Source organism: Lytechinus variegatus, chromosome 11, assembly GCF_018143015.1.
Source record: "Lytechinus variegatus isolate NC3 chromosome 11, Lvar_3.0, whole genome shotgun sequence".
In the NCBI taxonomy this organism is placed as follows: domain Eukaryota; kingdom Metazoa; phylum Echinodermata; class Echinoidea; order Temnopleuroida; family Toxopneustidae; genus Lytechinus; species Lytechinus variegatus.
Window position 1 is genome coordinate 2,556,281 of NC_054750.1, and position 65,094 is coordinate 2,621,374.

Below are 65,094 nucleotides of genomic sequence, written 5' to 3' on the forward strand. Positions count from 1 at the left end.
AATTTCACCAACAAGTACATTTTTTCCTGATGCAATTTCAATTTCAATGAAAATGCTTTCAATTGTTTCCGTCATGCATGTAAAATCATTAATTACTTTAAATTGGAGATTATTTCTTACATATAAAGCTACGCCGCCACCGTGTTTATTTACTCTATTATTGACAACGATTGCATAATCATCATAAAATATGCAAATTACCCATAAAAATCCTAAAATTGTCCGCACATTTGCTACGAAATGCATGAAATTGTGTGGCAGGAGTGAGATACTCTCTGAAAAATTAATTTTTGACAAAATATTTATTTTCCTCATATTCAAAATGGCCGCCAAAGTCCATTGTATACTCTATTATGTACAATATAAAGAGGGAAAACTATCTTTCGCAAAAGTGAGCACTAAACTGCAAAAAATCGCGATGTATGAACGAAGTGATATACAGAAATCATTATTACTAACGAGATATATCATTCATTATATCATAAATGGGAAGATTTCTGTATTTTGATATCTAAAATGGCAGCCACTGGCCCCAACACTATTGCTTACAATGGCAATGGGGGCCAAAAAATTCACAAGAGTGATCACTAAAATGCATATTATTAAGATTACACGAGTAACTGTTAACGAAATATATCATTAATATGCCATGCATTGTGATGAATGTTGTATTTTGATTTTCAAAATGGCTGCCAAAGGCCCTAAAAGTATTATGCACACAATGAGAAAGAGGGGCAAAGAAATCACAAGAGTGATCACATTTTCCAATTTGCGGAAAATGCTCAAGGTTACACGAGTGGCATCATTCAGATTCGTAATCAGCACCCTCGAATTGACAAGAAACCATCAAAAAATATTGTATATATAAAAAAACAAGGTTACGCCTCTTCTATCCTGGACTATTACTTTGATTTCAACATTTCTCGTGTTTCACTTTCATCCAACTTTGGTTTTCTTTCTTTCCTTCTTGTTTTCTCCTCTTCTTCCTTCCTTCCTTCCTCTTTCTTTCTTTCTTTCTTTCTTTCTGAGTCCCCTCTCTTTGTATGCAACGATACATGCATTTAATTTGCATCTAAAGAGCCCAAAGATTTAGAAATGACTATAAACAGTGATTTATATGTAGATGGCTTTCAAACGATGAAATGTTAATCAACACCGGTAAGTACCAATTCACGTTATTAGGATCTAAAGCAAAGCTCCTTCTATTTGATGATACAAAAATACAAATGCAAAGTTATGAATTGCAAAGGGTAACCCAATGTGAATATCTTGGCGTAATAATGAACAGCTCCCTTATCTGGACCCCCAAATTGGCAGTGTTCGGAAAAAAAGTTCTACTGACATTTTATTCTTTCAAACGCTGTCGATGTTATATACAAAACACACAGCTCTTATGCTGTACAAGGCTTTGATCCAACCGATATTTGAATATTGTTGTTGCATCTGGAGAAATGCCAATAAAAGTCAACTGAATCGTCTACAATTTCTAAAAAAACAGGGCTCTGAAATCTGTCTTAGAAATCAACAGTCGACTTAGTACATATGTATGACGTTTTGAAGGTTGATCAACTCAACAAGAGATGGGTCAATCAGTCAATATTTACCATTTTTAAATTGGTCAGTAATCTAGCTTCATCTGTACTTTGTACTCGAATCACACTTAAGTCACGAGAATATCTTATAAGAAACATAGACCAACAAATTCAATTGCCAAAGCCTCACTCTAATTTAAAAAAGAAAGCCCCCTTTATTCAGCTTCTAAATTATTCAATAACCTACCTGCAACCACCCGATTAGAAAATAAAACCCGACTACATTTCTACGTCTCATATCACTTTCTTAATTCAATCCCCCACCCCGTAGATACTGTATAATATTAACTTATGCTGTCATTTTTTGTTTATAATGATGTTTGATTTTGATATTACTTTGTATATTCTTTTCGTTTCTTTATTTTCATTTGATTTTACTTCAATTTTGCTTTTGCCAATTTTATTCTATTTGTTTTGTTATATTATGTCTTCATTATTATTTTTGTTAGCTGATCATTTTCATTTTTGTATTATTGTTATCATCAGCTTTTCACGGTCTTGCTGTAAAGCAGCTTCTAACTGAAAGCAGGCTTTTTAACCGTGATTAAATAAATAGCAAAATACAATACAAATGAGAAGATTCTTTTTCTATTAGTTGTCATGGTTATGAGTGACTTTACTCACGACTGGTGATCATTTCTTGTGCTACATAATATATCGCCATGTAGCTGAATTACCACTTAAGAAGAACATGTTCCAGTCATCATGACCATGTGTAAAATTGTGCGCAACTTTACGAACAGCTTTCTGAAACAAAAGTGAGTTCTATTTGCACGACAAACATAACAATGAAAATAAAAAATACCGTCTTCTAATAACTATAATGCTCGGGTACAATATATTCGCTTGCTTAAACTTGTTAATCATGCAAAAAACAGCGAGGTGTTTTTTTCAAATAGATATCTTAATCTTTATAGGTACCTACAGCATATGTACATTCTCGTCAATGACGAAAAATGGTTTAGAGGGCATTTGTTTAAATACATTTTTACTAAGGAAAGTCAATTTAAGATTTCTTTTCCACTTATACGCCAGCGATTCTCACCATCTTTCAGCTTGTATTCGAAGACGTTTTCGGGGGCATAAAGTCGGTCGGTGAAAAACGAAAGAGCTTTGTATGTCTTGATGACGTCATCAACTTGCATCCGGGTCATTGCGCTCCGTCCGTGGTCGCTGAATGTTACTTGGTCAACTCTATTGTTCCCATTCAATCTGTAAAGCAAGCGGGAAAAAAGAATGGTAAAATTTTATTGCCGCAAATGGTTCTGAAATGCAGACTCTTGTTTGGAGAATATGGAGGACATTCCCGACTGGAAAGAACACAGTGTCCCATAGTGTGTTCACAGTGTGGAACACAATGTGAACACACCCTCACACCGTCAGTGAGCAGTTTAAAAGTGTGAATGCCATATTCACACAATCGACCATGTGAACACACTGTCGAAGGTGACCACAGTGTGAAAATATTATCTTCACATTGTGGAATCTGATCATGTTAATAATATGAATAATATTTTCACATAGTCCACCATGTGAACATACTGTGATGGTGCGTGTGAACATACTATGATGGTGCGTGATTGTGTTCTTTTCAGCAGGGTTTTTGTTTTGTTCGGTCTGATGCATGTAAAATACAGGATGGTTCAAACTATATACCTATTGCATATGTTTCCGACATGTCGACAATTGTTTGGTATATTCGGACGTTTCAGATTCGTCCAGTTTTGGGGATTCACATCGGCGAAACGGAATCAAGATCGATCAAAGCTCTTGCGTGATTTCCAATGGCATTCCGTCGGTCGGTTTGGAATCGTTAACGCAGTTAAGAACATAGACAATGTATTGTCAATGACCCCTTCATGACAAAAAGCAACCAAGAAGACTTTTTCGAAAACTGGTGAATCAAAACAGCTGTGTCTCCCCGGACTCTGGACAAACAACATTGGCCCTATTTGCAATTTTCGCTGTTCCGTGTACATTTTACTTTCTGCGTCGAGAAAGCGAAAAAGAAAACCCCTCTTTGATATACATTTCAGAGAGAAGTTTTTGTTCAGCTCTTAACGTGACGGGGTGACAACGTGTCACGTTGGCTCTTGGTTATACGTTGAAAGCCGTACTATGCTTTGGAAGTTTTGGAAAGAGATGTTCTCAACATTGGCTTTCCATGATTATTTAACAAAAACTGCAAGACCCTGAATATTGAACGCACCGGAGAACAGAATGTCGGGAGTGCTGGAAGTATTCTCCTACGCTGTCCGTGCCAGTATCGTAAAATTCCAGAATTTGTTTCGTAAGGACATCGTACGAATCGGGCGAGGACCTCTTGATGTCTTCGGCGACCTTGAACCCATCAACCAGGGTGTTCTCACCCCCTTGAAGGTCGGCTTGCTGTATGCAGTGAAGCATCTGAATCTGCAATTTGGGATGACAAGATGGATCAAACGACATAATAGTTGGAGAGGCGAAGTCATTCGATAACCCGGGTGTATTTTACCAAGAGGGCAATTTTCAATGGATATTTCAGACGATTATAAAGAATGTAAGAACGTATTTGGCCTTTCCCCCTTTTGGAATCTTGTCCCTGCACGCCGATGATGGCAGCAGCTCCAGTTGTTTTTTTTAATACAATTATTGTGTATAACAATATACATAATAGGGAAATTACTATCACTTTCCCCCCTGTGAGAGGTGTCCCTGACTTACCCCAGGTTGATTGTTGTAGTAGGTAAGATCTGTGTGTAACGGTAGATCCGTGGCAAGGTACGCTGCATTGCTGGCTCCTACTTTACTTTGGACCTGAAATGTTTCACTTTCGAATCGGGAAAAAACAAAATGAAACATTGATTAAGCATTAATTTTCTTTGAAAATACAAAGGCACGATTTGACGTGCGTATATGATCAAATTATATTCTTTCAATAGTCGACTGAAAAAAAGTTTCTTTTATACAATTTTATTGTTTCGATGGGAATTGGAAATTAATAAACCAATAAAGTAAAATCTCACCGATTTCACCAACTGTTCGTCTATCCTTTCATTGGCTCTGTATAATTCTCATAGCTCTCACTTGATTCTTACTTTTTCTGTCTTTGACCAAAGTCTCTTCGCGCCAGGAATGTCAATCGAGAATCTGTACATGGGTATCTATTCTCTCACATGTGAGTAACAGTAAATTACAATAAGCAGAGCTGACTTGTGGGTTAGACTTGTCCAATTATTAATGATAAGATATTTGATATTTAAGATATTAATCCAACTATACTTGATTGAAGTGAAAACTCTTCTGCGAATTACAACCCCTCTTATAGAGAGCTAAATCGAGCAAAGCATTCTTGAGCTAGTTTCTACAATCTCCAAGAACAACATTCGTCCTCGGCAGAGACGGGCAACATGCGACTGAGAGTCGGTCCTTGATGTTGCATAACACAAGGGCAGACTCTGTTGACGAGCTCTGGACTCATAAGCGTGAGGTCGGGCGAGGTCGCACGCGACTGAGATCTGTCACCGCTGGGCGACGCCGCACGCGACGGAGAGACTGTCCTTGTCGTTACATAAGCAAAACTTAAATATTAGGGCTTATCAAACTTGAAAAGACTGAGATGCAAAACGGTGAACTTTCTAACATAAATTCTCTGTAATGGTACGATACGGAGGGGGTTTTCTTGATGACATCCTTTGCATTTTTTTTTTAGGGGGAGGGGGTTGAGGGACGTGCCCTGTCCCCACCCACATGGCTAAATACATGCCTGAATTTAATTATACCTGTTATCTTACCCGTAATTGCTAGGTAAAAGGAAGCCCACTCTGTCACCTAGCCTGTGAAGCTGTCCCAATCTGAGGGGTGTATTCTCAATCAACGCTATACCGAGCACCTTCACTTCAAGCAACATGTCATACAATACACGGTCATCGGTCAGGAGGTCATTGAAGACGAATTTTCGCATGCGATCACGGCACGTCGAAGCGTCCCACAGTTGGAGTTGGATGTCGGCTAGCGGGTCCGGTTCGGACTCGGAGAATGCGTTACATCGTAACCACCTTGCCGGATAATGGCTCACGTGACCGTCTGACCAGTTGATGCTAACCTAGGAATAGTAAGAGTATGACAGGTCACATACGTGTTATCATTTTAACAAATAGGGGCTGGATGATTATAATGTAAATTTCATCCTCCTCTGTGTCGAACTGAGCTAGCCAAATCAACTATTTTTTATCAGGGCCCTAAACTGTGGAACAATCTCTCTGTTAAACTTCAGACAGCAAAGACATGTAAACTTTTCAAATTTAATTACAAACGACACTTTACACTGAGCAACCCCTTTCTCTTGACAAATAATCATAGCCTCTCTGTTTCTTTCCTCCTTCTTTCATGTCCTGTCTTATGCCATATGGATGTATTTTTATGGTTATGAATGGATTATGTTTTATGTATTATGTATGTGTGCTTATGAATGTTATTTTGGGCCATCCAAACAAGCCTGATGAGCTTTCATTTGGTCCACCACTATTTTAAAATGTATTTGTATATTGCTTTGTATTTATTTTAATTTTGTGGAAATAAATGAAATGAAAATGAAATGATTTTTCAACCTTCTTCATGGAACAGATTGATAGGAGAAATGTCAGAGAATCTTGGCTGGGTCACTTTACAAAATTACAGAAACCATGGTATCCTCCCATTGTTTCCTTTTGAAAAGTTTTTTTTTTATCAGTCAGTTAATTTCAGTTCAGTTCATTTATTTTCCATTAAAAACTGAATCAAAATAAATACATACAACATTAATCATTAGAAATCGGAAGGACCCCAAGAAAAGCATAGCTTCCGAGGATGGGGCCGTGTACAGTAATCGACAAAACAAAACAGATAGAAAACATGCCTCATACACACACACACACAATCAAACCACCATACCAGCACACAGCCAATGCAGAACATTGAAGAGTTAATAAAGAGTAAAGAAGGGAGGAAGCGATAGTGGGAGAGAAAAAGAAAAGGAGAGAGAGGGAGAAAGAAAGAGAGAGGGGGGGGGGGGGAGTTCTAGAATGCCCTCTACTCAGTGCACATCAAACGTTTCAACAATAATTGTTTACATTAAATCTAGTTAAGGTTTGAGAATTTATTACAATGTAAGGTAACGAATTCCAATCACGAACACCCTGAAATCATATTGTATGTTGGGTTAATGAGGTACGTGCAAAAGGAATAAGAAACTTTGATTTATTTCTGGTCTCATAGGAATAACAAAAGGAATTTTAGAAAAAATATATCATTTAATATTGATGGGAGTTCATTTTTATATGAAAATTGAACAGAAATATTAAAACTGGTGAACATTTTAGATCACAAAACAGAGGAGTGCTTGGTGTCATGTAAATGACACAACTTAATAGTCATGTATTTCTGTGCTTAGTGACCGTGAACACATATAATAGTGTATATTTAATAGCGCATATTTGTGGAGCGCACACACCGTCAGTAGACGCTCATGGCGCTAGCCGAGCAACAGTTCTCTTTTACAATGTAAAAATTTAATTTTATAGAAATTTATTTAAATACTACACAAGAACCATGGACAAGTACAATGTAAGAATAATAATTTCACATCTGCTTCATTCACCCCAACCCATCCATCAGCCCATCATCATGCGGAACCCAGTGCCCTCTAGCTGCCCCGTTCACTGACAATTTAAGGGGTAAACCCAGTCAGTTCATAACTCACAGGAGCTCTAGCAATCTGAGGACACCGGGTCCCACATGAACAGCCAGTGAACGGGAAGGGATGAATCATCTTTCTTTTAATCATAAATGAAATAAAACAAACATTTAAAATCAGTTACAATTTGAATAGGTATGTCTTAATGTGATCTTTTAAAGTAGTATATGACTTGATGGAGCGAAGTGAGAGAGGAAGCATATTCCATAACCTGGCTGCTGCATTCGAGAAAGCATGGTCTCCCCATGAATGATAGGTACGGGGAGTTTGAAGCAGCTTACTGGGTCCATTCTCGGTGTAAAGGTGAGGAGTCTGGCACTTGAATTTTGAAGAGATTGCAGTCTAGTAAGTTATGAGTCCATAGAAAAGAGAATTACAAAAATCAATCCGAGATGTGATTAAAGCATGAATTAATTGTTCACATGCTTGTTTGTTTAAGAATTTTCGAATAAACCGTAGGTTCCGCAATTGATATCTCACAGATTTTGATGTGCTAGATACATGTTCAACAAAAGACATATTGGTATCAAATACCACACCTAGGTTACGTACCTTAGAAACTGGCCTTATAACTTTATCGTCAATATGTACAAGCAAGCGATCATGGTTAATTTTCACAATAGACTTTTTCGAACCAAAAACAATGAATTCACTTTTAAGACTATTTGAATCCATCCAGCACTTCATGTCATGGATGCAGGCATCTAAGACTCTTAGAGCTCTGGCAATCGCATCAGGGGAAGGATGTACAGAAATGAATAACTGAATGTCATCAGCATAGCAATGATACTTAATATTATGTTTTTTAATAATTGTACTGATAGGCTGAAGGTAAACAGAGAACATTAATGGGCCACCTACAGACCCTTGTGGCACACCATACGAAAGGAGAGTCCTATCTGATTGAGAATTATTGACAGACACATATTGGGTTCTTTGATCGATGTATGAAGAAAACCACTTCAGTTCCATGCCCGTTACTCCTAGAGAGTGTAGTCTTTTTATTAGTATAGAGTGATCAATGCACTCGACATACCAAGCAGCACGAGAAAAGTTATATTACCTCTGTCCATTTCCGATAGGATGTTATCTACAAGATTAGTAAGTAATGTTTCTACACTATGGTTTGGGCGGTAGGCAGACTGGTAATTGTCTATTAAACTGTTTTCAAGAAGATATGCACGAAGACGTGAGAAGGCCACTCGTTCAGCGACCTTGGAAAGATAAGATAAGTTTGAAATGGGTCTATAATTTTGGAGACAGTCGCTGTCTGAATTTAACTTCTTAAGGGTAGGGCGCACTGCTGCAACCTTCATGCTATCAGGAACTATCCCTGAATAAAGACTTGAGTTTATGATAGATACAATTGAGGGTAAGATTGCAGGGAGACATTTTTTTTCAGAAATAGTGTTGGTATAGGATCAAGCTCACTGGATTTTGAAGGTGAATTCATTATAATAGATGCAATTTCATCAGGAGTAGTAGGAGAAAGTGTATCCAAGGTTTTATTAGTAATCAGTGGGATATCAAATTCTCCAACACTAGTGAGAATTGATCGAACCGTCTGGACTTTTTCTACGAAAAATTTATTAAAACGTTCTGGAAGATCTGGAAAAGTAGGAAGAGGATTTCGTTTACCTCTGTTTAGCAGAGAATTGGCAACTCTAAAGAGCTGTCTCGTATTTGTGCATTTTTCAACCAGCATAGAGTTATAAGATGTTTTGGCAACACGAACACTCGCCTGTACTACCTGACGTTGTTTCTGATATTTCTTATGATCAGACTCTGGACCTGATTTTAGCCATTTGGGCTCAAATTTCCTGCGCTGAAGTTTTTTGTCGGCAATGTCTTGAGAGTACCACTGTGTATTGGGGCGAACTGTTACATGTCGCTGTTTTACAGGAGCATGTTCATCAAGAACAGATCTTAGAATTGTATTGTATTGTTCTACAGAGACTGAAATATCAGAGCAAGAGCAGTTTTCAAGAAAAGATAGTTTAGAAATTCTGTCAACAAATTTTTCAACATCGATAAATTTGATATTACGTGTGTAAATCAAACTCTTTATAGCGGGAGGCTTTACTAGGTTCAATTTACAAATAATGGCCGAGTGGTCAGAAAGGCCATCAATAACCATTACATCCTTCACAATATTTCTATCTGACTGGCGGGTGATGAGTAGGTCCAGAGTATGCCCATGAGTATGAGTTGGCAAATGAATGTGCTGTGTACTCGTAAGCACTTAAAGTTTCAAGGAAAAGCTTAGTATTTACAGAATCATCGTTCACATGAACATTAAAATCTCCAGCAATTAACAAACTGGAATTCTTAAAGAGAAGAGAATCTAATAGACAAGAGAAATCATCAATGAATTCCTTGAGTGTAGATGAGGCACCTGGTGGCCTATAAACGATACACATATCCACAGATATAGAATTCAGTACAATACTGATTTCAGTCATTTCAAATGTATTAATATCAAGAGAAGGAGGAACAACTTTTATATCAAGGTTACTACGATAAAGAAATGCAACTCCACCGCCTCTTTTATGAAGTCTTGGAGTGTGAATGAACTTATATCCACCTGGATTCAGTGCTGCTATCACTGCGTCATCATCTGGGTGCAACCATGTCTCACAAATACCAACAATATCAAAATTGTGATCTACAACGAAGTCATTAAATTCAGAAGTTTTATTACGAACTGATCGTGTATTAATCATGCAGAATGAGACATTCTGTTCAGCCTGATCAACTTTGTGTCGTGAAGAGTCACAAAAAGTTGCCAGCCTTTTATTTCGGCGACATTTTAGGCGTTTTCCGCCCCTATTTCCCCGGCGTGTTTTTCGATTATGAGGTTGAAGCCCGTATGATGCAATAACATTTAAGGTTTTATGTGGTAATGTGGAAGAGTTATCTTTCCAATGCCATACCTCAGAATTACTTGATTACTTGTGTAGATTTTAATTGAGAAGAAGCATTGGTCATAGTAGGGTTATAATGAATTATATTTATATTATCACTTTCTGGCCCAGGGTTTGGATGAATATCACCAGCAAATATCAAGTCAAGTTGGAAACTTGCACATGAATTTGCACTATTAGTAGACTTGTTAACTGCAAAAAAGGGGCTTACCGCTGCATTTTTGAGTACAAATGTCCCACTTGGCACAAATGTTCCTTGAGTCAAAAGAAAAAGATTCATCCAAAGAGACACGCTGTATCTATGCAAATAAGCAAGTAATTTGCATAAATTTGCATATTATGTCGATATAGTAAAAACAAGTAATTCAGAATAAATATTTCAACCGAACTGCCCTGAAATTGGAAATAAAGACTTAGGGTAAGACAGGAAAGAAAACTGTCATAAAATAATTGGAATATCCTTGTTTATTATTACCTAATTTACATAAATTATGCAAATTATAATTTAAAACAGAGTATTCTTTCAAGAATCCTGAACTGTTTTTATAAATAACAGCAATTAATACAAAATGTCAACATTCTACATGAAAGAGAATATATTAGCGAAAACATCGATATGCTTCATGACAGTATTAGTGTCTTAATTTGCTTAGAAAGAGGGCAAATATGTCAAAATGTATGACGTGATATTGCGCTAAAACGAGACCAAAACAACCTCTATGTCACAGTCACACTCACGAATCGGACAATAAAGCGATCAATTGTATGTCATTCGAGATAACACAATCTCAACACAATAGCTTCCATCGGCTTCTCGTATCGCTTTGGTGTGTCTGCCACACCGTAATCTGTGATACATACGGGCAAAATGCATTTCGGTATCGGTAAAACACTATTAATTTTGTTTTATTTGTTTCTAATTGGTTTCTCTTGGAAAATTTACAGGAGACATTGCTTTGCAGGTTACTGCTTAAATGAAGCTCTGGCACATGAATCATAACGAATGTACCCCACATCAATCCATATTTTAACTTTGTTAAAATATATGTCTTTTGGAGACCCCGAAGTGGCAAAACTGCATTCCCCCGCGGCATTCTCGCTACTTTACAAAACCAGATTGACTTGTATTATCGACTTGGAAAAGACAGATGTATGAGACATCAGACAACATGATTCCTGAAAAAAACCAATTGTTTATTTAAGCCAACGGGAGCCTTTCGAGTTTACCCCATCCCCTCTCCGTATTTCGACTTTAAATACAAAAAATATCTTGTTTTAAAGCCATCGGCAAGGCAAATTGCATTTTTTTTTATAATAAAGCAACTTTTATATCTATATCTTTATATTTACATTCATCATTATTGATATTATTATAATTATTATTAATATTATTATTATTATAATTATTATTAATATCATTATTGTTATTATTATTACTATTATTGTTCGGCCGTTTGTAATAGTGCTCGAGCACAGTAAAGGCTATAACCCAACAGGAGCATGCCTAGGATACCCTTTCCCTTTTTGGTTTTATGTATTAAAAAATAGTTTATTGTCTTTAGAACTCTTAAAAGATTACTTTTGTTTGTATTGATACCTTGGAATAGATTGAGGAGAAAATACTCTTCAACTGACTTGTAGAGGAGCTGTGGTAAATTGAAGAACAGCCACACGGCCCTTTATTGATTCCACTCTGTTGAATTTAAATATTTTGAGAGCCCAATCGGAAGAAAGATACATTTCTACTCAGTGGCGTACCGTGGGCCACGGCATTGGGGGGGGGGGGCTAAGTTTTTAGGTATACTGATCTAATAGAAACATTTTAAGGACATGCAGCGCTATTAAACGGATATGTATCTCACTGATTGAATAATGCGAGCGCGAAGCGCGAGCTGAAAATTTTTGATATTCAGACCTAAAAAGGGACATTATAAGCATTTTTGTAATCATGATATGTACCTGCCTCGATATACAATGTGAAGCGCGAGCTGAAATTTTTGTATATATTGACCCAAAATGGGGAATATATTTTAGGAATCCATTAAGATTATACATATCTCAGCAAAGGCATCTAATGCTAGTACCAACCTTTGCTGATTTTGTTAGAATTTCACATAAACACATTAAGCATTTTTTGGAGACATGGTAATCATGATTATCATACGCATCTCACTAATCAAATACTGCGAGCGCGAAACGCGAGCTGAAAATTTCGGAAATTCAGACCTAAAGAGGGGCATTCTAAGTCTTGTTTGTTTGCAGGAATTCACTAAGACTGTACGTATTTTATTAACCAAATGATGCGAGCGCGAAGCGCGAGCTGAAAATTTTTGATATTGAGATCAGAAAACTAGACATTTTAAGGACTGATTTTAGAAATTCATTGAAGAGTAGACATCTCACCAAACAACTAATGCGAACGTTAGCACGGACAGGAAATGTTTTATATTAGACCTTAAATAGGGCAATCAATTTAAGTAGTCATAAAAAAGAGCAAATGTCACTACATGAAAAAATTATGACTGGAATTGCGAGGTAATGTATTTGGTGTACAGTATTGATTTGAAAACAGGAGGTTTTAGTACATCAGGATTATTTATCTCTTTAAACGGTCTATGCGAGCACCAGGAACAATAAAGTCATAGGCCCTGTGAGCAAATAATGTTTCATAAAGTTTGAAAAAATGCTTTTTCATGTATTATAACATAATTATAATATAATATAACATTTATAATGAACATAATTTCTTCTTTCCCCACTACGTTTCTCTTCCTTTCTCCCGCTTTTTTTTCGCCCTTTCCCCCTTTTTTTTGGCCAGCCGATTGGGGGGCACGTGCCCCCCCCCATGCCCCCCCCGTAGTTACGCCACTGTTTCTACTACACACAGTAAAGCCTCTTTACGTTCTCCTCTTGAAAAAAAAAAACATAGAAGGCATTGTTTTATTTCTCATAATATAAGTTCGTGTACGTGACGGTGGCCTGTCGAAGTTGCCAAAAACCGTTTATTTTGTTTTGACAATACATGTATGTATTTAGAATATCGTCTAAATGAAGCCCTCATCTGGAAAAGGGCACTTATTAAAGGCAGCATATATAGAGGAGGCCTTGGCACTTGGAAGAGGGGGCTGAAGCTTGTTTGATTTCTTGGGACCAAAAATTTACATTGAACCTTTTTCGTTTTTCAAATTTACATCAATAAATTTTACAGGAAATAAACAAAAAGGATTGCACTACAAAATGAATTTTTTGGGTAACGTTTCTTTTTTTTTTCGAAATGTTGCGTAATTTCGGTGTTTGGTGTTTTCTTCTGTAATAACTATTCATTAGCTGTTTTCAAAGGAAGAACTGCTGCTATATCGAATTGCGATGCAGGCGAGACTGCCAGAGGCATTCCACTCATTGAAATGTCATCATAACTTACAAAGTGTGTAGACCCAGTTCATGAAACTTGGATATAAGGGCAATCAAGTATTACTGAGCATCCTGACTGAGTTTCAGGTCACATGACCAGGGTCAAAGGTCATTTAGTGTCAATGAACTTAGACCATGTTGGGGGAATCAATATCGAAATCTTAACCTCAAGTATTTAAATATTAATTTATTTATTTCTTCTGATTTTCATTGTTATTGATGTAGATGATGTGATGGTGTAGCTTTGAAATTAAGATAAATTCATCCTCGAGTAGCTTTGAAATTAAGATAAATTTATCCCCGTGTAGCTTTGAAATGAAGATAAATTAATCCTCGTGTATCCTTGTAATTAGGATAAATTTATCCTCGAGTAGCCTTGAAATTAGGATAAATTTATCCTTGTGTAGCCTTGAAATTAGGATAAATTTATCCTCGTGTATCCTTGTAACTAGGATAAATTTATCCTCATACAGCCTTGAAATTAAGATAAATTTATCCTCATGTAGCCTTGAAATTAAGATAAATTTATCCTCATGTAACCTTGAAATTAGGATAAATTTATCCCCATCCAGCCTTGAAATTAAGATAAATTTATCCTCATGTAGCCTTGAAATTAAGATGAATTTATCCTCATGTAACCTTGAAATTAGGATAAATTTATCCTCATGCAGCCTTGAAATTAAGATAAATTAATCCTCATGTATCCTTGTAATTAGGAAAAATTTATCCTCATGTAGCCTTGAAATTAGGATAAATTTATCCTTGCGTAGCCTTGAAATTTGGATAAATTTATCCTTGCGTAGCCTTGAAATTAGGATAAATTTATCCTCGTGTATCCTTGTAATTAGGATAAATTTATCCTCGTGTATCCTTGTAATTAGGATAAATTTATCCTCATGCAGCCTTGAAATTAAGATAAATTTATCCTCGTGTATCCTTGTAATTAGGATAAATTTATCCTCGTGTAGCCTTGAAATTAGGATAAATTTATCCTTGTGTAGCCTTGAAATTAGGATAAATTTATCCTCGTGTATCCTTGTAATTAGGATAAATTTATCCTCATGTAGCCTTGAAATTAAGATAAATTTATCCTCATGTAGGTTCTAAATTAAGATAAATTTATCCTCATGTATCCTTGTAATTAGGATAAATTTATCCTCGTGTCGCCTTGAAATTAGGATAAATTTATCCTTGCGTAGCCTTGAAATTAGGATAAATTTATCCTCGTGTATCCTTGTAATTAGGATAAATTTATCCTTGTGTATCCTTGTAATTAGGATAAATTTATCCTCGTGTATCCTTGTAATTAGGATAAATTTATCCTCATGTAGGTTTGAAATTAAGATAAATTTATCCTCATGTAGCCTTGAAATTAGGATAAATTTATCCTCATGTAGCCTTGAAATTAAGATAAATTTATCCTCATGTGGCCTTGAAATTAAGATAAATTTATCCTCATGTAGGTTTTAACTCTTCATGCGTTACATTCGCATTATTGCACATCCGCAGGCGTGTTTCGTTCGCATTTTTGCACAACCACGCATTTCCCATAGACGTCCCCTGCCCCGTTGTTTTTAACAATTGCATGCCCCAGAGCGTGCCTAGCTACAGTGTATAGCCTGGCGTTTGTGTATACCGTACCTGTGTACCGATCGATCGATCGCGAGTGCGACATTAGTTTAGCGTTCGACGGATTATCGCAGTTTAAAAATTACAGAATCATTGACTTTTTCCAAAAAATCAATACATCCTGATCACAGCCAGAAAGTTCATTGAAAAAAGGAGAGGAGAAAATCAATAAAACCCTCCTGACAAACAATACCATGGCCAGGCTTATTGTTAGGAGTCTGTGACTCGCCGAATGTGAATGAGACCCTTTCAATACCTTGACCAGGCAAAAATTTAGTCTTTTATTTTCCACTAGTTATAAGATTTACTGTTATATAGTTAGATACATTGCAAATTTTATTTGTAGATATATTTTTAGGAAACTTATTTGGGAGGAATTCGATGGCCATTTTGAGATATCACTCGGAACCATCAGGGCAATAGGGAGTTGGGGCTGCCTTTTTGGTCCCCAACTGAATACAGCTGTGTGAGCTTTTAATACAATCATGACTACGTCATAGGAAACTTATAAGTAGCATATACAGATAAAAAAAATATTTTTTTGATACTTACAGATTTTAAATCGTCGGTCAACGAGACCGCGTTGAGTTTGATGCTATTGTCATTTATATTTCGAAAAGGGGCGATGCGACTCAATGTTGTAGCATTAAAACACTCCGGACATCGACAGTTGTCTCTAAGCCATATCAGTGGAAACGATGACGATGATGACAGTGATGGTGATGACGAAGATGACGACGTCGTACTATTGTTATCGTTCCATGTTATGCACAGTCTGTCGTTCAATGAGGCCAACTCAATTCTTTTGATTTCGACGTCGGAATAGGCTTTCCAGCTAGATGGATAGGTGATCGACTCTGTAGCGTATGCAGTGGAATATGATCTCGTCAATGAACGGAATGGATGACGACGATCCAATGAAGGTGATGTCGTTCTGGAATTCCATGTTGATGGAGGTTGTTGTTTTACGTCAGGGTACAAATCCAAGATAGAGAGATTAGTGGACTTGCTACTCTGACGTGTGAGCGATGATGTCCATAATTTGCCAGGTATCGAAAGCGGGTTTGACGAATAAGAATTCGACGTCAAATTGGATTGCCGCTTTACAACCCGACATGACAAACGACTTCGGGATAAAACAAAAGAAAACGCCATTGCTGAATAATTCCCTGGGATATGTCTTACGACACAAGCATCGCAAAGTTTCCGTCACTATGACTGCCCAAGCTGAAGTGAGCAAATATCGGGAAATTCCATTTACTGACACCTCTGATCAGGGTCGTCGCTGAGGGGGGGGGGGGCGGTACTCTGAATTTCATCTGTAAATCTGCGCTACAGTCGGGAAAAAGGAAGAAAAAGGGCGGGAAAGAGGAAAGGAAAAAGGGAGAAAGAAAATTAAAACAAAAATGAAAGAATTAAAGAAAGAAAGGGGTAAAGAAAGATGAAAACAAAATGAAAAGAAAAGAAAAACAAAATGAAGGAGAAAAATAAGAGAAAGAGAAGGGTCGCGGGGTGCGGAATTATTTTTCCCACAATAGTTCCGGACCCCGATATAAATATTCACGACTTGCATCTTACTCGTGCGCGTGGTCGTTTGCGTTGCATGCGCCATGAATGAATCACCACGTATGCACTCGAGATCCAATTAATGCATGAAACACCTATCTGACAAGTCAAAATGCTAGGTTAGATGAAAGGATCTATAAATACAAATACAACTTTGATGGAATTTGCAGCAGATGATATTACGTTTTAAATGGAATGTAAAGTGTTACGTAAAATGCAATAAAAATGTACACATCGAACTCTGAATTATACCCCGGAAGCACCTCCCACCCTGCTAACAACCAGGGATACCATCAACAAAATTTTCGCACCTGACAAAAGAGAAAAAAAACGCACCTCAAATTGTGTGAGCCAGTGGCGTACCGTGGGTCACGGCATTGGGGGATACCGGCCAGCACAAATTTTGAGTCACTTTTTCGCGTGCTCAGTTGCCAGGTATACTGACCTAATATAGACATTTTAAGGACAGTGCCATTAACGGATATGTATCTTAATGATCAAATAATGTGAGCGCGAAGCGCGAGCTGAACATTTTTTATATTCAGACCTAAAAAGGGACATTATAAGCATATTTTTGTTATCATGATACGTACCTGTCTCGAAGAAATTCAGACCTGAAGAGGGGCATTCTTAGTGTTGTTTGTAGGAATTCACTAAGACCATACCGTCCATACTTTTTTCACTAACCAAAATGATTCGCCTAACAAACAATATTGTGTAAAATCATTTTACCGGCAAAAAAAGGAATAAAATAGTTTGTTTCACAAAATTAACTATTTTACATGGTTGTCAATGCAATAAAATTATAAAACAATATGCCCAATAGGATTATGAAGAACATTGACCTATCTAATCAAGAAAAAACAACCAAATTCTACTTCTAGTCTGAACATAAACTATGAATTTCTTACAGTAATTTTCTAAAAACAAAACTTTCACTTACTTTTACTTTAACAAATCATGTAGATTTTTATTTTGGTTTCATGTGTTAGACATGACGGGATGCGGCGGATGTACAAAATTCCAAATTGTTGCAAGCGAGCTAAGACTTTTTTTAAATAATGAATATTATTTTGATTTTGTGACATATTCCTGACATAATTTCCCAGCAAATTCACTGCACCAAACAGACTGACGACCACTATTATGATCACCAATATCAGCGATGTAATTATGATGATGTCGAGGATGATGACTTATGATGGCGACGATGATGATGATGTTGCCGATTCCTTTTACTATGACTATCACTTCCCCTCTCCCGCTGATCGATCGCCTCTATGGGAGGGGGGGGACATGGCCATGGACCCCATGATTTTTCTGAGGGTGCTGCGTGTGTTATATACCAAGGTAACATCCCTGGAAATAACAGAATTAAGGTTAACATGCAAAGATGTAGAAATTTTACCCAAATCACATTCATTTTTTTTTTGCTTGTCCTTTTTCGCAAGGGCCAGCCACCCCTATTAAGTTTTTTCATGCTCTGGGATGGAGGAGGGGGGGGGGGGGTGGAGACACATACACATTTTCAAAGTGTGCAATTTCAAAAGTGAAATTAAACGATTCCGTGCAATATTTCTTGTGAACTTCCTGAAAATTTTCAATAAACAAATAATGTAAACTTTCCAATTCTATGCCCGCATCGTAAGACCGTGTCCCCTCACAATCTTCACCCGCACCCACTCGAGCTTGCCAAGCACCGATGTCACTATTGCTAGTTGCCGTGTCAACATGAACTATCTAAGTATTTCAGCCCTCTAGAAATTGCAAAGTTTGCAAAATGTAATCTAATCATGTGACTGAAATATTTAGATTGCGAATGTATCATGCGATATGATGTTCATTTGAGCGAAATCTGATCGTAAGACACTTTTGAATTGTATGATTATTATTATTACCATATTCTTTATATTTCGTTGTTCCGATTGCAATAACATAATTTTGTAGGTTTGCATGGTGGAGTTTATAACATGGAGGTTTACGGTTCTCCATGTGTAATATGAAGAAGGGATAGGAAATACAGGCAGAAAGATTGAAATGGAAAGACGAGAAAGGATGAAACTAGGAAATTAGAAGTATTCTTTTTTGAAAATGAGTGAAGTCCTGAAAAGGACGTTTAGCATCCTTTACTCCTATAAAGACGGATAGTCAACCTGCCCGGAACGTCGAGTAACCTCTCTTCACTTCATCCTGCTACGACTCAAACCATCGCCACTCAAGCCATATTCAGCTCATCTCATCTGGTTTACAGTCCTTTTCAGGACTTCACTCACTTTCAAGAAAAGAATGAGTATAATTTCCTCTTTTCATCCTTTCTTGTCTTTCCATTTCAATCTTTCTGCCTGTATTTCCTTCCCTTCTTCATATTATATGGTGAATCGTAAACCTTCTCCACGTCAATAATATAATAGAATTGAATTATATGATCGTAATACTACATTACTAATATAGAAATTGGAAATGTGTCGCAGAATGATTTTATATTTTTTGCAGCAATATAAGCACATAAAAAGTAACCAGAATTCGTTCAATAAACTGACGGCAAAGCGGCTCATTGTTTTCTCCTTCAATGATTTGTAAACTTGTATAGTCACTCAGAACACCCATAATCGTCTTTTCATCACGTATATTCACTTATCGAAGTAGGTTATCAAACTCGTTGAAGTGTATGCCTTGTGTAATATTTACAAGTAATAAATCAAGTCTTCGAATGATGTTATTTTCAGATAGTATAAAGATATCATTATGCTAGTTTTTATGGGGGCGACGCAAGTGTATTTTCATTGGGACGGGGGCAAGACAATTTCTTCATATTTCCTCATATGAATAAAATCGTCGTGATACACGATCGGTGCAGACGTCTTTTTATCCTCATCCTCCTTTTCCAATTTCTCCCCTCTTCTTTTTTCTTTTTCCGCATCCTCTTTCTCCTTCTTCTTTTTCTTGTTCTTCTTGTTCTTCTCCTCCTTCTTCTTCTCCTTCTTCTTCCTCTTCTCCTTCTTCTTCTCCTGCTCCTTCTTCTTTTTCTTCGTGTGCGCTATGAACGCCTAGCTTATAGCCGGGTAATATAGGAGCGCCTTGAGCACCTAACAAGGTGGATAAATACCCTATATTCTTCTTCTTCTCCCTCTTCTTCCTCTCCTTCTTCTTCTGCTCCTCCTTCTCTTTTGAGCAAGGACGTCATCAAATTCATATTATGCAATTAAAATTTATTTAAAATGAATTGGAAAGCACTAGAAATCATTAACACGAGATAAAAAATACTGTGGTACATACAAAATTGTATTTTTTCCGACACGCTTGACAGACATGACAGAGGGCGCCGAAAATCTAATCCTTTTTCACTTTTGCCCCCCACCCCCGTCGAAACATGACTTAATGCCCCTGTCTATGTATGTTACTATGTGACACTACTCTACGATAATGCTCTCGGGTTGACCTAGTGGTATCATGTTAGCATTGACTCAAAACCGAAAGATAAATATAATCATGCCACATGTATGGATACATGGGCATTATCTGATCTACATAGATAGAACTTCCTAAAAAAAAAACCATGAACTTAGTCGAACGATATAAATGTATCACATTTTAAAGCACCCGGATAATGTTTTTAAAGGACAAGTCCACCACAACAAAAAAAATAATTTGAATAAAAAGAGAAAATCCAACATGAATAACACTGACTATTTAATGAAAATCGGATTTAAAATAAGAAAGTTCTAAATATTTCAAAGTTTGGCTTAACTTCACAAAACAGCGATATGCACATCCTAGTCGCTATGCAAATGAGGAGACTGATGACGTCATCCACTCACTATTTCCTTTTTATTTTATTATATAAATATTATAATTTTCTCCTATTGTCTAGCGAAACAATAATTAATTCCTCCCTGAACATATGGAATTAACATTGTTTAATATCAATATGGTTTAGTCAATATAGTCCTTATTGTCAAATCTTTTGAAAATTAAATATTGTATAATTCAGACAATAAAGAACAAAAGAAATAGTGAGTGAGGCACATCATTGAATGTCTCATTTGCATGTCGCTTATATAGTTGTGCATATCACTGCTTTGTAAAATATAAGCGAAACTTTATAATGTCATAACCTTCTTTTTTTACATCCGATTTTGATGAAATTTTCAGCGTTATGCTAGTTTGATTTTCCTTTATTAATTCAAATCAACACTTTTCTGGTGTGGACTTGACCTTTAATTGAGCTTTCAAGGCTTACAGAACTTTCTGAAAAACAACATGAACTTAGTCGAACAATATAAATTAATCACCACATTTTAAAGCACTAATATAATGTTTTTAATTGAACTTTGAAGGCTTTTGAAAAAAAATAGTGCTTTTCAATTGATAACACACGCGGAAACGCGAGTCATTGCACTAGGCCCAATCATTAGGCTTACATTTACAGAAAATGTGAATGTATATCTATAATTATATATATTTTCTTTTTGTTGAAAAATCCGAAACAATATCAAAAGGGAAGTTCAAATCATTCTTACCATAAGTTGATTTTAATAAAGGCGGACAAAATAGCGAAACAATAGTGAAGTTGAAATGAAAATTCATCAAAAAATTCAAATTGTTAAGTAAGAATTTAATAATGCGAGCAGACATGTATACAATATAGTTACAATAAATTCAAGTTTTGCAATGAAATATGGTTAATACATTTTTTTCTTATGGAAGGGTGTAGAAAATGATGTGTCTGTTGATAATATATCCACCGCACAAATAAAATCACCTTCAAATTCCAAAGAAAATTGCATTTTTGGGGATTTTATATCACACGTCATTATGGAGGAGCTGCTTGTTTCTGACGTCACAAAAAAAATCATAACGCAGTTATTCTTAGACATATTTTCATCAAACCCTCATCAAAATTTATTAAAACGAAATATCAGGGTGAGCTTTCCCCTTTAATTCCACATTTCTCTGTTGTGTTGCTACATTTAACTCCCCTCTATTTCTTATTTTAGGAAATTTCAGTTCAGGAATAGTGTGTGCATGGTGCATTCCTCCGACAACAGACTTACCAAGACAGTGACCAACACTACCAGACAACCAATCGATATGTTTCATACGTTTGAAAAAAAAAATGTTTCAAATTTTCAGATATACCGATGTACTTTTTCAAGATTCAAGATTTATTTATTCCATTCGATAAAAAGATACAATTCATACATACAAATTTACAAGATTTACATATACATACAAATTTACAAGATTGACATTTAAATACAATACAAAACACAGAAATGGTATTGATTTCACATATACAGAAATTAATCAAATGGAATCGGGTCACTGCAAAAGTTCAAAAGAGACTTGAACTTGTCAAGGCTGTGTCCCAAACTGGAATTAAACATTGTTGCAATGGATAGTTTAAGGTAAATAATTATGAAAACAATACAAAAATAAGGAATTTTACAAAATGAATAAAATAAAATAAAATCTTTATTTATCTTTTGTTCAGACATAAATCTGTATTTGCCTGGTGTAAATGGGTACAGGGAGTGTGAAATCCCTCACATTCGATGACCACTGTTACACAAGCATAATAATAATAATAATATTCCGCATTTATATAGCGCTTAATACATCGGAACGACGACTCTAAGCGCTTTACATACATATTATTACCACCGGCCGGTCATCGGATCCTTGCATGCCGGCATACAATGTATGCACCTTCTCCACTCCCTGGGGAGCATTCCAACAAGAGTTCCAAGACTCAATTGCTAGGCATACTATATAGGCTTTCACATCCTACCGGGCACCCATTTAATACCTGGGTGGAGAGTGGCAAAGTGTGGAAGATATCTGTGTTAATAGTTCTATGGTGAAAGTCAATTTAAGAAAAAAATGTTATAATAATAATAAAAATAATAATGAAAAAGATTGATGATGGTTTGAGGAAAATCTATCAAAGATTAAGAAAGTTATTGGAATTTCAATTGTTAAAGGACAAGTCCACCCCAACAAAAAGTTGATTTGGATAAAAAGAGAAAAATCCAACAAGCATAACACTGAAAATACCGCATTGCACTGGCGTATCGATGGAGTGGTTAGGCCATGAACCCCAAAAAGTTCTACCACCAAGAACAAAAAAGAAAAAGTGTAAAATATGATGTTATTCACTAAATAAAGTGTCAAGAAATATCTCAAAGTTAGAATCTCATGAAAAGGTGATTTTTTTTCCTCGATCGCTTCTCTCGCTCGGGAGATATCTTAAGCATTTTTTTGGCACATGCGCCATACTGTGCCCCTCTTTCTTGCGCACAATCCTGTTCACAGTGGCGTTCAGACCCCGCTCCCAAAAAAAGGAAAGAGAGAAGGGTGAAATGTGATATTTTTTTCTGAATATTATGTCAAAATCTATCACAAAATTGGATTTTTGTAATAAACTGTCAACATTTTTGCTCGCTCGCAACTTTATTTTCAAAGAAAAATTCTGTCCGATACGCCATATCTGGCCCCCTCAAAATATCTGCATCATTACACCACTGCCTGTTCAAACCATGATAATTATGACCGGGAAATTTTCGGCTCTTGCCCCCCCCGGCCACCGACCCCTGATACGCCCCTAGGCTCATGATGTCATGTTCCCATCTTCCCTTTTCTATTCCATGAAATCAAAATTATTTAATGTTTTCATACACTTGCCAGTCTGTAGGTCGAGGCGGAAAATGACTTTTTCTACATTTCTCTTCGTAATCATGCGGGATATAAGTATACTAGATAAATCATAGTTGAGTCGGAAATAGGTTAACGGTGTATGTAGAAAAAACGTTAACCATTAATATAATACCTAAAGTGTCCAGTGAATGAATTTATACGTTTTTTATTGCAGATGACCATTCACAATTAGCAAATATGACGGCTATCTCTAAATTTTTATGGAAAAATAACTTTTTATCAAAATATCAAATGAGACCAGTGTATGTGACAAGAGATTATCTAATCTCTTGTCACAGGCATACTGAATTGCTTCTTGGACTTTACTTGTTGGAATATCATCTGCCTTGCTCTACCGTGTCTACTGCAATTATTTAATTGGAATTCTCAATCTAGGGAAAACTGAACAATTAGACTATTTGCTTTGATTGTAAACTATAAGACACCAATGATAATATAACATTTCGCCATGAACTTTTGAACTATGGGTGCATTGTACTGTTAATATTTACAAAAAAGTGGATTTAACTAGCTGATTTGATCTAGAACTTTGTTTACAACCACTTTCTATTCTTCAGATTTTGAGTGTTGTCAATTAGCATACGGCCACAACAAAAAATCATCTGTTTGTGTGCTCTTTTAAAATACAGTAAAACGCCGATGCGCGCCGGTGTTTAAAGAGGAAGACGGCACCAAGCATTGTACACTACAGCGCAAGTGGCAAGAGCAAAAACAAATTCCCGGTAATAAAATCATGGTATGAACAAGATTTTTTAAATGATTGCCCCCCCCCCGAGCATTAGGGCGAAGCTCAATGCGTGTTAAGTACAAAAAAGAGGGGGCACAGCATGGCGCGCGCAGCAAAAAGTTGGTTAATCTCGAGCGAGCGAAGCAAGCGTAAAAAATTCACCTTTTCATGAGAATCTAACTTTGAAATTGATTTCGACCTGGTATTCAGAAAATAACACCACATCTTACATCTTCCTTTCCTTTTATTTCATCTTTTCTTTTTTGTTCTCGGTTGCAGAACTTTTGGGGCCGGTGATATGCGGATCGGGTCCGGGGCAATGGCGGCACCAGAATTTTTGACTACAGGGGAGGCAAAAGAACATTACGGGAGGGGCAATACACAATTATTTGCTTATTTCTCACAATCGAGCGAGAAGCGCGATCTACTTTCTTTTCAATGCAGACCCTGCAGAGGCTTGGAAGTTAAGGACTAACTGTTTGTATTTGGTCATGAAGGTGATATCTACCAAATGAATAAACTTTTGATTTATGACATTTAAAAATACACAGGATTGGTATCACGCTAAAACGAATAATGAAAAACTCTAATCACCAGAAGCATATTGACTTGAAAAGTTGATTTTTAAGCCCCTTGTGAACAGATAAATTACTTATATTAGTTAACAGCTACTGCGAGCGCGTAGCGTGAGCGACATTTTGAATTTTATAATGACCTGAAAATAATATGTTAGTGACAAAATTGTTGGGAGCTAACAGTGAATTTAAAGGAAAAATAGGCTGTTTTGGAGCACTTTACAGTTTTAGTAGGATGCTAACACAAGATTTACTATACATCTTTTTCTTGAAAATTTCGGGGGTGGGGCCAAATCACTGGGGGTAAATGCCCCCGTGCCCCCCCCCATTGGTGCCGCCAGTGGTCTGGGGTGGAGCCTCCGGAGTCTCGTGATGTTTTTAAACATTGCAGATATCAACTGTTTATTAAATCGCGGGTACACAATACATATCAAATTCAACGCAGTTGAATAATAAACAAAATGAGGCAGCACAACATAGCAAATGTGGAAAAATTGAAAAGTTGCCAGCGAGCCAGAAAAATTAGGGCTTTTAGAAAAATAATTTTGAAAGTAAATTCTACTTATATGATAGTAGCTTTGGAAACTTAGCCAAAGTAAACATTACGAAGCTTTTAAAGGTAAATCTACTTATTAAAGTCTTTGTATAATTATCATGTGATAGGGTCAGCTAATCACAAAGCTTGTTCCTTTATTGCTGTCGCTCTCATATTCAATCCAATTTGTATTTCTATTTGTTGTTGTTGCTTTTCTATATAGTGAATACGATACTTTGTATGTAGTGTTTTTTGTATGGATTTTTATGAGCAAATAATTTGAATTGAAATTGAAATCTAGCCAACGTAAAGCTTTACTTAAGTAGGTTAGGAGAGAATATAAGTGTAATTAACTAGCCCTTGGCTAAGCCTTGGCTAAGCTTTGGCTAAGGATTTTTTGTCCTGATTGCGACCATTATTATTGCATGAAATTTAGCAAGCTTATAATAAACGCCACCAACCTAGCTTCCCGTTCTTTATATTTTTCAAGCTCGGTCGTGTTTTAAAGTTCGTTTCTTTTTCTTTCTTGTCCCTTTTCTTCATATTCTGATTTTCCAATTTAGCTTTTGGCTCTACTTTCATTTCTTGCTTATTTTTGCCTCTTTCTCCCATTTTCCTGCCATTCTTGCCGTACCATTGAGTCGTATCTTTTTATTTTATATTCCTCTCTTCCTAATCATGCTAATGTTTTAGTATTTCAGAATATTTTGTACTTCCTCACATGTTCTTTTTTCGTTCCTTTTCCATTTTCCTTCCTTGTTCCCTATTTATATTATTTTTTTCTTTCCCTTTCTTTTCAATGTTCCCCTTCTCCTTCTTTCTTTCTTTCTTTTTCCCTCTTTCTCCCTTTTCTCCTTTTCCCCGTTTTTTTTTATTTTCCCGGTGAAATCCGCCGGGGGGGGGGGGAGAGCTTGGCCACCTTGCCCCCCGCCTATTACGCCACTGATCATGAGTCATTTCGATGAGTGATACAAAATGCCAAAATTGATGAAAATAATAAGTAAATTTAATATTACATTGCAAAATCCTTATTTTCAATATCTATGTATTGTTTTTTGATAAAAATATAAATATCTCAGTACTTATGCTCAAATTATCCCTAACTGATAACGTCGATAGATTACATTTTACAATAATCAATAACATATATCTTCAAGTAAACCAACACAAATTTTGAGATGCCGACTGGGGAAAATGTGGATACAACTATTTTCGCGCCCCACCCCTGTCCGCTTCTGAAAATAGCAAAAAAAAAAAAACGGATGATAGTCCTTCTGGTCACCCCCCCCCCTGGAAAAAAAGCTAGATCCGCCATTCATGAAAATATATGGATACTAGCTACGATCTCCAGCGATCTACAGCGCGTCCCCCCCGAAAAAAAATGTCCCTCTGATATACGGCTTTATTAATTCGAAAATTAAAAATCATTCTCAATTAAAATGTGTGGAACTAGAAAGCTCATCTGATATCCTAACTTCTATTAAAAAAATCATTGGTCTCGATTCAGCGGTGACTCTATTATCTAACAGTGGTGCTTTTCAGTCCATTCCAAGTTTCCATACATGCAGCACTGCGACTACTGCTGCACCTGTCTAAAGGCATGGTCACACCGCCGAGCTTTGTTGGAGCGGTCGTGGAGCGGAGAGAAAAAAATCATCACCGCTCGTTACCGTTCACCATTTTTGATTTCGATTGTTTTTTTTGTTTTCGATTAATGTTTTCGATTTTTTCCACAATTTTGTGAGCGAAATTCGGCCATCTTTCCCTACCGCTCCACGACCGCTCCAACAACGCTCGGGCGGTGTGACCATGCCCGGTCATTCAGAATCTGATGAGGGATTTCCCTGATCTGACCAGGGAAATTTACTTGACATAACCAGGCTCATAAATAACCTTGAGCATATTCAGAAGGGTAACAACAGTACTTTTGTTTCGAGTCTGATAATGGGAGATTCACAATGATGGAGAGAACAGGTCATGTCTGTTTCATGAAGTCCAACAATGTTGCAATCTTGTTTTCATTACTATTTAAAAATATTTTTAATGTCAGGTTAATTCACTGTACTTTTATTAATAGAGAAAAAAAGGCATTTTCCACTGCTAATGTTCACTTTCGCAAAGTGCAACACCCCTGTGAAGCGACCTTTATTGCTCATCTTAATGTGCTCATCACTTATCCATATTTTCTTTCAAATGGGTGCATTGATTCCCTATCAATCATGAAAAAATCCCCATATTTTTAAGTTTCTCACCCTTCTGAACATTCCAAAGTTTATAATTTGATGAGCATAGACAGATCAGGGAAATGTCCCTGCTCACACAGCAAAAACTGTGGTGTTAACCGGTGTACATAGAGGACCACACCAGTTATTTTACACCGGTGTTAAATTGGCGGTGTTAGTTTACACCTAAAGGTGTTATTACAACACCTATGGTTGTTGCATTTACACTCTGGTGTTATGTTCAATCTCTAGGGTGTTGTTTTGACACCTCAGGGTGTAGTCCTCTATTAACACCAATTGGTGTCAGTTTTAACACCACACTTTTACTGCAGATCCTGGACAGGAAAACATGCTTACGACAATGCAGAAATACGCAGTGCTGCGAACTTGAAATGGACTGAAATGCACCACTGGTACGTAACAGCATGCATAGGCATTTAAAACCGCTGGAGCGAGAACTATGAAATTTTCGCATACATTCGTAATTCCGAAGCTTCGTTATTCCGAAGTTCGAATATTCCGAAGGTTCAATATTCCGAAGGTTCGTAATTTCGAAGGTTCATTAGTCCGAAAACGAAATGACGTTCGTAATTCTGAAGTTTCGTTAATCCGAAAACCTTATTTCGTTTTCGGATTAACGAACCTTCGGAACATCGAACCTTATTTCGTTTTCGGAATATCGAACCTTCGGAATAACGCCACAAATGTTCGGATTAACGAACCCTTTTACGTTTTCGGATTAACGAACATCGAGGTATAAGCAATTTACGTGTTTCGGAATTACGAACCTTCGGAATTACGAAGTGTAACCTGCCTTTGTAGGTTTGGTAATTACAAGAAAATCCATAGTTGGATTAACGTGAAAATCTTCTTTTACTAGATCGGCATTTCTAATGAGGAGAAGAGCCATTGATTGAGTGAAAGACAAAATGTAGGCCTATTGAATACTATCAGATATATTAAACACATTTTTAAATAAATACGGTATGCCAATTGACGCAGGTCAGATTTTAAGAGCGTACGTATATGAACCAGCAGCCTTATATCAGCACCACCGCTTTTCCTGAACGACTCATATCTGGCCCTGTTCATTACCCATACTGCAACATTCTCAGCAGTATAGTCTTAAGATATAGTCCCACCTCCCGGGGGGGGGGGCGGGGGGCACTTTCATTCACGAGTGGATACCATGCGCGACCATGGGGTCTCGAAAAGCACCCTAAACACGTATTTTCCATATTCTGAAAATGCACCCCTAAACAAGTAATAGCGTGTGAAACCTTACCCTTAACAAGTATTGGAAACAAAACGATACTTTTGGCAAGTATTCCCTGAACTGAACCCCTAAACAAGTATGCGATATTTTATTGTTATGTCACGGGCCCGTCGATCGTCGGTTTTACCTTTACACATCATTAATTTTGGTTTAGTATACGGCCCCACCTTCCACACCTCGCAAAAAATTGGACTCTAAACACGTAGTATTGGGGCAAAAAGGACATCCTTTTAATTTTGTTTGATCATCCCCGCAAATTTGACCCTAAACACGTAGCTTTCCTAGCGAAATAGATACCCTTTTTCATTATTTTTGTGTTTTTGACACCCTTATCACGTTACGTACGTAACGTGCCCTATCGTGAAAAAGACATCCTTTTTACGTGTTTTTTTTTGGTCGCGCATGGTATCCACTCGTCAATGTAAGTGCCCCCCCCCCGGGTCCCACTTAGATAATCACTAGTCAAAGCGAACCGAATAATATGGATGCAAACACTGACAATCAGTAATGTACATTCTAAAAGTGCAAAACCGCGAAAGATGCTGCTCAACATGAATAGTGGCACGATAAACAGCTACAATAAGATTTGTTAGTAGTTCCTGCATAGTTCCTAAAAAATACACCCCGACATAATCATATTCATATTGCAAATATAGAGCATTGGTTGTAAGTGGTTTCACGAATAGAAGCCTGTTATCATTATGACGAATAATATTCATCTGTTCATATCCAGATCTTTTCCTTTTCGTTTCGAGGCAAACGTGTAATATGCACAGACTCGAAATTCCAAGGATTTTAAAGCCTGTGTATAGCTTTGGTAAAGGGTCAATAATGTGATTGATAATCGAATATCATCTAATATGACAGTCTTACTGAAGCGTAGAGACCATTAGATATTTTTCCAACTGCACTTCTCTGAGAAAATTTCAAATATTCAAATCTTAGATATATAGCGCCCTCTCTCGGCGATGCTTGTTTTAAATTAAAAAAAATGGACATTCAAGCACTTATCTTGTAAATTTAGTGATTAGATATCCAAAAGTTACAGACAAAGAACATATCTTGAAAGTTTCAGCCCATTCCATGATTTGGAATAGGATTTAATTGAAAGACAAAAACACACAGATATTTTAATTTGATCGGGTGACCCGATCAAGTTAAATTTCCATGTAAAATCGCAAAATTTATCCTGTAAAACACATTTTCATTTCATATCCTCCACATCATAACTGCTATAGGGCATATCCATTCATACTAGCTAGCAATGAATTGGAATAGTGATAGGTGCATTTTGGTGGATTTACCAAAACTATACACAAGCTTTAAGTAATCAAAATATTCGGCGGGTCACTATTCACAGGCGATATGGATTTATTTCAAATACTTGAATTTTTTTAGTGCATCACAGTAACATAAATTGTGCTACAACTCGCTGTACCGAACACCGCTATTTGGAATAATTGGGGGAAAATCCCTTACCATATATATTGTTTATAATGTACACATCAACACGCTAAAGGAATGAATACGCTAAATGAACTACCATTTTCCATCAACATGACCAACCGCCCTTTAACACGGTAAAAATCGTAATTGAATGATGATTCCTATGAAAAAAAGGCTAATGACGAATATCTAGCACGTGTGAACCCAAACCAGAACATGATTAGAATCGTGGACGCTAATCACAGTCACGATTTGTTTCTATTTAAATTCATTATATTGTACTTGTTTTATCGACGTTCTGTTGAAAGGTCAAGTCCACCTCAGAAAAATGTTGATTTGAATCAACAGAGAAAGATCAGACAAGCACGATGCTGAAAATTTCATCAAAATCGGATGTAAAATAAGAAAGTTATGACATTTCAAAGTTTACGAGCCAGTTACATCCAAATGAGAGAGTTGATGGTGTCACTCACTATTTCTTTTGTTTTTTTATTGTTTGAATTATACAATATTTCAATTTTTATTAATTTGATGATTAGGACCTCCTTGTCTGAAGCACAAAATGTTAAAATAATGGAATTCCACTTGTTCAGGGAGGAATGAAACTTCATTTCACATGACAATGATGAGAAAATCAAAATATTTCATATAATAAAATACAAAAGAAATAGTGAGTGAGTGATGTCATCAGTTCCCTCATTTGCATACCGACCGAGATATGCATATAACTGTTTTGTGAAATGAAACGAAACTTTAAAATGTCATAACTTTCCCTTTTTTACATCCGATTTTGATGAAATTTTCAGTGTTATGCTTGTTGAATTTGTCTCTTTTTATTCAAATCAAGTTTTTGTTGGGGTGGACTTGTCCTTTAAATTGTAAAGCGCTTAGAAACTGAATTGTAAAAGCTCCATATTATCATTACAATAGCAATCATCATTACAATGATGATTCAAGATTCAGTGTGAAAAGGCCCCAAGATAAGCCTATAATCTACGTGGAGGCTGCAGTTATTGTCTTTGCCGTTATGCTGAACGCAAAATGATACGTCTGATCTGGCAAAGACTACGAATTGTGGATGCCATGACGTCACTTTCTGCACCCAAAATGTCGAGAAAGAGTACACGCGAGAAACTTCCGCGAGAAAATTTGGATTGTGCAGCCAATTAAAGGTCAAGTCCACCTCAGAAAAATGTTGATTTGAATCAATAGAGAAAAATCAGACAAGCACAAAATGCTGAAGATTTCATCAAAATCGGATGTAAAATAAGAAAGTTATGACATTTCAAAGTTTCGCTTCATTTCACAAAACAATTATGAACGAGCCAGTTACATCCAAATGAGAGAGTCGATGATGTCACTCACTTTTTTTTTCTTTTGTTTTTTATTGTTTGAAATATGATATATTTTGATTTTCTCGTCATTGTCATGTGAAATGAAGTTTCATTCCTCCCTGAACATGTGGAATTCCATTATTTGGACATTTTGTGCTTCAGGCAAGGAGGTCCTAATCATCAAATTCGTAGAAATTGAAATATTGTATAATTCAAACAATAAAAAACAAAAGAAATAGGGAGTGACATCATCGACTCTCTCATTTGGATGTAACTGGCTCGTTCATACAACTATTTTGTTAAAAATAAGCGAAACTTTGAAATGTCATAACTTTCTTATTTTACATCCGATTTTGATGAAATCTTTAGCATTGTGCTTGTCTGATTTTTCTCTATACTGATTCAAATCAACATTTTCTGAGGTGGACTTGACCTTTAATTGGCTGCATAATCCAAATTTCTCGCGGAAGTTTCTCGCGTGTACTCTTTCTCGACATTTTGGGTGCAGAAAGTGACTTCATGTCACATGACTTACCTTCTTCTTTCCCATTATGGTCAGTTTCGGCCATGTTCGCTCATTTAGTTTACGTAGCAGACGATGCTAGCCTGCTAGCTTATACTAAACGTACGCAGACCATATTTTAAATCAGAATCCAGTCCGGAAGTAAAAAGAGTGATCAGATGTGATTAAACGAATTTTGATTAATGTCATTCATGGAATTTCCTAGCCTAGTCAATTAAGCCTACCAAGCCTACCAATTTCAAAGGGAATATGTCATCTCACATTCTTGCTTATCTGTCAATCGATCGAGCGAGAGACTTTATTTTAACGGAATTCGATAAACAATTGACATGACTCAAATTTTTTATTGAAAAAGAAGATGTCATCATTTCTTTATTGGAGGTGGGGTGTTTGCACAGGCCATCCACCTCTCTCCGAAAGGGGAGATATCCCCAACCCATGATTTACGCAAGTGCCTCATACAAAATTAAGTGCCCCCTTAACAAGCAGGTAAAGTCGATTCTGATGCAGGTGCTCCATGTCCTGGCCACGTTTCATAAACATTTGTTATAAAAAAACAAATACACAATTTCCTTAACAAATTTACGATCATGCAGCCGATCAGATTAAAATAAATTCCGTAGCTTGTTATTGCAAATTGGTTTATACTAGCAAGTTGTATAAAACGGGCCCCAGTACTTGGAACCAGACAAGGATGGGATGACCTCGACTGAGGCTCTGTGCAAGAAAGCCCTTAGCAAAACATCTATCGCGCTTTGCATTGGTGCAGAAACGCCCTTCCGCAGTGCCTTTATGCGCGCAGCTTAGGCCCCCATTCCACAGAACGGAGACCATTGAAAGACCACTGAAAGACTGCTGAAAGACCACTGAAAGACCGTTGTAAGACTGTTTTAAACCGTTTCAAAAAGATTTGGAGCCCATGAAGACCACGAAGACCGCTGAGATTGGTCAGGACTCGTGTAAGACCTCAAAGACCATTGTAGGTTCATTGAGAGACCTCTGAAAGATCAACCAAAATTCACGGTCTTTCAAAGGTCTTTCAGCGGTCTTGTTCTCTGTGGAATGGGGGATTTAAGAAGGGCGTCCCCCCTGCGATGCGCGAAATTATGGTGTCAATAGCGTTCTTGCACCGACACAACCTGTTCGAATTTCGCAAATGAAGAACTATGGTTCCTCTAAATTATTCTTGAGTATCCGAAGTTTTGACATGACAGTATCCCAATCAAAGTAGCCCCCTTCAAGATGCCGAGCTGAACCTGGGCTTACGGTGAATGATTTCCGTCCGTGAAGAACTCGGTAGTTATCCATGATCAACATGTCTCCTGACAAAGATAAAGAAAATTTGTCGAGTTTTATTAAAATTTTATGAGAACTCGACTGTCTCGATTATTCTTCTTCTACTGCTGCTGCTGCTGCTACTACTACTACTACTACTACTACTACTACTACTGCTTCTTCTTCTTTTTCTTCTTCTTCTACGTTTTTTTCATTTCTAGATAAAGATACTAAAAATAAAAAATTCACATCATTCCATGCCGAAAAACCTCTCATTTTCATATCTTTTTTCTTTCTTCCATTTTGTCCACTTTCAGCAGGCAGTGTGGGTTTTTGCTGACAATTTTCTGAAAATTTCAGTGGGAATAGGAACGCGTAAAAACTCCCTCAATTTCATTAGTTTTATGGAAAAAAGGGTTTTTTTATGGTGAAAATTCAGGGACTCCCTCTATAGAACTCCACGCGCCTCCATAGCCATCCACTGGCATGCGACCAGTGAGGTGCAGATGTCATCGGCCACTTCCAAAGGTGATGGTTTGTTAACAAGAAAGGCTTCCCACAAAATAAAAAAAACAGGTTTTCACAACATAATAAGGGGAATTGGGTCATGAAAAGTATGACAAGCGAAAAAAATAAATTTCACTCCAAAATGAAGGTGATTTTGGTCAGCACCCCAGGTTCCCCGGGTCATGGTACCCCAAGCAGCAATACAGACTCAACCTCAGAGGGCACTCTTTCAGTCAAAGAGTTGTCAATGACTGGAACAATCTTCCCGAGTCAGTGGTCACTGCACCTAGTCTAAATACATTTAAAGGACTATTGGACATTCATTGGTCCAATCTTCACTATGTCGCACGTGATCCTACTCTTTAGCGTACCCTCAAAGCTGTATTTCCCTTAGAAGAAGCGACCGGAAGACTTACAGGACTACATTCTCTTCCGTATATATTGCTGATGGTACTCACCATCTTTCATTTTGTACTCGAAGACGTTTTCAGGAGCATAAAGGAGAGCGGTGAATGACGACAAGGCTTTGTATGTCTTCATGACGTCATCAACCTGCATCCGGTTCATTGCGCTCCGTCCGTGATCGCTGAATGAAATTCTGTCAACCTCGTTTTTCTCATTCAATCTGAAAAAAATAACAATATGGGATCATAGTTTTACCCCAAAAATGCGATTGCAAATGCGCCATACAGTCTTTGCATTTTTTTTTGCAAAATAACACTTCAAGTATGTTACATGGTGGACGCTCTCATCCTTAAGCCCATGGATTGATGGAACTATTCATGCCTACAAATTGTATGAATATGGTATAAAAGTGCAACTATGTTGAGGCTTGCATGGGGAGCAATACTCTCAGCAAATTACTAAAACGATGCATACCTTAACACATAATGCTTTGCGTGATAGTAGAACTCTCCTAATGTATCCGTGCCACGATCGTAAAACTCTAGGATTTGCTTCGTGAGGACATCGTAAGAGTCAGGTGAGGTCGTTCGAAGGTCGCTGGCTACCTTAAACCCGTCAACGAGGGGGTTACCGCCTCCATGTGCTGCTTGCTTTATGCAGTGCAACATCTGAATCTAATAATAATAATAATAATAGGCATTTATATAGCGCCATCTATCTAGAAATATTCTATTCCGAGGCGCACAAGAAAAGAAAGAATGAGAAAGTTTGGATGAGTGTCAAAGTGCCAATAACTAATACTGTTAGAAAAGATAAGATTTCAGTTTGGATTTGAAGGTCTCCAGTGATTGTATAATTCTTAAATTTAACGGCAAATCATTCCAGAGAGAAGGTGCTGAGGCAGAGAAAGCTCGTGCACCATATGCTACACGTCAGTCTTAAGAAGTTGCTGGTGTGATGATCTCAGGCTTCGTGCTGGTGCATAAGGCGTAACAAGGTCTTGTATATATTTTGGTGCCAAACCATTTAACACTTTCCAAGTGAGAAGTATTTTAAATTCTATACGCTTCCGAATTGGCAACCAATGTAACTTTTGGAGAATTGGTGAGATGTGTTGATATTTTAATAATAATAATAATAATAATGATACAATATGATTTGTATGGCGCCAAATCCATAAGAATATCAAATGCTCTAGGCGCACTAGTGCAAAGTAGAGGTGAAAAAGAAGGAAAAGTATTTAGATTAGAAGTGCTGAAGACAAATAGAAGGGATAAATATCAATTGTAGGCCAAATTAAACATATAGGTTTCAAGATTAGATTTAAACATTTCAACAGAGCTACTATCTTTAATGATTCGAGGAAGAGAATTCCATGCGGATGGCCCAGCATGGGCAAATGTACGTTCCCCCCACTTTGTTTTGATTTTAGGGATAACCATCAAACCAGAGTCTTGAGAACGAAGAGATCTAGAAGGGGCATATTGGTGTATCAAGGATATGTTATAGAGAGGAGCGGATCCACGTGTACAGTGAAAAAGTAATGAAAGAATCTTAAAAATAACGCGTTGTTCAACAGGTAGCCAGTGTAGCGATTTCAGAACTGGTGTGATGTGGCTGTGCTTATTGGTGAGGGTCACTATACGCGCAGCAGCATTCTGTAATTTTTGAAGTTTTGCAAGAGCATTTTGAGGTAAACCAAACATTAGGGCATTTCCGAAATCTAGTCGAGATGATATTAGAGCATGGGTGATTTTTTCTGTGGCATTGCGGGTGAGGTATTTACGGATGAAGCCTAGGTTGCGTAACTGATAGCGAACTGATTGAGAGATACGTTGAATCTGTGTGGACATTGTCATTTGGGAATCAAGAAAAATACCTAGATTACGGCAGGCAGTAGATGAGGACACTACATGCCCGGCGAGCGTGACTGAATTGATCGAGATCTTTTCTAATTGAGGTTTGGATCCATACATGATAAATTCACATTTTGCAAGGTTTAATTTAAGTGAATGTGAGTTCAACCAGATATGGACATCGTCAACGCATCGCTCAAGATTGTGGATAGCGCTAGCTGCATCGCTCTGATTGGGTTTGAATGACGTATATATTTGAATATCGTCAGCATAGATATGACAAGAGAGTGAGTGCTGAAGGAAAATATTCCTAAGACCTGTTAGATATAACATGAACATGGTGGGCCCGCCCACAGAGCCTTGCGGCACTCCGCATTTAAGTGGTAAAAAATCAGAAAGGCAACCGTTAATCCTTACTGCCTGGGAGTGAAGTGTAAGGTATGATTTAAACCATTGAAGTGCCTTACCATTGACGCCGAGAGATATGAGAGTGTTGATTAGGACTGTGTGATTAACGGTGTCGAATGCTGCTGACAAATCAAGGAGTATCATACCAGACACTTTTCCCTTATCCATCTCGTGGAGAACATGATTGGAAACATTTGTGAGGATTTGTGACGTACCAGTTAAAACCCTGGCAGCGGTATTCTGAGCATACTGAAGTTTATTAAGAGTTTTCTAGAGTTAGGAGAACATAACAATTTAAAAACAACCTAAGGTTGAAAGAGAAAGTTCATTCTGCAATTAAATGAAACAGGGTTCTCGGATGTTTTCACACCAAGAAAAAAAAAATGCCTCTAAAAACAGAATTCACTTCTTCACCTTTCTTTAGATCATTATTATCTATTGATGAGTCAAAACATAGAGGGCGTCAACTATTTGCAAGCAGTTTGAAGTGTTGACGGACTGTATGTTCGTTGGTTGGGACCTATTTTTTGTTTGTCCTTGATAGATTCTCCATCTTAAGGATGAGTCCTAATACAATTATCAACCATATTGCGAAATTTGATGAACTTTTCATGAATTTTGACTGAGCAGTAGAGGTTTAAACGCAGTGATCTCCTAAGGTCTAAAATTGCATAATTCTGAAGAACATCCATTTAGGTTAACTTTTGAAGCTCTATAACAAAAAAAATCAAGCACATGGACCCATGTTAATTTTTTGTATATTTGGAATATTCATAAGCTAAAGTATCCATTGGTTTCACTTTAACTCCGGAACGTCATCAAACGAACATGATGGAACATATTATAAATACGAAATAAGGGGAATCTCTTGTAAGTAAAGTTTTAGTTTAAAGGTGTTTTTTTTTGCAATGTTGGAACCAGAAAAGGACAAAGAAATTGAAACATCTTCTACAAATAAATCAGCAAAGCTAATGAGTGGTATTCAGGACCGGAGAACTCAAATAACATGATTACATAAATTTGCATCAATCATTTTCATATGTTTATCGCTAGAAATCCCTTTGCGAGAGGTATTCCTGACTTACCCCAGGCTGTGTGTTGTAAGAAGCGGAGTCTGTATGAAGAGGTAGATCACCAGTGTGATAGGCTCCATTGCTCGGGTTTTCTTTGCTTCGGACCTGGAAGGTTTCGCTTTCAATGAAAATAATGATGATCATTAAAAAATATTACGGCCCACTTTTTAATGAAGACTTACAGATATAACTTTTCAATTGTAAAAAAAACACTGGATAGATCTTAGTGTATGCTTGCGCACACACGACCTTGAAGATACAGGAAAACCACTCCATGACATGATTTAATCAAGCGTTAACATCTTTAAATACTGGTATGAATATAACTCAAAATTGGCAATGATAAAGAGTAGTAAATGTGTGATACATGCATCTTTTATCATTTCTTTTAAATGTATAAGAAGTTTGTTTATACGAAAATCATGTGGATTTTTTTTTCATTATTTCGTTTTTAGCATTATTGTAAACGTTCGATCCCGAACGGCAAAATATCAAAAGAAGAAAGAGATCTTTATTAGAAGGCACGTTTTAACTGAATGTTCAGACCAGCTTATGCAACAAATGCGTTACAAATTCTCTCTTAAAGAGTCGAAAAGAAATATCCTAGAATTTGTTCCGACAATATTCTACTTTAAAGATACGGTATATAGCTCAAATCTCACCCGTATTTGGTTGGAAAGAGAAACCCAACTTTATCAGCCAACTTGTTGAGCTGTCCTGTCATGAGAGGTGTATTCTCAACCAACGCTATACCAAGCACCTTTACTTCAAGGAACATTTCGTATAAAATGCGGTCGTCGGACAGGACGTCGTCGAAGTCAAACTTTCGCATACGATCACGGCACGTCGACGCGTCCCATAATTGGAGTTGGATGTCGGCTAGCGGGTCGGGTTCGGACTCGGAGAAGGCGTTACATCGTAACCACCTTGCCGGATAATGGCTCACGTGACCGTCTCCCCAATACATTATAAGCTGGAAGATGGGAACAAGTGAAAAGAATTATGGAAAGAATCGGTGTACTGGTTAAGCCTATGTATAGCCAAAATGTTACTGGAGCAATCATAAATTAGTGGATGAGAGGGGAAGAGAGAGAGAGACTCTTTTTTTTCAACAGATTGAATCTATTCTTTTTCATTTCATTTTAAGGTAAAAAGATAAACAAAGGATGTACCAGCAGAATACAAATAACGGAGAAATGAAATAGGGAAATATTTAAAGAAATTCCTTCAGTAAACAATAGGGCATACTTCCCTTTTTCTGTGGCACTAAAAGTACCCCCTCTTCAGAACACACATTCCCGCGATCCCAGAGTGTGGGGCCTTGTATAAAACCTAGTACAGATCGGACTTTGATGTATGGAAGCTCTCTTTCCAAAAGCTAACACAGAGGGCGTCTGACTCCCAATCGTGTCACAAGCTCATAGTAACAACAGGAAGGCAAAAGCTATTCATTCGACCCAACCAAATTAAAAAAAAAAATCATTTTTTTTTCAATATAATATATCTAATTGACAAAAGTGTAGGAGTATTATTGGCCATCTAACACCAGTTATAGGGAGGGCAACTACAGAACTTACTTTGCACAAATTGGCAAAACATATCGATGACTTTGGAACTATTTTTACTGGCGGAAGAATTAGGGCTATTTTACTGTTTCAAGTGATGACTTTGATCCCGTCAAAAGATGTTTTCATAAATTCCGATTTTTGTTTAGAATGAGCCGGTCGAGGTACCCTTTTTGGTCAGATATGGAATGTCACATATAATATCCTATCAACTGGTAGTAAACATTCGACCCTCTAATTTCAAGTTTATTTTCAAAGAATTTTTTACTGCGCCATTTTTCCACACGAGTCTGGTCTACGGGATATGTTTTACGCACATGATACCCCTATAACCTAGTGCCAATCCACTCATCTCTGTGGGTAAAAGAACTCGGATGGGAGATGAGTGGGCTTATACTAATCAGTCGGGTCGTGTAAGCGTGTGAAATCCCTCGGGTCGCGGATTTCGATGCGATTTTTTTCGATGGTCGGAAAGCGCTCTGCGGCCGTTCTTAACCAAAATTGCAGCTCATTGTAGCAGATCAATGCGGCCGGAACGGCGTAACGAAAAAAATTATGCGAAGCTTTGGCACAGATTTCTTTTTTTTTTCTTGAGATAAAAATGCTATATTAAATCAACTATAACAGATCTGGCTTTCACTTAATGATAGATCCCGGAGCTGCGCAGGATTGATCCAAGTAAAAACACCTGGAGACGGAACTGACAATGCAAAATCAACTCCTGCACGAAGAATTAGGTCCTGGAACAGCATGGAGAACTAATGTCTTCATTGCAGGCTACGGCAAGGAGGGGGTAAAACCAAGGCCTTTTCAAGCGACCGACTACAGTTAGCAAGGGATAAAATGGCATCCATGCAAGCGCTCATTTGGAAATTACATTCTGGCGAGATGTTGGTGTTTGAAATGAATGAATCAATTCTTGGCGGTCATTCTTTCACCTCTCCAAAATCAGAGATGTTTAGGTTGTAGGAACCCATGACCTCCTGGTGAGCTCTTATAACTGGTCTTCCACAAGAGTGACCTCTTGTAAAATGTTCATTTTGTGGAATTCTTTCCAAGGGCACAGGGTCTTAAAATAGAGTAATATGGCCCCCTTGGAAAATAGCCACAATTACAGAATGTCAACGGTTTCTAGACTATTGATTCTTGATCATACAAGTGTCGATCAATTCTACCTATCAAAAAAGGTCCCTTAGCAACAGTTGCTATGAATAAATGGATAAAAACTGTTGTGATACAAAGAAATGTGCTTTAGATTGAAATTCATGTGACATATTGCTTTTGAAACTGTTCCTCAAGCCCAGTAAAGCTCAGTTATTAAGGTAAATATTTTACCTAATAACCGTTGCTATATTTGGGAAACTCACGTTGGCAACGCCTGTTTAACTTACTCTACATTTGTGCCAATTTTCGTGATTGTACAATAAATTTCTGAACATTTTTTTCACCAATCACCTAGTTTAAATAAAAAGTGGCAAATGGGTGAGTATATTATTACAAGGGGCAAGGGCAACTTTCCCATAAGCCATGTACTTAATTTCAGGGATTTGTGGTTTTCTGCTTAGTAACCATTTTCCTGGGACCATAATATAGATGCAACCCAGGTATTACATTGTTATGTTGTCCTCATGGAAAAAACAAACATGTAATTTGAAGTAAAACTTTTCACCCCCCCCCCGAACATTAAATATGTATTGAAGTACATGGCCAATTTGAAGTCTCCATGCGTATTAGTGATCATGCTGATCACCACTATTTACAACTTTTAAAAATTCATAACGTTCTTACTGTTTGTCCGATATACTTTCACCTTTCAACTTGTCTGATTTTTCTTTTTCCTCTAAAAGCAATTTTTAATTTTGGTCGAATTCCCCTTTAATTTTTTTTTTCAATTGAATTATAGAGGCGTTACATAGCCCAGACTCTCCTTGGGCCTATATTCTTCGCTTTGTTTTCCCTGTATGTCCATATTTTCCACATTTTTTTACTAGGCAAAAAAAAAATCACAGGCCCGTATTCTGAAGTCAGGCTTAACTTAGGCCATGGTCTAACTCTGTGCTCAAATTACGGGAAGCCAAAAGTGTCAAATTTTGTATATATTAATGTTTTTATGTTTACTGTGCTCTTTCCTGATTCATCGATGTTGGAGACGACCATCTATTTATACCCGTGGGGGGGGGGGCACTTCCATTCACGAGTGGATACCATGCGCGACCATGGGGTCTCGAAAAGCACCCTAAACACGTAATTTCCATATTCTGAAAATGCACCCCTTAACAAGTATTGGCGTGTGAAACCTTACTCTTTACAAGTATTGGAAACAAAACGATACTCTTGGCAAATATTCCCTGAAATGGACCCCTAAACAAGTACAGGAATGTTTTATTGTTACGGGTCCTTCGGTCGTCGGCTTTACCTTATTTGGTTTAGTACGAACCCACCTTCTACACCTCGCGCAAATAGGACTCTAAACACGTAGTTTTGGGGCAAAAAGGACATCCTTTATAAAACATTTTAATTTTGTTTTATCATCCCCGCAAATTCGACCCTAAACACGTAATTTGCCCAGCGAAATAGATACCATTTTTCATTATTTTTGTGTTTTTGACACCCTTATCACGTTACGTACGTAACGTGCCCTATCGCGAAAAGGACATCCTTTTTACGTGTTTTTTTGGTCGCGCATGGTATCCACTCGTCAATGTAAGTGCCCCCCGGATTTATACTTCTTACATAATTATGAATCATTGAGAGCCAAATGAGGTGAAACATTATGTTTCCTGTTACAGTTTTATGCAACAATTGTACAATTGGCTATCCATACTTAACCACTTAAACCACAACTTTAAACCGGAGTTTAATTTAAACCCGACTTCAGAATACGGGCCATAGGGTTATAGGTCCCCCTTCCCCCATGTGGCGGTGCCCCTTAACCTGGATAAAAGATAAACAATATCCCTCAATATACGTGAAGCCTAGGAGTCAACGTCACCTTATGATAAAAGAACGACCCGAGCATGCTAACCAACCCAGATCTAGTTATCATAAAAGAAATCTTTGCTGATGCTGTCAAGCGTACGATGCATGGTTGGATGATGAGGAGGGTTCAACATTGCTTGAAATCAGATTCATAGTCGTTCCAGTCGATTGCGGTTCAAAGAAGATTTAAAGAAGACGACAATTGGAAGAAAAAGAAAACAATGACATTGGAGCCCAAGAGAGGGACAAATTCCTCTTCCTAACAGGAAAAAGAGAAGGAACATTTGAATGGAAGAGATTTCACTGGGATAACGAGGTAGATAAAACAGTACTACAGTAGAGGAAGGGATCGAATGTCTTCTTGCACTCTTTTGTTCTTTGCTAGAAAACCTTTTATCTTTAAGACAGATGATTTTAAAACCAACAAGAGTTACCAGTACCTCATCGAAATGTTTAGATCATATTCTCAGTTCAATGCCTGACAAGCATTTAATCAGTGACGTTGCTCAAATCGCATTAAGTGATCACTATCTAATTTATACATGCATTGGTGTATGTAATGAAAAGAAAACAAAACATAAAATGATTCGTTATCGTGACTTTCAGAATTTTGATGCCAAATTATTCATTCAGGATTTGAAGATATGTGATACGTTCAATAATTCAAATACCAATGATTTACCATTAAATGAAATGTGGTCCAAATGGAAAACGTCTTTCCTTGAGCTTTGTAACAAACATGCTCCTTTTAAAGAAAGTAGATTAAAAGATTGTCATAATCCATGGATTTCCTCTGATGTATAGTGAAACTTATGTATAAAAGAGATTTTTTGAAAAAGAAGTATGATAAGCTTAAACTTCCTGATCTTTTGTATGAATATCGTCAAACAAGGAATAATGTCACAAAATTGATTAAAAATAAAAAACGACAGTACTTTAACAACATAACTGAAATGTATAAAGGTGATAGTAAGAAATTATGGAAAGAAATAAATAACTTTACAGGACAGAAACAAAAAAATAATGATATACCTATTTCCCTGAATGGGGATGATTTCAACGATTTTTTTATGAATGTTGGCAAGACAATTTCAGACTCATTTAAAAACGATGCTTTTGTTTGGAATCATTCCTTCTTTGTAAACATTGGCCCAAATTTGGCTAATGCTATACCTAATAGTAACAAACCCTTTCATTCTTTTTTGCCAAACCGTAATCCTCGTACCATATTATTTTCACCCGTTTCCGAGCACGAAATTATAGAAATAGTTAAAAATCTACCGGCGAAAAAAAGTTCTGGTTATGATGGCATTTCTTATGATTTTCTCATTAAAATTATTGACAAAATTGTGATGCCCTTGACGCACGTCTACAATCTTTCTCTACAGTGTGGTATTGTCCCTAATAAAATGAAGGTTGTTAAAGTTATACCTATCCATAAAAAGGGTTCAGAGGATGAATTGGGTAACTATCGCCCTATTTCTCCAAGATTTTTAGAAAAAATAGTATATTCTCGTACAATAAAATTTCTTACGAATTGTAATATTTTTATTAATTCACAATTTGGCTTTCGTAAAAAGCATTCAACAGTTCATGCAATAATGTTATTAATCGATAAAGCTACCAAGGCAATTGATAACAAATCTCATGTTGCTGGTATTTTTCTGGACTTCTCCAAGGCCTTTGACACGATCAACCATGACATACTTTTATACAAGCTTTCTCATTATGGGATTCGTGGAAATGCCTTGGAGTGGTTCAGAAGTTACCTTATAAACAGAACTCAATTTGTGGTCATTAATAACTCCGATTCTGAAATACAGCAAATTTCATGTGGCGTGCCTCAGGGTTCCCTTTTGGGTCCATTGCTATTTATTTTATACATCAATGATTTCCAAAACTAATCCTCTTTATTATCATTTCTTCTTTTCGCAGATGACACGAGCTTATTTTTTTACACACAGCAATCCTCAAATCCTTCTTGAAAGACTAAATGTTGAATTATGCTCTGTGTGTGATTGGATACAAGCTAATAATAGTCCAGAATAGGCCCCATAGAAACTTGACCAAACCTTGTTTTTTTATATATACAATATTTTTTGATGGTTTCTTGTCAATTCGAGGGTGCTGATTACGAATCTGGATGATGCCACTCGTGTAACCTTGAGCATTTTCCGCAAATTGGCAAAATCCAATATGGCCGCCAAAATATGCAAATTACCCATGAAAATCCTAAAATTGTCCGAACATTGGCTATGGAATGCATGAAAGCGTGTGGCAGGAGTAAAATACACTCTGAAAAAATAATTGTTGACAAAATATTTATTTTCCTGATATTCAAAATGGCCGCCATAGTCCATTGTATACTCTATTATGTACAATATAAATAGGGAAAACCAATTTTCACAAAAATGAGCACTAAACCGCAAAAAATTGCGATGTATGAACGAAGTAATATATGCAAATCATCATTACTAAAGAGATATATCATTTATTATGTCATAAATGGGAACATTTCTGTATTTTGATATCTAAAATGGCAGCCACTGGCCCAAACAGTATTGCGTACAATGGCAATGGGGGCCGAAAAATTCACAAGAGTGATCACAGATATGCATATTATTAAGATTAAACGAGTGAAATATTTGTTAATTGTTAACGAAATATATTATTAATATGTCATGTATGTGATGAATGTTGTATTTTGATATTCAAAATGGCTGCCAAAGGCCCTAAAAGTATTATCCACAATGAGAAAGTGGGCAAAGAAATCACAAGAGTAATCACTAAAATGCATATATGTGTAATGAATTAATGAGATACTGTTTAAAAACATATTTTCTAACGAAATATATCATTCGGGTTTAAAGTGTGTGTTAAATACTGTATTTTTACTTTCAAAATGGCCGCCAGAGATATTAACAGTATTATGCACAATGCAAAGTGGCAAACCAATATTCACAGGAGTGAGCACCATAAATGCAGGTATTAGTGATCTATGAGTAAAATATTGTCTGAAAGCATAATTTCTATTAAGCAGTTAAGAGATATCATTTATTCTGCCAGTTTGGTGATAAATACTGTTATTGGAAAGTCAAAATGGCCGCTACAGGCCCTTACGATATTATGCACAATATGAATGGGAACAAATTATTTCAGCAGAATTTGGCTTTGCTTGGCCAGATGGTGCCAGGTAAAAATGGCAGATACTGAGGTAAAAATGGCAGAAGTAAAAATGGCAGAGGTAATAATGGCATAGGTAAAAAATGGCAGAGGTAAAAATGGCAGAGGTAAAAATGGCAGAGGTAATAATGGCAGAGGTAAAAATGGCAGAGGTAAGAACAGCAGATAAAAAGAGCAGAGGTATAAATGACAAGAGGTAAAAATGGAAGACGTGACAATTGCAGAGGTAAAAGTGGCCGAGGTACACTATTAGAAAAAACAGTAGATTCTACAGAAGAAAAATAAAAAAAAACAGGTTTTACAGAAAAAAACAAATAATTTTGAAGATTATAATAACAGGAGGGTTTTCCACAATTTTCTACAATTTTACAGAACAGATATGTTTTTAAAAAGGGGAAAACAATTTTATTACAATAAATTTGTATCGGTACATGCACAAAATACCAATTTTCTGTAAGTCTATACAAATGCATGCATGTAGGATTACACAGTGCAGTAGCTAATTACCAAGAGGGTGCTGCTTATGGTGTACAAAATACCCAACAGCACTTCCGCTTCCAAGGGTTATGACCATCAAGCCGTCTATATCATATTGGATGCAATAGTAAAGAAGGTTCAGGGTCTTCTTTTATGCAAAGAATCTGAACCAGACGGTACCCCTCGATCGACCCCAAATTGGTTTACCAGTCAAGATTATTATTGATTTTCATAATCAGTTACATATTTAGTGCCAAACCTGGGAATGCATGCTTATTGTCATTCAAATATTTAACAAGAATAGTACAGACGACATTACAAATTAGCACATAATCATCATCATCATCATATCAGCCATGTACAGCCCACTGCAGGGCGAAGGCCTCCTCAAGTTGGTGCCAAAGGTGCTTGTCTTGTGCTGACGCAATCCAATTTATACCAATGAATTTTGTGAGCTCGTCACTCCATCTCAATTTCTGTCTACCCCGATTTCGTGATCCTAGCCATGGTCTCCATTCTGTGATGCGTTTGGTCCACCTATTATCATGTGATCTTGCAAGGTGGCCAGCCCATCTCCATTTCATTGATTTAATTGCTTTGATTATGTCTATTACTTTAGTCTGGCTCCTAATCCATTGCATGGTTTTCCTATCGCGTTTTGATATCCCTAGCATTATACGTTCCATACTGTGTTGAGTGGTTTTTAATTTCTGTTCCATTTTCTTTGTTACAGACCAGGTTTCGGAACCATAGGTCATTGCCGGTATAACACATTGATTAAAGACTTTTCTTTTAAGGCAAATTGGCATATTGCTCTTCATAATGTCATTGAAATTCCCAAAAGCGATCCATCCAGCTCTTGTCCTCCTTTTAACTTCTTCCAGTTGTTCATGATCCATTCTGACATGTTGCCCAAGGTAGATATAATGATCTACTCTCTCGATTTCAGAATTATCCATTATGATTCTTTGCTCCGTAGCAAATTTGTTGAACATTACTTTTGTCTTTTTCATGTTGATCTTCAGCCCTACTTTGTTACTTTCAGTGTTGAGATCGTTAAGCATATTTTCTAGCTTGAGGCCATCATCAGTGATTAGAATGATATCATCGGCAAACCTTAGGTGATGGAGACACTCGCCATCAATGTTTAGCCCTGTACTTTCCCAGTCTATTTTACGTATTATTTCCTCCAGTGCAGCGTTGAACAGTTTGGGTGAAATGGTATCTCCCTGTCGCACTCCTCTGTTAATGGGGAATTCATCACTGTCTTTGTGCAGGTGAATGGTTGCAGTTGCTTGGCTATACATTTCCTGAATTAGTTTAATGTAGCTATGGTGCACACCTTGTACCTATGGTGCACACCTTGTACCTGTAAGGCTGTTATTACTGCCTGAAATTCTACACTATCAAAAGCTTGTGCAAAGTCTACAAATGCCACACACAAGGGTTGTCTGTATTCGCAAGTCTTCTCTAATAATTGGTTTAGTGTGTGGAGATGGTCTGTAGTAGAGAAACCACTTCTGAATCCAGCTTGTTCCCTCGGTTGATTAAAATCTAGAGTTCCAGTGATTCTGTTTGTTAGAACTTTTGTAAATAATTTGTAGGTGTTTGAAAGTAAGCTAATTGGCCTATAGTTTTTAATATCCTTTATGTCTCCTTTCTTGTGGATGAGGATTATGATTGCATTGTTCCAGCTGTCTGGTGTTTGTGTTTTTACTAAACAGAGTGTAAACAGCTTGGCCAGCTGTTCTAAGATGACATCGCCTCCATCTTTAAGGACATCCACCAGCACCTCATCGCTGCCTGGTGCTTTACCACGCTTCATTTCTTGTAAGGCTTTAGCAACCTCATCTACTCCTACTGGAGTTATGTCCTCATCTGCATCTCGAGCAATGATTGGTGCATCAACATGGACCTTGCTGGAGTACAAGTGTTGAAAGAAAATCTTCACATGATTAATTATCTGGTCTCTGTCATGAATAACACTTCCATCCTCCCCTTTAATAGCTATCAGTTGTGATTTCCCACTGGAGAGTTTACGTTTGGTTGCTTTATAGCTGCTATTATTTGTTATGGTCTCTTGGACTTTCTTTATGTTGAAGCTGCGAATTTCACTTTTCATACGTTTTCTTATTGTTTTACACAATTCTGTATACTCTATGCTATCCTTCTGTGTTGATACCTTCATCTGTCTCCTTTTTCCCATCAGATCGAGTGTCTCCTTTGTGATCTTGTCAGTTGTTTGATTTTCCCTTTTACCTGCTATCTCAAGAGCACAAGTTTGGACAGTGTGAGAAAATTTATTGTAGATATCATTTATATCTTCCTGGTTTACTTCATCCTGAAGCACTTGGAATCTGTTCCTTAGCTGTAGTTGAAACTCATCCTTACGTTGTTTAAGTTTGTCCACATTTAGGCTGGCATTCTTCTTCCTTATTAGTTTACTTCTTTCTAGCTTGAAATTGACATGCATTTTAGCTCTCACAAGCCTGTGGTCACTTCCAGTATTGAAACGATTTAGCACGGAAACGTCTGTGATGATGTCCGGTCTGTTTGTTAGAATAAAATCGATTTCGTTCCTGGTAGTGCCATTTGGGCTTTGCCAAGTCCATTTTCGATGTTCCTTTTTCTTGAAGAAAGAGTTCATTACCTTAAGACCTCTGCTTGAAGCAAATTCCAGTAGACGATCTCCCCTATCATTTCTAGTGCCTATTCCAAATTTACCTAGCATCATCTCACTATTATCTTCCCTTTTACCAACTTTAGCATTGAAATCTCCCATAACTATAGTAAAATTTGCTTTGTCTTCATCAAGTAGTTTAGCAATTTCCTCATAGACCATATCAACTTCTTCGTCCGCATGGCTAGAAGTTGGAAGGTATACTTGGATGATTTTCATGGTTTGTTTCTTGGAGATTTTTAGGATAATCTGGGATACTCTGTCTGAAGTGCTCTTGTAGCTAATGACATTGGATGCTATGGTCTTGTAAATAAGGAAACCCACCCCTCCTATGCTACTTTCCTCCTTTCCCCTTGTGTACAGCAAATGACCACTTTTTAGTTGTTGTAGATGTTCCCCACGGCGTCTAACCTCACAAAATCCGACTATGTCCCATGTGATGTTGCCTAGTTCTTTTTCAAGATCATATAGCCTATCCTCTCCTAAAAGGGAACGTACATTATATGTACAGATGGTCACATCCTTTAAGGAGCCTGTCCTAGCCCAGAGATTCTTAGCACCCTCTGCTCCTTCCTTACCACAGCCGCTCCCGTAGCTGGGCAATCCAGAGCTGCTGGGGACTGAGGGCCATTTCTTTCTTTGTGCTGCCATAGTCTTGAGGGGGTGTGGCCTTGACTCACCATGCTGGCCACAGTTGCATGTTGGTGAGTTGTGGATGCCGTTGATCAATTATGATTCTTCCGCCTTTAGATGGCATTTCCTCCATCAGGGTCCCACTACCCTCTCAGGTTACCTGAGTTGGCCAGGTTATTTTCCGCCGCCTGGGGCTCGGCGTTGGCGTTTGCTGGCAGTACTGGCTCACTGAGTATATCAGTGTAACGCCACAGTAGCAGTCAGGTTCTAATACCCCTCCTGAGGTCATGACCTCACTGGCCAGACATAATATTCAACCACAATCATTCGTGACAATTTCAAGGTCTAAGCTTTTCCTGCTATGTTCTTTTCCCACCTCTAACCCTCTCTGTCTCTCCACCTCTCTTATGTCTACTCTTCCTCCTTTTTGTAACGGTATTAACCTGGCAAAACTTTAGATATAAAAAAAAAACAGCTAGACAAAAGGGAATGTTACAAAAATGATGAATGAGAATAGTGCAGTTTCATTTTGCTCCTGAAGAATTGAATGAAAAAAATATTTGTCGTTTGATTTCTTTTTAAAAAGCATTCACGGTACACCTCCAACGAATTCGTAAATAGCATTGTTAGGCCGATAAAGACATAATGATATGATGAAATGCCCCGGGGGGCCACTTCCATTCACGAGTGGATACCATGCGCAACCAAGGGGTCTCGAAAAGCACCCTAAACACGTAATTTCCATATTCTGAAAATGAACCCCTTAACAAGTATTTTCGTGTGAAACCTTACCCTTAACAAGTATTGGAAACAAAAACGATACTCTTTGCAAAAATTCCTGAAATGAACCCCTAAACAAGTACAGGAATGTTTTATTGTTACGGTTCCTTCGGTCGTCGGCTTTACCTTATTTGGTTTAGTGCGACCCACTTCTACACCTCGCGCAAATCGGACTCTAAACACGTAGTGTTGGGGCAAAAAGGACATTCTTTATAAAACATTTTAATTTTGTTTTATCATCCCCGCAAATTCGATCCTAAACACGTAATTTTCCTAGCGAAATAAATACCCTTTTTTCATTATTTTTGTGTTTTTGGCACCCTTATCACGTTACGTACGTAACGTGCCCTATCGTGAAAAAGACATCCTTTTTACGTGTTTTTTTGGTCGCGCATGGTATCCACTCGTCAATGTAAGTGGCCCCTCCGGGTGAAATGCCTAACCGCGACATGCACTTCTAATTTAATCTATGTACATGCGGGGGCTTTTTGACAATTCATTTCCGGGTTTGAGGCTGGCCATATTTTACTTATAGCTGTCATTTTTACCTCTCCCATTATGACCTCTGCCATTTTACCTCTGCCATTATTACCTCTGCCATTTTTACCTCTGCCAATTTTACCTCTGCCATTATTACCTCTGCCATTTTTATCTCTGCCATTTTTACCTCTGCCATTATTACCTCTGCCATTTTTACCTCTGCCATTATTACCTCTGCCATTTTTACACCGGGCCGGCCAGATGGTGATGTATGAGTAAAATATCGTCTGAAAACATGATTTATAACAACATATATATTATCTTATGTAATTTAGGTGATAAATACTGTATTTCAACATTCAAAATGGCGACCAGTGGCATAAAGAGTATTATGTTCAAGGGCAATGGCCGGGGAAAAAAATGTGACAAGAGTGAGCACTAAAATGCATATAATTAAGATAAACTAGTGGAATACTGACTAAAAACATCATTGTTAATATGCCATTTATGTGATAAATGCTGTAATTTGACATTCATAATGGCCGCCATAATCCCTATATTTATAATGTACAATGCGAATGGAGAAACTAATTTTCACAAGAGTGAGAATCATAAAATGCATATGACTGTGAAATACGAGTAGAAATATTGTCTTAAACATGATTTCTAACTAAATACATCACATATTGGTTGTGGAGGTAATAAATGCTGTACTTTGAAATCCAAAATGGCTGCCATAGGTCCTAAAAGTGTTATGTACATTGTAACATTGGACATTTGACTCTAAATATTGCCTATAATTGTGAATTCTGATGCAAGGGTGAAATGTTGTCTAAAACCATGATTTCTAACAATATATATCATAATTTCGTGTATTTAAGGTGATAAACACTGCATTTTTAAATTGAAAATGGCCACCATAAGCCCTTATCGTATAATATACAATTTGAGTGTAGACAAATAATGTTCACAAAAAGGGCATATGGCAGCCATTTTGAATGTTGAAATACAGTATTTACCACCTAAATTAAGAGATGATATATTTTGTTATAAATCGTGTTTTCAGACGATATTTCACTCATACAGCACCATTTGGCCAAGCAAAGCCAAATTCTGTTGAAATAATTTGTTCACATTGTGCATAATATCATAAGGGCCTGTATCGGCCATTTTGACTTTCCAACTGGCAGAATGAATGATATCTCTTAATATAAATTATGCTTTCGGACAATATTCTACTCATAGATCACTAATACTTGCATTTATGGTGCTCATATTGGTTTCCCACTTTGCATTGTGCATGATACTCTTAATGTCTATGGCGGCCATTTTGAAAGTAAAACTACAGTTTTTAACACAAACTTTAAACCTGAATGATATATTTCGTTAGAAAATATGTTTTTAAACAGTATCCCATTAATTTATCACATATATATGCATTTTAGTGATCACTCTTGTGATTTCTTTGCCCCTCTTTCTCATTGTGCATAGTACTTTTAGGGCCTTTGGCAGCCATTTTGATAATCAAAATACAACATTCATCACATACATGGCATATTAATGATATATTTCGTTAACAGTTATGTTTTATAATAGTCAGTATTCCACTCGTGTAATCTTAATAATATGCATTTTAGTGATCACTCTTGTGAATTTTTTGGCCCCCATTGCCATTGTACGCAATACTGTTTGGGCCAGTGGCGGCCATTTTAGATATCAAAATACAGAAATCTTCCCATTTATGATATAATGAATGATATATCTCGTTAGTAATAATGATTTGCATATATCACTTCGTTCATACATCGCGATTTTTTTTGCAGTTTAGTGCTCAATTTTGCGAAAGCTAGTTTTCCCTCTTTATATTGCACATAATAGAGTATACAATGGACTTTGGCGGCCATTTTGAATATGAGGAAAATAAATATATTGTCAAAAATTAATTTTTCAGAGAGTATCTCACTCCTGCCACACAATTTCATGCATTTCGTAGCAAATGTGCGGACAATTTTAGGATTTTTACGGGTAATTTGCATATTTTGGCGGCCATATTGGATTTTGCCAATTAGCGGAAAATGCTCACGGTTACACCAGTGGCATCATTCAGATTCGTAATCAGCACCCTCGAATTGACAAGAAACCATTAAAAAATATTGTATATGTAAAAAACAAGGTTACGCCTCTTCTATCCTGGACTATAAGTTATCCCTAAATTTTAAAAAGACTCATGGTTTTTAGCAACTCATTGCACACATTGCCAGGTCTTGTTTATATGAATGGTTATGTTTTAGAACAAATTGAATCAACAAAATTTCTTGGTATCTTTATTGATTGTAAATTATCATGGAAAGTTCACATTGATCACCTTTGTAAAATGCTCTCAAGAAATGTTGTAGTCATAAATAAACTTAAACCTTATTTTCCGCATCATATTTTGAAACTATTGTATTCCACTTTATTGTTACCATATCTGAATAATGGAATTTTAGCCTGGGGAAATGCCTCTAAGACAAAACTTGAATCCATACTTAAAATTCAAAAAAGAGCCGTGAGGATAATTTCTTCTTCTGACTTTCTGGCTCATACCAATCCGCTATTTTATTCAAACAAGTTATTGAAAGTAACCGATTTATATTATCATTTTGTTGGTATATTTATGTATCAACTAAATAAACAGGAATTACCAAGTGTATTCACTGATTTGCTTGTTCAAAATCAAGAAATCCATTCTTACCCAACTCGACAAGTACACAATTTCCACATTTCCCCAGTGCGCACTGTTCTTGCCCTTAAATCATTTGCTTTTACAGGGCCTTCCTTTTGGAATAATTTAGACACCCATATACATGATATATAATTCAGGCGCCCACTCTATATTCTTTTAAATGTAGGCTGAAAACATTTCTTTTACAATCGTATGCTAGTGGATAAGCGCCTTGCTCGAGTGACTATCTTGAAGATGTCTTTATAATGTATTGAGTATTTTCATTTTATTGATGTCGCTTCATTGCGTTAGGAGTTTTTAATCCTTGATTATTGTCTTCTGGGAACCTATATGTTTACAAGCTTTGCTTTTTAATAGGTTCCTCATATTTCACGTAATTTTATTTTCTTGTTAAATACTACAACTATGTATTTTTTGTCATGTATTCATAATTGTGTTCAAGATGTATGTTTTTGTGGAATGTGAAACAATAAATCAAAATCAAAATCCTGACAGCATTTATACTTTTACATTCCAGTGTGTCACTAGTGAAAAGGTAACAAAGATCCTTTCACAGTTGCCGAGTGACTCTAATCTTGACATTTTGAATTTAGATACCAAACTATTAAGTATAGCGGCTCCTTTTATAAGTGCATCATTGAGTGTAATCTTTAATGAAAGCCTGTCTAGCGGATCTATACCAGATGACTGGAAGATCGCTCGAACCACTCCAATTTATAAAGGTAAAGGGAATTTGGATGATATGACTAACTACAGGCCAATATCTGTTGTATGCCATTTGGAGAAGTTGCTCGAAAAAGAGGTACAAAGTCAGTTTCTTTTTTATCTTAAAAATCACAATTTCATAAACATTGACCAATATGCATTTTTACCTAATCATTCGACAACTACATGTTTACATAAAATATTAGATGATTGGTATGATTCTTTCAACGAACGTGAGATGGTTGGTGCTTGTTTTTTGGACATATCTAAATGTTTTGACTGTATTAATAGTAATATCCTATTGAAGAAATTAGAAAGATATGGTGTTAAAAATAATGAGTTGATATGGTTTACTAATTACTTATCAGGTAGAAAACAAACTGTTTATTGTCATGGAAAACTGTCTAAATTTAATAATCTTTCTGTAGGAATTCCCCAGGGTAGTGCCCTAGGTCCCTTACTTTTTCTTGTTTTTATTAATGACTTAAGTGAATGTTTATTATCATGTTCATGCAATATATATGCAGATGATGTTGTTATTTATATTTCCGATAAAAGTACTGAAGTTATTACGTCTAAATTACAGGCTGATCTTGAAAACATAAGTAGGTGGTATAAGAGAAATAAATTAAAAGTTAATGTTGACAAAACGTATACTATGTTATTAAAACGAAGCACACATACTTCTAAAGAATTAAACATACGTCTGGATAACAACATTATAAAACAAGTAAAACATATTCGGTATCTAGGAATCGAAATTGATGAGAATCTTACGTGGAATTTGCATGTAAAGAACCTAAGTAGATCTTTAGCTTTTAAGTTATTTTCTTTGAAAAAGGTCAGTAATTTCACTAATACGAATGTTCTCAACAAACTTTATAATTACACAATTCAACCCATACTGGATTACTCTTGTTCGGTATGGGGGAACTGTTCTGTCAGTAATAGGAAAATTTTGTTTAGATTACAAAAAAGAGCAGCAAGAATAGTAGAAAAGAATTTTGATCATACTCATGATGGTATTGACATTATTAAGAGATTGAAGTGGCAGGTTTTAGAAAAAAGACGAAATTATTTCCTTGCATGTATTATGTATAACTGTGTCTATGGATATGCTCCGGTACGTTTATGTAATTCTATTGATATGGTTTTTGATAGACATCCAATGAATACAAGATATGCCAATTCGCTCAACGTTGTTATACCTAAACCAAACATTGAGTTTTTTAAGAATAGCTTAAGATATGCAGGAGGAAATGTATGGAATAGTTTAGATTCAGAACTCCAGAATGCAACTTCAATTGATACTTTTAAAAGGAAATATAAGAAAACACACTTCGCATAACACTCTCCGCTCTTCATTTTATTCATCTCTATGCCGGTTTATGTTTTCTACTTTCAATTTGGCATTCATCACCCAGTGCACATGTATCTTTAGTTTTTTTTATTTATCTATTTTCGTTAATACCTATGTCACTATCTTTTTTTTACTTTGTCTGAATTTGAATTGTTTAATGCTATGTCACTCATTTTTTTTTACTATTTCTGAATTTTAATTGTTTAATGCATTTTTTGCTGTACATTGTTAGATGTTTACTATGTTAACAGGACCATGTTGAAAAACAGTGTATATATTATCTGAACATGCTTATCCTGTATAAAGATTTTTAAATAAATAAATAAAAAAAATTGGGTTAAATTTCGTTTTGCCCCAAATCTGCGCAAATCATACCAAAACATGCCGGTCAAGATCAATCGACCAACATGCGTCAAGAAAATCATTTTCAGCTATTGGTCATATTTGTTGTTGGGTAGCCTAATAATAATAACCTCTATCTACATGCAGTTTGTAAATTCTATTCAGGGTTATCTAATCTTTGGTAAACCTAACACCATGTGCATTATGTGTTAACATGGGTAATGCAATGTTCTCTTAAAGCGGTGGTCCAGGCTGAAAATAATCATAGCTTAATACACAGAGTAGAACTCACTGAGCAAACCGCTGAAAGTTTCATCAAATCGGATAACAAATAATAAAGTTATTGAAGTTTAAAGTTTAGCAATATTTTGTGAAAACGGTCATGAATATTCATTAGGTGAGCTGATGATGTCACATCTCCACTTTCCGTTCTCTTATGTTATTACATAAAATCATATTTTTTTCATTATTTCATACTTGTGTAAATAATATGTCTCCCTTATAATGAAATAAGTTGCAGCAATAAATATCTAATGCACTAAATCAGTTGTCAATCCATTTTACTAGTTCTTGGAGGTAAAAAATTGAATAAACCTAATTTCATATAATAAAATACAAAAGAACAAGTGGAGACGTGACATCATCAGCCCACCTAATGAATATTCATGACGACTGTTTTTACAAAATATTACTTAACTTTGAAATTCAATAACTTTGCTATTTGTTGTCCGATTTTGACGAAATTTTCGGCATTTTGCTTAATGAATTCTACTCTATTTACTAAGCTATAAATACTTTCAGCCTGGACCACCCCTTTAATGACCAACACGTTGCGCATAATGCGTGAGAGTGTATGGGGGTTTTTGTCATTGCAGCATTGAGTAAATTTCAACTCGTTTGAATAAGAGAATTTTCTGGCTCGTTGTATTATAACTCCTAATACTTACAAACTTTTTGTCGTCCGTCAACGATACTTTCTCGGGTTTGATGCTGTTGCCATTTATATTCTTAAGTGGAGCGATGCGGCTCAACGTGGCAGGATTGAAACACTCCGGACATCGACAGTTGTCTCGAAGCCATATCAATGGAAATGCTGAGGATGATGACGAAGATGATGAGGACGTTCCCTTCCATGTTACACACAATCTGTCGTTTGATCGTGTGGCTAGCTCAATTCCTTCGATTTCGATCTCGGAAAATGCTTTCCAACTGGCAGGGAAGATGATCGATTCGGTAGAGTATGCATCCAAACACAAACTTTTCAAAGAACGGAATGGATCATTATCGCCATCGTTATTATTGAGATCCGAGATCTTGCTGGAATTCATCATGGATAATAGAGTTCAACGCCCTTTTCAACGGCAGAGTGCAAATAAGAGATACGTAGACGGTTAGATTTGTGATGGGCGTGGACAGGCGCGGATCCAGGATTTCGTAGGGAGGGGGGCCCAAATTCGACCTGATTTTGGCGCCCCTGTGTACTTTTCGGAAAAATGGCGGCCCCTCCCTCCCCCAGGCAATCATAAGTGCGTTAAATGCATGTTAAATTATCTTATTTCATAGGCACATGAATCAGGGGCGGATCCAGCCTTCGCCAATAAAGGGGCCCGGAATTTTTGTTTAGCCATAATTTCCCCGATCGGCCGCTCGAAGATGTTTTTTTTTCGTTTGTTTATTTGAAGGGGGTAGTCTTATAAGTCATTTCTTAGCTTTATTATTCAAATCAACATAAATGTATAATATCATAATCCTTATTTTATAATGCCTGCGCAAAGCGCGAGCAATTTTTTTTTTTAAATTGTATGTATTTTTTCCTAAAATTTGAAAATTCTGAAAAAAGATGTGCCTGCAATAATTACTGCGAACGCAAAGCGCTTGTAGAAATTTTTGATACACGTTTTGAACCGATCAGAAAGGTAGGCCTACCAGTCCTGTTAAAGATTGCATACAGTTAGCTATGAAGACGTTATATATTTCAACAATCAAATAATGCGAGCTGAAAAATTTTGACATTTTCTACATAAAGAATGGAAATTTTTTAATTATTTTTGTAATCATGAACACGATAGCTATACAGTATAACTAAACAATTGATGCGAGCGCGAAGTGCAAGCGGAAAAATTCTAGATTTAGACCTAAAACGGGACACTCTATTCATGTTTCCTAAATCATGAAAAAGATGAGCAAGAGGGGATCTTCCTACATTAATAATGCGAGCGCAAAGCGCGAGCAGAAAATGTTTGTATACGTTTTGAACTGATCAAAAAGTGCCTTTTAAGGACTGCTTGCATTTAGCCATGAAGACATTAGATATTTCATCAATCAAATAATGTGAGCGCGAAGCGCGAGCTAAAGTTTTTTGACATTTCTACATAAAGAATGGAAAACTTTGATACAATATACTTAATTACAGAAAAAAAAATTCGAATCTGTACTGATTCCCAATATTTATCACACACAAATCCATTATTCCATTAACTAAAGACTCTAACAGTATTTGACATAAATACACTTCAAAGTTTAGTACTTATGTTTAAGTACGTTAATAACATGCTCCCACCTACTTTCATTCCACAATTTTTATTGCCTGAATACATCTATTCATTCATACTCTGCCTGTAACTCTTCAAATTTCCATTTAATCAACCCCAAACTGCTTATTGCGCAGAGATCCATATGACACCATGATCCAGATTTGTGGAACTCTCTACCAGCAGAGTCTGTAAAACAATCTTCGTCTCTTCATTCATTTAAGACAAACGTTAAATCTATGTTATTTTCAGAATATTTGAAGTAAAATTTTTGTGTCGTATCCTTTTTATCGTGAATTTATTCCTCCTTCGATTTAGTTATTACCAATATCTTCATCATGACCACCATCATCTCCATGGCCTTCATCATCATCATCATATCACCGTCACCCTCAGCTTTATCATCTTCATCTTTATGCTATAATATTGCATGAATTCATGTTTCGTATTTGAAAATAAATGCCAATTCTGCTTTATAAATGTATTAATTCAATTAGTATAAGTTTGGGATTGTCGTTTTTTCAAGCAATTTGCTTATGATGACAATCCTTCTCCTGCAAATTGTGAATATCATATAGTTTATCATTTTTGTCTAGAATTATTTTTTCAGTACTCTTTATTAATGATTGATGCCAAAAATGCTAACATATTATGTTTATTATGTTGTGAAAAATGTATTATACGAATGTTATGGATGCAGAAGAAAATAATAAATCAAGTCAAATCAAATCAATTGATGCGAGAGCGAAGTGCGAGCGGAAAAATTCTAGATTTAGACCTAGAACGGGACACTCTATTCATGTTTCCTAAATGTATTCCTACATTAATAATGCGAGCGCAAAGCGCAAGCAGAAAATGTTTGTATACGTTTGGAACTGATCGAAAAGTGCCTTTTAAGGACTGCTTGCATTTAGCCATGAAGACATTACATATTTCATCAATCAAATAATGCGAGCGCGAAGCGCGAGCTGAAAATTTTTGACATTTCTACATAAAGAATGAAAAACTTTAATCAGTTTTTGTAATCATGAACAAGATAGCTATATAACTAAACAATTGATAAGAGCGGAACTATTCTAGATTTAGACCTAGAACGGGACACTCTATTCATGTTTCCTAAATCATGAAAAAAATGAGTAAGAGGGGATCTTCCTACATTAATAATGCGAGCGCAAAGCACGAGCAGAAAATGTTTGTATACGTTTAGAACTGATCGAAAAGTGCCTTTTAGGGACTGCTTGCATTTAGCCATGAAGACATTAGATATTTCATCAATAAAAAAATGCGAGCGCGAAGCGCGAGCTGAAAATTTTTGACATTTCTACATAAAGAATGGAAAACTTTAATAAGTTTTTTATAATCATGAACAAGATAGCTATATAACTAAACAATTGATGCGAGCGGAAAATTTTAGTTTTAGACCTAAAACGGGACACTATTCATTTCAAGACATTAGATATTTTATCAATCAAATAATGCGAGCGCGAAGCGCGAGCTGAAAATTTTTGACATTTCTACATAAAGAATGGAAAACTTTAATCAGTTTTTGTAATCATGAACAAGATAGCTATATAACCAAACAATTGATGCGAGCGCGAAGTGCGTGCGGAAAATTTTAGTTTTAGACCTAGAACGGGACACTATTCATTTCAAGACATTAGATATTTCATCAATCAAATAATGCGAGCGCGAAGCGCGAACTGAAAATTTTTGGCATTTCTACATGTACATAAAGAATGGATAACTTTAATCAGTTTTTGTAATCATGATCAAGATAGCTATATAACTTAACAATTGATGCGAGCAGAAAAATTCTAGATTGAGACCTAGAACGGGACACTATTCATGTTTCCTAAATCATGAAAAAGATGAGCAAGAGGGGATCTTCCTACATTAATAATGCAAGCGCAAAGCGCGATTAGAAAATGTTTGTATACGTTTTGAACTGATCGAAAAGTGCCTTTTAAGGACTGCTTGCATTTAGCCATGAAGACTTTACATATTTCATCAATCAAATAATGCGAGCGCGAAGCGCGAGCTGAAAATTTTTGACATTTCTACATAAAGAATGGAAAACTTTAATCAGTTTTTGTAATCATGAACAAGATAGCTATATAACTAAACAATTGATGCGAGCGCGAAGTGCGAGCGGAAAATTTTAGTTTTAGACCTAGAACGGGACACTATTCATTTCAAAACATTAGATATTTCATCAATCAAATAATGCGAGCGCGAAGCGCGAGCTGAAAATTTTTGACATTTCTACATAAAGAATGGAAAACTTTAATCAGTTTTTGTAATCATGAACAAGATAGCTATATAACTAAACAATTGATGCGAGCGCGAAGTGCAAGCGGAAAATTTTAGTTTTAGACCTAGAACGGGACACTATTCATTTCAAGACATTAGATATTTCATCAATCAAATAATGCGAGCGCGAAGCGCGAGCTGAAAATTTTTGACATTTCTACATAAAGAATGGAAAACTTTAATCAGTTTTTGTAATCATGAACAAGATAGCTATATAACTAAACAATTGATGCGAGCGCGAAGTGCGAGCGGAAAATTTTAGTTTTAGACCTAGAACGGGACACTATTCATTTCAAGACATTAGATATTTCATCAATCAAATAATGCGAGCGCGAAGCGCGATCTGAAAATTTTTGGCATTTCTACATGTACATAAAGAATGGATAACTTTGATCAGTTTTTGTAATCATGATCAAGATAGCTATATAACTTAACAATTGATGAGAGCAGAAAAATTATAGATTGAGACCTAGAACGGGACACTATTCATGTTTCCTAAATCATGAAAAAGATGAGCAAGAGGGGATCTTCCTACATTAATAATGCAAGCGCAAAGCGCGATTAGAAAATGTTTGTATACGTTTTGAACTGATCGAAAAGTGCCTTTTAAGGACTGCTTGCATTTAGCCATGAAGACTTTACATATTTCATCAATCAAATAATGTGAGCGCGAAGCGCGAGCTGAAAATTTTTGACATTTCTACATAAAGAATGGAAAACTTTAATAAGTTTTTTTATAATCATGAACAAGATAGCTATATAACTAAACAATTGATGCGAGCGGAAAATTCTAGATTTAGACCTAAAACGGGACACTATTCATTTTTCCTAAATCATGAAAAAGATGAGTAAAAGGGGATCTTCCTACATTAATAATGCGAGCGGAAAGCGCGAGCAGAAAATGTTTGTATACGTTTTGAACTGATCGAAAAGTGCCTTTTAAGGACTGCTTGCATTTAGCCATGAAGACATTACATATTTCACAATCACTTTATGCGAGCGCGAAACGCGAGCGTAAAAAAAATCGAGATTTCAACCTTGTACGGGATACTCTATTCATGTTTTGTAAATCATGAAAGGGATGAGAAAGGGGATCTTCTTACATTAATAATACGAGCACAAAGGGCGAGCAGAATTTTTTTATATTGTGATCTGAAACTGGATAACTGAATGAAAATGCCCGGGCGTGTTTCAGATTAAGACCTAGAATCTAGGCATTCTAAACAATCTTTAATCATGAACATAAAAGCGAGCGCGAAACGCGAGCTTAAAATATTCGATATTCCGATCTGATATTTCAAACACTTTGTAGGAAACTTGTAAGGTGGATATAAATCGCATTTGATAAAGAGCTGATATGTTTCATTATTACTTTAATTTTGAGACATAGGACCTTGACATCCTTAGGACATGTTATCATATGAATATAATGACTATATATATCTTCCTATTCATCTTGCTAAGCGCGAGATAGAACAAAAGTGACAATTTAATTATTAAATTGATATCTTATTTAGTTTTAATGCATAATGAGGGCGCGGAATCTGATGATATTATGGCCTGAACACTGCACCCCTAAATTTCAGATTGAACCCCTAGGGATGCAATTTTGAACCCGCATGGTGCAAAAATGAACCCCAACCGCAGGATTCAATTTTTGAACCCCAAATCAGGGGTTCAATTTTTGAACCCATAGGGTGCTGATTTTCCTTTCGGGGTTAAATTCTGAACCTTTTTTTCTTAGTGTGTGCAAATAAACTTCAAATTTTCTGTAAATAATATCTATCAATATATCCATCAGTGTTGTAGTCAAGGCTGAAACCTCCAAGGCCAAGGCTTTAATACCCAAGACCAAGGCTTCAATCCCCAAGGCCAAGGCCAAGGCATGGAAACCCAAGGCCTAAAAACCTCAAGGCCAAGGCATTTCAAACTTTCAATATATGGGACAATGAGCCAACAACAAGGCGGCAGTTCGAATATCAGTTTCGCGCCCCTACATGTAGGTCGATCATCAATTTGCCCCCCCCCCCGTTCGAACATCATTTTGGCATCCCTTCGAACTCGATTTGCCTTCCCTAGTTCGAATATCATTTCGCCCCCCTAGCTCGAGTATCAATTTTGCGCCCCCTAGTTTGAACATCAATTCGGCGCCCCCTCGTTTGAGTATCAATTTGGCGCCCCCTACCTCGAATATCGATTCGGCCCCCCTCCCTAGTTCGAGTATCAATTTGGTGCCCCCACTTCGGACATCATTTCGGCGCCCTCCTAGTTCGAATATCAGTTCGGCGCCCCTACATGTAGGTCAATCATCAATTTGCCCCCCCCCCCCCCGTTCGAACATCAATTCGGCCCCCAGTTCGAACATCATTTTGGCATACCTTCGAACTCAATTTGCCTTCCCTAGTTAGAATATCATTTCGCCCCCCTAGTTCGAGTATCAATTTTGCGCCCCCCCCCTAGTTTGAACATCAATTCGGCGCCCCCTAGTTTGAGTATCAATTTGGCGCCCCTACCTCGAACCTCGATTCGGCCTCCCTCCCTAGTTCGAGTATCATTTCGGCGCCCTCCTAGTTCGAATATCAATTCGGCGCCCATACATGTAAGTCCAACATCAATTTGGCGCCCCTACATGTAGGTCGATCATCAATTCGCCCCCCCCCCCTCCCCGTTCGAACATAAATTCGGCCCCAGTTCGAACATCATTTCAGCGCCCTTTTGGTTCAAACATCATTTTCTTTCCTCCTCTTCCTCTTTTTTTCTTCTCGTCCTTCCCCTCTTCCTCTCCCCTTTCTTCTCTTCTTTCCCCCTTTCTCTCTTTCTTTTTTCTTCTCTTCTTTCTTCCATCTTCCTCTTTCTTCTTTTTTCTCCTTTTCCCCTCTTCCTCTCTCTTTTCCCCCTCTTCCTCTTTTTTTTCTCCCCCTCCCCTCCCTTTTCTTCTCTTCCTTCCCCCTCTTCCTCTTTTTTCTCTTTCTTTCCCCTCTTCTTTCCCCCTTTTTTCTTTTCTTTCCCCTCTTCCTTTCCCCTTTTCTTCCCCCTTCTCTCTCTTTTTTCCTCTTCTTTCTTCCCTCTTCCTCTCTTTCCTTTTTTCTCCTTTTCCCCTCTTCCTCTCTCTTTCCCCCTCTTCCTCTTTTTTCTTCTCCCTCCCCCTCCCTTTTTCTTCTCTTCCTTCCCCCTTTTCCTCTTTTTTCTCTTTCTTTCCCCTCTTTTCTCCTCTTCTTTTCTTTCCCCTCTCTTTTTTCTTCTCTTCTTTCCTCTCTCTCCCTCCCCTTTCTTTTCTTCTCTTCCTCCTTTTCTTTTCTCTTTTTCTTCTCTTCCTTTCCCCTCTTCCCCTCTTTCTCTTTTTTTTTCTCCTTTTCCTTTCCCTCTCTTTTTCCTTCTCTTTCTTTCCCTTTTCCTCTCTCTTTTCCTTCCCTTCCTTCCCCCTCTTCCCTTTTCTCCTTTTCTTTCCCCCTTTTCTCTCTCTTTTTTCCCCTCTTCTTCCTTCCCCCTCTTCTTTTCCTCCTCTCCCCTCTCTCTTTTCCCTTTTTCTTTTCCCCCTTTTCCTCTCTTTTCCCCCATTTTCCTCTCTTTTTTTCTTCCCTTCTTCCTTTCTTCTTTTTTCTTTTCTTTCCCCTCTTCCCCTCTTTTTCTCTTCTTTCCCTCTCTCTTTTTTTTAGCCGAAGGGGGGGGGGCCAAGGCCCCCTCGGCCCCCCCCATGGATCCGCGCCTGGGCGTGGATGTGAGTGAGCGACAACGACGACAATGGTCAAGACTTGTGCATCACTGCGCGCGGCCGCAGGGTGAGCTGCGATTAAGCCTGTCTCACAGGCGATTCGTTCCCGGGGGGGGGGGGGGCATTTCCATGGACGAGTGGATACCATGCGCGACAACAACAAAAAAAAACACGTAAAAAGGATGTCTTTTTCACGATAGGGCACGTTACCTACGTAACGTGATAAGGGTGTCAAAACACAAAAATAATGAAAAAGGTATCTATTTTGCTAGGAAAATTACGTGTCTAGGGTCGAATTTGCGGGGATGATAAACAAAATTAAAATGTTTTGTAAAGGATGACCTTTTTGCCCCAACACTTCGTGTTTAGAGTCCGATTTGCGCGAGGTGTAGAAGGGTGGGTCGTACTAAACCAAATAAGGTAAAGCCGACGACCGAAGGACCCGTAACAATAAAACATTCCTGTACTTTTTTAGGGGTTCATTTCAGGGAATATTTGCCAAGAGTAAGGGTAGGGTTTTACACGCCAATACTTGTTAAGGGGTGCATTTTCAGAATATGGAAATTACGTGTTTAGGGTGCTTTTCGAGACCCCATGGTCGCGCATGGTATCCACTCGTGAATGGAAGTGGGCCCCCCGGGTTACGTTAGTTAACTTTTTTACTTCTGGCATCGAATCGATCCGTATAATACAAGTGCAAATTGCTGCTATTCATCCTGTATGTAGATTGTAGAACATCCCAATTCTTCAGTTTCAAACAATAATTTATGCGTGCTCTGATTTTGTTTATGTGTCTGTACTTTTGGAAGCCGGAGCCAAATGTCAGGCCTCGTATTTATCATTCCCTCTAATTTAGTCCCTTTCTGTAATCCGTACCGTTCGTTCGATCTGATTTATCTGGAATTCTTGTATATAGCT

General features: G+C 37.0%; 2 protein-coding genes across 2 annotated transcripts in view; both read right to left on the minus strand.

Moving 5' to 3' along the window:
- The window catches only part of LOC121424041 (gamma-butyrobetaine dioxygenase-like), a 20,220-nt gene extending 3,689 nt beyond the window's left edge, over positions 1–16,531 (minus strand). The window contains exons 1-5 of the mRNA XM_041619617.1: positions 15,822–16,531; positions 5,366–5,676; positions 4,296–4,401; positions 3,802–4,004; positions 2,638–2,804 (exon numbers count right to left, since the gene is read on the minus strand). Of these exons, the coding sequence (XP_041475551.1) occupies positions 2,638–2,804; positions 3,802–4,004; positions 4,296–4,401; positions 5,366–5,676; positions 15,822–16,424 (1,390 nt within the window). The 5' untranslated portion in view covers positions 16,425–16,531. The remainder of the gene's footprint in view (positions 1–2,637; positions 2,805–3,801; positions 4,005–4,295; positions 4,402–5,365; positions 5,677–15,821) is intronic.
- A 16,655-nt stretch (positions 16,532–33,186) lies between these two features.
- On the minus strand, positions 33,187–57,031 carry LOC121423995 (gamma-butyrobetaine dioxygenase-like). Its single transcript, XM_041619556.1, has 6 exons — positions 56,571–57,031; positions 38,377–38,687; positions 37,727–37,832; positions 34,852–35,051; positions 34,431–34,597; positions 33,187–33,512 (listed from the first exon to the last, which is right to left on the minus strand). Exons 1-6 carry the CDS (start codon positions 56,952–56,954, stop codon positions 33,355–33,357), a joined length of 1,326 nt encoding a protein of 441 aa, XP_041475490.1. The 5' UTR covers positions 56,955–57,031; the 3' UTR covers positions 33,187–33,354.
- Between the last annotated feature and the right edge of the window lie 8,063 nt (positions 57,032–65,094).

Bases quoted from the DNA above. Each gene is read 5' to 3' on its own strand.
- LOC121423995 (XM_041619556.1), bottom strand. From the start codon at position 56,954: ATGATGAATTCCAGCAAGATCTCGGATCTCAATAATAACGATGGCGAT. The intron at 34,598-34,851 runs GTATGCATCGTT...TATTTTTTTCAG, and splicing joins GCAAAGCATTATGTGTTAAG to ATTGAATGAGAAAAACGAGG. The intron at 33,513-34,430 runs GTGAGTACCATC...TATCTTTGTCAG, and splicing joins CGAGTACAAAATGAAAGATG to GAGACATGTTGATCATGGAT.